At 38.6% G+C, this 72,089-nt stretch overlaps 2 protein-coding genes, 1 non-coding gene and 1 pseudogene across 3 annotated transcripts; 2 read left to right on the forward strand and 2 right to left on the reverse strand.

Annotated features, from left to right (window-relative positions):
- Nucleotides 1–16,750: 16,750 nt before the first annotated feature.
- Nucleotides 16,751–17,449, forward strand: LOC149813673 (pentatricopeptide repeat-containing protein At5g56310-like). Its single transcript, XM_089991178.1, has 2 exons — nt 16,751–17,107; nt 17,249–17,449. Exons 1-2 carry the CDS (start codon nt 16,751–16,753, stop codon nt 17,447–17,449), a joined length of 558 nt encoding a protein of 185 aa, XP_089847304.1.
- Nucleotides 17,450–17,492: 43 nt separating this feature from the next.
- On the forward strand, nt 17,493–18,011 carry LOC149813674 (pentatricopeptide repeat-containing protein At3g29230 pseudogene; annotated as a pseudogene).
- A 21,348-nt stretch (nt 18,012–39,359) lies between these two features.
- On the reverse strand, nt 39,360–39,502 carry LOC149813675 (U4 spliceosomal RNA). The gene has a single exon (XR_016428412.1). It is a non-coding gene; the product is annotated as a U4 spliceosomal RNA (small nuclear RNA).
- Nucleotides 39,503–58,419: 18,917 nt separating this feature from the next.
- Nucleotides 58,420–67,752, reverse strand: LOC149813676 (peroxisomal membrane protein PMP22-like). Its single transcript, XM_089991846.1, has 7 exons — nt 67,612–67,752; nt 62,064–62,162; nt 60,893–60,994; nt 60,581–60,656; nt 60,196–60,266; nt 60,013–60,098; nt 58,420–58,668 (listed from the first exon to the last, which is right to left on the reverse strand). Exons 1-7 carry the CDS (start codon nt 67,681–67,683, stop codon nt 58,617–58,619), a joined length of 558 nt encoding a protein of 185 aa, XP_089847972.1. The 5' UTR covers nt 67,684–67,752; the 3' UTR covers nt 58,420–58,616.
- Nucleotides 67,753–72,089: the final 4,337 nt, after the last annotated feature.

Consider the following 72,089-nt stretch of genomic DNA (forward strand, 5'->3'; position numbering starts at 1 on the left):
CAATAAAATAACTGTAGCATTATATTTAGTAAACAAACTATAAATGACGTAAAAAGGTCAAAGTAGGTTATAAAAATCGAAGGTACCCTTTTTTGCGGACGTGCGTCTGAATCGTAGCATCCTTCTTCGACATCGATACAACTTGCATTTAGAAGAAGGTTAGAGGAAACGTCGGTTTTTTTGTTTGTTGCTCACAAAGCAGGTTATAGGAAAGGCTCATTTTCTTCTTTAAATGAAATGTCGCATGTTCCATGCTATTAAAGAAAACGTCTTGTGTGCCTTGCAGAACACAACGATTCATTCATTTATTGTTCACGTTGTTTCACAACCTGCCAGTTTTCAAAAATCACGCAATGAAAGTTTATTAACAAATAAATAAATTACATTGCACATTAATTAAAAGACGTTTCATTTGCTAGTATCATCGACACAATGTTAGTACGTGTAAATGAATGACACATAGCATAACATCAGTAGCGTGTCAGATCCTAAACCCTATACTAATGTTATGCGACATTTCTTGCAACTCAAAACTAGTAATCACTATACATAATAAACTCAAAACTAGTAATCTCTATAATTGCTATCACAGGAAGTACAAATCATGGTAACTGCATAATCGCTATACCTATTAATCGTTAAACTAAGTAATCACTATCACACGAAAGAGTATAAATAATAAACCCTAAACCAGTAATCGCTATACGATTTAGCAAACGTAAGTACAAATAATGGTATCTTCATAATCGCTATACTGAGTAATCGACATAGTAAGTAATCGCTATCACAAGAAATGCTAAAAGTAATGAACTTTAAGCTAGTAATCGCTATACGATTTTGCAAATGTAAGTACAAATCATTGTAACTTTCTAAACACTATACATATTAATCACTATACATATTAATCGCTATCACAGGAATCGTGATACATAATAAACCCGAAGCCAATAATCGCTATACTAAGTACAAATGATGAAAGAGTTAGTGTCACTTCTGTGTTACACTTATTAAGGAAAGAATTATATAATTACAACAAAGAATGTCAGAGTTACAACATAGAATTATCGGGATACACAAATCACATATGTTTATTCACTTGCACTTGACGAGTCAGATAGATCTATAATTCGTCTTTTGCTTGCACTTGGAGGAGTCTCTTTATTGGGTGGCATCTTTGCTCCCTTGATCTTATATAACCCACTGGTAATCAACTCAACCAGCGACCCAATTTGTTTACTCAAATTCTTCACATCCTTTCGTAACTCCTTATTCTCACTCTTCAGCATCGCAAACCTTTGGTCGGATGATACATTCTCCTCTAAGAGTTGTGTTTGCTCCTTATCGTGTACTGGAACAAATGGAAACGTAGTATTCGACGAATGGACACGATGGATGTTACGTCTATGCTGGAGGATGACATGCTTGGGGACAAGAGTGACCTCACTTTCAGGTTACTTTTCCTCAATCTGTCGATTTTCATGCATGGGTTGCCAATATTTTTGAAATAGTTGGGGTCATATTGTCGTTCTTTATAATCATATGATATGGCACGAACACCTCCTTTGTTCCAGTTATCCAATTGTTTCCTGAAGCGTTCGTGCCAATTCACGTTTGTGGCCCCACCACTATTCATCTTCCTTTTCAATGCCAGAGGCAATTTTGGGATTGACTATCCCAAGCCAGCGTGTAGGAGTACTCGACTACCATGCTGTATCTCGGCTTCACATTTGCTAAAGAGCCAAATATTGCATACATACAGTCTCGCAGCCTCGACAACAACCTCGTCGTCCTCGTCCTCCCCATCCCCATAAAGTCTTCACACAACCTGTATAATCGAGATTGTGGTTTAGATATAGACATAATTATTCATACAAAATGCTGAATATGATAACGATTTGTACTAAAGAAGACAAAATGTTGAATGCGATTATTAGTTAAGAATGCTAAACATTACAACGATTTACGGTAATAAAAGTTAGATGCAAATGCGATAACGATTTGTACTAAGAAAAATGAAATGCCAAATGCGATGATTACTTAAGAATGTTAAACATTACAATGATTTCTGGTAATGAAAGTTAGATACAAATGCGATAACGATTTATACTAAGAAAAATGAAATGCTGAATGCGATGATTACTTGAGGATGCTAAACATTACAATAATTTATTGTAATGAAAGTTAAATGCAAATACGATAACAATTTGTACTAAGGAAAATGAAATATTGAATGCGATGATTACTTGAGAATGCTAAACATTACAATGATTAACAATAATGAAAATTAAATACAAAGGCGATGACGATTTGCACTAAGGAAGACAAAATCCTAAAGCGATGATTACTTAAGAATGTTAAACATTACAACGATTTATGCTAATAAAAGTTATGCAAATGCGATGATAATTTTTAATAAGACAAAATCCTAATGTGGTGATTGCTTAAGAATGCTAGACCATATAACGATTTACGCTAATGAAAGTTAGATGCATAGGAGTTAACGATTTGTACTAAGGAAGACAAAATCATAAAGCGATTATTACTTAAGAATGCTAAACATTACAACGATTTTAAACCATTTACCTTATTTAATTACAGCTCATCTAAAATGAATTAAGCATTTTCACACTTGACATTTATTGAAGCCCACGCGCCGATCATGGGAAAACCACAAACAGTAAGGCCACATTGAGGACACAAGACGACAATATGCTTCCAAGTCCAGGCCTACAAAAATAATATATTAGTAAGACTACAACCTTCAACGAACTTAGTCTACAAGCACTAAATATGTAATAAACAAATACCTGAACAAATGGCCAAAACCCACCGACGATTTTCGTACCCCTACTCACACGATAAAGTTGACTGTATAAGTGTGCGAGCATAGCAGCATCCCATGCCAAGTTGTCGACTTCATCTAAGTCTTTCAAAAACTACAGCCACAAGTAACTTATTCTCGATCTAGAACAATCAAAAAATAAAGTAAGTCCAAAAAAAATAAAGAAGGAAGCCGCACAACTCTTGGTCAACTGCTTCAGATGCATATGCAGTGGACCGACCTTCCCATTTATTACGAAAAAAATAAACTTTCATCGATGAGGAATTGCCTCCACCAGAAATACACTCACGTCATTCCTACATCGACATTCCTAGAAGGACTGTGCAATTGTCCTTTGGGTTATATCTTGAATCCCGTGTTAGGATAGCACTGCCATGGCACTTAAGACCCGTAATATGTGCCACATCTTCTAGGGTCATGGTCATCTCAAAACCCCCAAACTGAAACTTGTTTGTCTTATTGTTCCACTTATTGACCAGGTGGGTCATGGTGTTCCAGCAATTTGAAAATAATGTTGGTCTAGAAGGCCACCGAAGTGCATTTTTCGTAATCGGTCCTTCTGATATTCACTCAGCTTTCTAAACCACGACAAAACTACAGGCTACATACACCACTCTTTTAGCTTTTTACCTGTTGCTCTGCTTCTCTTCTGACCTGTCTGTAACACAAAATATCAAATCACAGTTAATCGCTACACCTAGTAATCGCTATACAGAGTAATCGCTATACAGAGTAATCGCTATACAAAGTAATCGCTATCACATTAATCACTATACATAGTAATTGTTATCGCAGTAATCACTATACAGAGTAATCGCTATCGCAGTAGTCACTTTAAAGAGAAATCATTATATGTCATAATCGTTGTACATAGTAATCGCTATTCATAGTAATCACTATACATAATAATACCTACAACAGTGCATCGCGACATATAGTAGCGATGAACGTACCTTGGTCACACTTTCCTCCTCTTCATCTCCTCCCTTCCTCTGCTTTTGTACTTCTTCCTTCCTTCCGTCCATCGCCTACTTTTTTCTTTCCCTTTCCTTCTCTTTCTCCTGCTTCTTTCTTTATTTTTCCTTCTCTCCTTCATCTTGCTTCTTCCTTTCTCTTTCCTTCTCTTCCTTGTCCTCCTTCTCTTTCTTTTGTCTTTCCTTCTCTTCCTCGTCCTCCTTTTCCTTCCTTTGCCTTTCCTTCTCTTCCTCATCAGCTTTCTCCTTCCTTTGTCTTTCATTTTCTTCCTCGTCCTCCTTCTCCTTCCTTTGCCTTTCCTTCTCTTCCTCATCCTGAATCTGCTTCATTTGCCTTTCATCTTCCTTCTTCAATTGTCTTTGCTTCTCTTCCTCCTCCTCCTTCTTTTTCAACTGTCTTTGCTTCTCTTTCTCCTCCTTCTTCTTCTTCAATTGCCTTCACTTCTCTTCCTCCTTCTTATTATTCCTTTGCTTTTCTCTTTCCTCCTCCTCCTCCTTCTTTTGTCTTTGCTTCTTTTCCTCCTCCTTATTCTTCCTTCGCTTCTCCCTCTCCTCCTCCTCCTTCTTTTGCCTTCGCTTCTCTTCCTCCTTCTTATTATTCTTTTGCTTTCCCCTATCCTCCACCTCCTCCTTTATTTGCCTTGATTTCCTTTGCTTTTTTCATTATCCTCCTCCTTCCTTTCATTTTTCTTGTCTTTGTCATCCTTCTTCTTCTTTTTCATCATTGGATTATCATCTTCAATATCTGACGGATTAGGCTCTGATCTATACTTTACCAGCAATTGCTCCCTTTCTTTATCATTCTCAATCTTCATTATTTTGTAGTACGCTTCTACTTGCTCATACAAAGCATACTATTGGATGATTATGTCAAGAGTTTTCTCTGCTGACGACGAAGCATTTCTTCTCTTAGGAATGTAAGCCATTAGAAATTAACCTGCACAACACAAAAACTTATTGAGACAACAAAGGGTGCTCTGACGAAAGAAGATGAAGCGTTAGAATTTTTGTGAAACATTTAGGGGAAAATATTGTGAAGAACTCCTTTTATAGCCGAGGAGTTTAATGCTTATGGGACCCGCCAAAGATTTTTTGTCGGTTCATATTTTTGGCGGTTCACGTCTTATAATAAAAGATTTTAAAATGACATCATTGTCAACCACAAAGATCTGCCTTTGTTGCAAAAATATTATCATAGTATAACACAATCGGATGATCAAATATCATACAAATCGATATAGAAATTACGGTTGATAGCTTATAATTTGATATACAAAATCAGGATAGAAATCGATATTTAGAATCAAGTCAATATCTTAAATCGATATTAAGAATCAAAACATCTTAAATCGATATGAAAATTCCTATTGATATCTTAAAAATCGATATTTAGAATCACAATAATGTCTTAAAATGATATTAAGAATCAAAACAATATCTTAAATCGATATTAAGAATCAACATAGAAATCGATATTAAGATTCAGAACAATATCTTAAATCAATTTGGAAATTCGTGTTGATATCTTTAAAATCGATATTTAGATTCAGAACATCTTAAATCGATGTGTAAATTTCTATAGATATCTTAACAATTGATATTTATAATCAAGAGTATCTTAAATCGATATTAAGAATGAAAACAATATCTTAAATCGATATAAAGAATCATGATAGAAATCGATATTATGCTGAATTATTGTATCGATGATTAATATATTATGCGATATGTATATCGATGTGTAAGATATTAGGTATTTTCTAGTATCGATTTTTAAAATGATATACAAAATTTTGCTTGATACCGATTGTCCTTTCGCGAATTAATTTTATGAGCTTTGTATAAGTGAACATGTCCTACCACGATTTATACAATGACTGATTCATAAAAGGCCGAAAGAAAAATACAATAAACAAATCAACATAATGTTTAGGCATAGTAAACTATAAATCGAGTTAACTTCAACGATACATTACAATCACAATCATTTACAAAATATATGAGTGTTGCACATTCTTTGCTTCTCATGCAAATATCCTCAGTTGAACATTCTTTGCTTTCAGAGTGTTGCACATTCTTTGTTTTCAGAGATCCTCCAATGTTATCACTCCTGGCACAGAGTTCATATTCCGGCTAGCAAGAGCTCCAGAAAGGTATATATGCGAATATGCTTCACAAACATCTGCTCAGGCACTGTCCCCTTAAAGCAACCAATTCTATGTACATATTTGTCATGAAGTATATCGAAGGTAGGCAGATATTTTTCCAACTACAAATTACGGTTTGCGAACAATGGAGGGTCCGACAATAGGAATAGATCAAATAGATGAACATCAACATCACCCCTTGTCTATCATATAGAATATTTGTGCTTGCTCCTATATGGCGGCAACGATTGAAGATGATTATGGTCGTTATATTTTGCATAAACTTCGATATACTTCACGACAAATATGCCATAGTTGAATGTGTCATGAATATATCGATGTATACACAGAAGATAACAATCATAATCATCATCAAAGATTATACAGATCTTTCCTCACGGCGTGAAACAACTACGTTATCAGCATCAAAAGCCATCTATCAAGCACAGGTAGAAGGAACACAAAAAAACAAAGAAGAAAGAAAAATGGAAGGGAGAAGAAGAAGAAGAAGAAGGCGGAGGAGAAAAAAGAAGAAGAAGAAGCTGTGTTGCCGCAGAAAAGAGGCTAAATAGATTAGGGTTTTAGACATGGACAACAGGTCGGGTAGGGTAGGGTTTCACATAGAATAGGCTTTTACACAGATCTATATTAGGGTTTTACATAAAATAGGGTTTTACGCACGTGTACACAAATCAATACGACGTTTAGACTTAGTAAAGTACAAATCGATTTACAACTTGATAACTATTAAAAAGTTGTAAATCGCTATCACTGTTATATAGAAGAAGTGTTCTATCACGATCTGTACAGCAACAAACATTAAGTTAAAGTTGCAAATCGTTATCACTGTTTTATAGAAAAAGTGTTCTATCAAGATCTGTACAACAACAAACCTAAATCATTAATGATTTATCCTATAGCAATTTTTGTTTACCAGCTTTGTCTATGTGAACGATATCCTATCGCAATTTGTTTTTATGAGGGTTTTCTACGTGAATGATATGTTATATCACGATTTGCCTAATGACTGATTCATAAAAGGCGGAAAGGAAATAGCTTTAAATAAATTGACACAATGTTTAGACTTACTAAAGAACAAATCGACACGATGTTTAGGGTTTAGGGTTTCGGGGTTCGGAGTTATGGTCTAGGTTTTAAGGTTTAAGGTTAAAGGTTTAGTAATTTATTAAGGGATTATGGTTTAAGGTTGAGGGTTTAGTAATTTATTAAAGGTTTAGGGTTTAGCGTTAGGGTTTAGGGTTTCAGGTTTAGGGGTTATGGTTTAAGGTTAGTGTTTAGGGTTAGGGTTTAGTAATATATTAAGGGTTTAGTGTTTGTCGTTAGGGTTTAGTAAGATATTTAGGGTTAGAGTTTAGGGTTTAGGGTTATGGTTTAGGGTCAGGGTTTAGGGTTTAGGGGTTATGGTTTAGGGTTATGGTTTAGGGTTAGGGTTTAGGGTTTATATATGATTTAGGGTTTAGGGTTTCGGGAAAAGGGTTTAGGGTTTAGGGTTTAGGGTTTAGGGTTTAGGGTTTAGGGTTTAGGGTTTAGGGTTCAGGGTTTCAGGTTCAGGGGTTATGGTTTAGGGTTAGTGTTTAGGGTTTAGGGTTTAGGGTTGGGGTTTAGGGTTTAGGGTTTAGGGTTTCGGGAAAAGGGTTTAGGGTTTAGGGTTAGATACTTGTAGTATGTAATTGAAACTTGTGAATGAGGAATAACAATTGTAGGGATATAAGGTGTCCATTTGCGTGTTCAAATCGTTGCTCCTTTAGCGATTTCTATGAAAATCTCTTTAAAGCGTTGTACCGATAATTAAATAGTTGTCACGTGAATCACTATCATCAACAATTATAAATCACTATTGCATCAAACATATAAATCGTTTCTAAATTAAATGTATAATTCACTGCTTCAAACTTACAAGTCGATGTATAAATTGCACCATTCATAAGTATATATCGATGTAATGTTTGGGCTTCAACAATAAACCTCGTTGTACGATTTAGCAAACTTGAGTACAAATCTTGGTAACTTTATATATCATAAATCGCTACTGCGTTAAATGTATAAATCGTTGTTGCTTTAAATGTATAAATCATAACACATAAATCATAAATCATAAATCATAAATTGTGTCGATTTGGCTTTGTTACCAAAATATGTGTCATTCAATATCTGATGGATCAGGCTTCATGACTTGTATTTATGATTTATGAAGTTACCATGATTGTTGTTATTCAGAGTTTGTGAGGCATAACAGTACTTATATTTATCGTATCGATTTGTAATATGAATAAGCGATTATGCTGAATTATTGTATCGATTTGTAGTATATTATGCGATATGTACACCGATGTGTGTGTTCAAATCCTTGCTCATTTAGCGATTTCTATTAAAATCGTTGCATATTATTTGAAGTATGAATCATTATAAATAGATATTATTTGTTTGTTAGTGTCAATTATTATGATATTTGTCGTATGAATCACATCAAAACATGTTAATACTATAAATTGTTACTTTTATTGTCATGGTAAATAATAACTCGAAGATCATTACAAATAACTGAATCACCTTTCCTTTGGCAAGGTCAACCCATTCTTTATAAAGATCTTTAATTATTTCTCTTCACTGAGTATGTACAACCACCAATTGAAACAATATTGAACATAACAAACATCTGAGAAATTGTATCGATTTGAATGGTGCAGTGGGCTGTCATTACGAATGAGCTCATTTGCTTGCAAAGGATATGTGGGATCTGACCCCTGATACAGAGTTGTTGTCAGAACTTTTGCAGAAGAACATGGAGCTACCAGTTGCAGAGTATACTTTTGAATTTGCTCTTGTTGATTCAATATCTGATAGATCCTCAGCTACACGACAAAGGGTGGTCTGACAACAGACGACAGTAAAAGATGCTCCGACAACAGACGACGGCAAAGGGTGCTTCTACTGCAGCAGACGATGCAAAGGGTGCTCCTCTTGAGGTGTAAGGGTGATTCAGAATGGAGAGGGTGACATATTTCGAGGTTGAGACTCTTCAAGTAGAGGTGTTGCTTAGGGCGAAAACAAAAGGTTATCCTCCATTTTCTGGCTGGAGAAGATTTTGGTACATTACTTGAAACGTCGTTTCATGGCGCTAATGGCGGGAAAGGATACTTTAGTCTTTGCAAATGCACCGGACTTCGATGCTAAGTGATGCAGACACACACGGGGAAACAAGCCCCACGTGCTTGCATACGTGACGCTCATTCAAACCCGTGAACACGCACCTGCCTGTTCCGGGGGGGAAACATATAACCTGCTTCGTGCAAATGTACCCTAAAAGGTGCAAGTTTCAACACAGACTTAAATGCTAGTGTCCCTATATCCCAGTACTCTATATGATGTGAACCAAGCATAGTCAAATCTACGACTACTTGTTTCGACCCGCATGTGTGATATTACTCGAAACGCTAAGATGAGTTTCCTTTGACTGGGCCAATTCAAGCCTGAAAAACCAAGACCCGGATGGATATGAGTTCTGTTTCAACTTCGAGTCTTCATACTAATATTGCAGGAGTTTCCACTTGAAGCCATGAATTATTTTCTGGCAAAAGTAAAACCAATATAAAAATATTGGGCATTTTCTAACTTCATGCTTTGCAATGACCTCGGGAATGAATTCAACTTCATGGTTCTGCAGCACAACCACAATGTGGTTAACCATTATGGTGTGTGAGACAGTGGCACCACAGTACCTCACCATCAGCATTTAGTTACCAACCTTTTAGCTGTTTCATTAACTAATTAGCTTGTGAAACCATTCTCCCAATTCATGAAAAAAAAATTGGAAAATTATCGAACTACGCTTAAGAATAATGTTATTTCACAGAATAGCCACCCTGTTGATTTTTGCTGAATATTGGAGCATTTTTAACGGTTTTACCCTTCTGCTAAAATATGAAACAAGGAAACTCATCATTTCAGCCAAACTGAGATTCACCTTTACTATTTTAGCGAAACTAACCATTTCAGCAAATCGTTGCTCCTTTAGCGATTTCTATGAAAATCTCTTTAAAGCGTTGTACCGATAATTAAATAGTTGTCACGTGAATCACTATCATCAACAATTATAAATCACTATTGCATCAAACATATAAATCGTTTCTAAATTAAATGTATAATTCACTGCTTCAAACTTACAAGTCGATGTATAAATTGCACCATTCATAAGTATATATCGATGTAATGTTTGGGCTTCAACAATAAACCTCGTTGTACGATTTAGCAAACTTGAGTACAAATCTTGGTAACTTTATATATCATAAATCGCTACTGCGTTAAATGTATAAATCGTTGTTGCTTTAAATGTATAAATCATAACACATAAATCATAAATCATAAATCATAAATTGTGTCGATTTGGCTTTGTTACCAAAATATGTGTCATTCAATATCTGATGGATCAGGCTTCATGACTTGTATTTATGATTTATGAAGTTACCATGATTGTTGTTATTCAGAGTTTGTGAGGCATAACAGTACTTATATTTATCGTATCGATTTGTAATATGAATAAGCGATTATGCTGAATTATTGTATCGATTTGTAGTATATTATGCGATATGTACACCGATGTGTGTGTTCAAATCCTTGCTCATTTAGCGATTTCTATTAAAATCGTTGCATATTATTTGAAGTATGAATCATTATAAATAGATATTATTTGTTTGTTAGTGTCAATTATTATGATATTTGTCGTATGAATCACATCAAAACATGTTAATACTATAAATTGTTACTTTTATTGTCATGGTAAATAATAACTCGAAGATCATTACAAATAACTGAATCACCTTTCCTTTGGCAAGGTCAACCCATTCTTTATAAAGATCTTTAATTATTTCTCTTCACTGAGTATGTACAACCACCAATTGAAACAATATTGAACATAACAAACATCTGAGAAATTGTATCGATTTGAATGGTGCAGTGGGCTGTCATTACGAATGAGCTCATTTGCTTGCAAAGGATATGTGGGATCTGACCCCTGATACAGAGTTGTTGTCAGAACTTTTGCAGAAGAACATGGAGCTACCAGTTGCAGAGTATACTTTTGAATTTGCTCTTGTTGATTCAATATCTGATAGATCCTCAGCTACACGACAAAGGGTGGTCTGACAACAGACGACAGTAAAAGATGCTCCGACAACAGACGACGGCAAAGGGTGCTTCTACTGCAGCAGACGATGCAAAGGGTGCTCCTCTTGAGGTGTAAGGGTGATTCAGAATGGAGAGGGTGACATATTTCGAGGTTGAGACTCTTCAAGTAGAGGTGTTGCTTAGGGCGAAAACAAAAGGTTATCCTCCATTTTCTGGCTGGAGAAGATTTTGGTACATTACTTGAAACGTCGTTTCATGGCGCTAATGGCGGGAAAGGATACTTTAGTCTTTGCAAATGCACCGGACTTCGATGCTAAGTGATGCAGACACACACGGGGAAACAAGCCCCACGTGCTTGCATACGTGACGCTCATTCAAACCCGTGAACACGCACCTGCCTGTTCCGGGGGGGAAACATATAACCTGCTTCGTGCAAATGTACCCTAAAAGGTGCAAGTTTCAACACAGACTTAAATGCTAGTGTCCCTATATCCCAGTACTCTATATGATGTGAACCAAGCATAGTCAAATCTACGACTACTTGTTTCGACCCGCATGTGTGATATTACTCGAAACGCTAAGATGAGTTTCCTTTGACTGGGCCAATTCAAGCCTGAAAAACCAAGACCCGGATGGATATGAGTTCTGTTTCAACTTCGAGTCTTCATACTAATATTGCAGGAGTTTCCACTTGAAGCCATGAATTATTTTCTGGCAAAAGTAAAACCAATATAAAAATATTGGGCATTTTCTAACTTCATGCTTTGCAATGACCTCGGGAATGAATTCAACTTCATGGTTCTGCAGCACAACCACAATGTGGTTAACCATTATGGTGTGTGAGACAGTGGCACCACAGTACCTCACCATCAGCATTTAGTTACCAACCTTTTAGCTGTTTCATTAACTAATTAGCTTGTGAAACCATTCTCCCAATTCATGAAAAAAAAATTGGAAAATTATCGAACTACGCTTAAGAATAATGTTATTTCACAGAATAGCCACCCTGTTGATTTTTGCTGAATATTGGAGCATTTTTAACGGTTTTACCCTTCTGCTAAAATATGAAACAAGGAAACTCATCATTTCAGCCAAACTGAGATTCACCTTTACTATTTTAGCGAAACTAACCATTTCAGCAAAACTCGTCTCGTGCGAAAATGAGATTCGCTTATACAGTTTTATCGGAACTCAACCGCCCAAAAAACTGAGTTTCTCATAAGTTTTAGTGAATAAAATGCATCTAAATTCTAAAACATCCAATACATGAAGAGAACATACTAAAAATAAAAGAGATCAACGTATTAGATAATTAGAGTTCAAACTGTCAAGAGAGAGAGAAAGAGAGAGCTTCAATGGAAGGCTAAAAGTCTGAAATCTAACTTCGACTGTTTAACTCTCAATTAATATCTCATGCAACGAAGACTCAATTTTGGCAAGGAGCATGTCACAAAGCTATGTTTGCCTTCTCAAAGTTGCATGGTAGAGTAAAAACCTGAGTATTAATGATAAGGCAGATTTATAGTTTTTACTTTTTGTTGGTTTCCTTCTAAAAAAGAACTTTTAAAAATTAGATTCATTCAATGTCTCAACTCTAATCGGACCGATTTAAGAAGAGTTGGCTGGTTCAAGTCAAGTTGATGAAGAGTTTAGGAAAAAACAAGTCATTCTCAATTGGTGACTTGTTTGGTACCTATTTCAGAATTAATCACTGAGTCAACTGAGTTGACTTGATAAGTTTGCCAACCTTGGTAGTGGTGGTAATGGTGGCGGTGACAGTGGTGATGGTGGTAATGCATGGTGGTGGTGGTGGTGGAGAAGTGGTAGTAGTGATGATGGTGGTGGTGGTAGTAGTGATGGTAGATATGTGGTGGTAGTGACAGAGATGATTGGTTTGGAGTGAAAGAAAATAGTAGTAAAAAAAAGTCTTATAATTAAGATTTGTTAGTTCTATGGCAACTAAATTGAGTTTCGCTATTTCGATGTACAGACGAATCTTATATCGAGTTTCGTTGAAATGATGATTTTGTTAAAACTGTATATTTAAATTTCAATTTTGCTAGCGACGAGTTGAGCTGAAATAGTGAGTTTTGTTGAAAATGTATAAGTGAGTCTTAATTTCGCTGAAATTGTTAGTTTATTTGTTTTATGTTTCAGTGGAAAGGTAAAATTATCCGAAATGCCTTCATATTCAGCAGAAATCGAGCCAGTAGATATTCGAGAAATATTGCAATATCTTGTGGCTATTCTGTGAAAATAACATTATTCTTAGGGTTAGTACCGTTATTTTCTTAAAAAAAAATAAAGACTAATCCTACGAAACTATTCAAAACTTGTTAGTGTCTTGCTGATGCTTTCTATGCTTTCAAACGGCAAATCTAAATGTGCATTTCTTAAATTTGATAACCAACATAACGCTGCATCTACTTCTTGTTGAGAGAGAGAGAGTGAGAGAGGAATTAATTATGTATCTTCATTATTAAAAAGAATTTTTGTCTAAAAATAACGGCGTTTACTTATTGATGTGCAAAGAAAAAACCACAAGTATATTCAATGGACAACATATAGTAGCTTAATTTAGAAACTGCTAGAAAACCCTTGTTTGGCATCATTACGTTGTAAAATCTGATTCTAAGTAGCATCAGAGCCAGAGTTGGACATCAGGGCTGCAGCTGAGCTTATGTATATAAGGCTGTAAGGGCCTTGACAGGAACTCGCACTGGACATAAGCTCCACTTTCAAATCGGTTCCACTCATCGCCTATGTCATCCCTATCTTCATTTCCTTCCTTAAAATTCCATTGATACAAGTTGTTTTGATCAAAATTGGACACCATAGATGTGATCTACATCCTTCATTTAGTACTGAAGGTCGACATTTAAATCATCGAAGCACAACTTGTGTGCAGGTCTTTTTTCCGATTCAAAGATCAATGCTTGACAAAATACAAAATTTTGTAATTTAAAAAGTCATATTTTTCCATCAAGAAATTACAATCTAAGGGTCGATTCTTATTAAATCAATCATGTTGAATCTATCTATAAGGTCAGATTTGATCAAAACAACTTGCATCATAAGATTTAAAAGGGATATGAAGATAGGGGATGAGTGAAACCGAACTCGCCCACATTTTATACGACTCAGGCTACCCAGTTCTTGTTGGATCAGGCCAGGCCCAAGCAACAGCTAACCCGTTTAGTGGTTGGGCCAAGCCAGACCTTACTATTACTGAGATGGGTGTGCAATCAATAGCCGAGCCCCACCCATATGGGGCCAGGTACTTGAAAGCCTATTGAACCAGGGAGGGGTGAGCAACAGGCCAGACTTGCCCACTAATGGAGTGGGCAGATCATTCCATTGACCAGGTCAGACCCAGTCAATCCTGGCCTGTCAATTGATGGGCCGGGCCTAGGCCCAGTCTGGTCTGACCTCCATTAGGCATGTGGGCATAATTGGGCTGGGCTGGACCAGGCCAGCCCTGAATATATATATACAAATATATATTATATAGAATTATATATAACCGTATATTATAAATATAATTATATAAACATAAATATGTGCATAAAGATTCACATCCCCACCACACACACACAGATATATATATATATATATATATATATATATATATATATATATATATATATATATATATATATATATATATATATATATTGAATGAAATATTTTATCAAATTTTTTGTTTTTGTTTTTCTGACTGTAGAGATGTGATCTATATGTTTGTTTTTATAAGAATCAGTTATTGGAAGATTTGATTCCGCTGCATGGATAGGTTTTTATAAGGTTTCAAAAATTAATGCTCTATAATTTTTATAAATTTTTGAGGTTCGCAATACCATTTTTTCCATCTAAAATGCATGATCCAAATGTTGCTTTTTAATAAATCAATCATGCTGAATACATTCCCCAAAAAACACCAAAAAACTGATAAAATATTGCACTTGTGATCTTCAGCCGATGACAGAAACTCAATTTGAAGAAATCTGCTCTCACTCATTAGAAATTTGCTCTCACTCAATTTGAAGAAATTTGCTCTCACTCATGCTGAATATATGAGTAATGTGTTTTTTAGTTCTCTTTTTTCGTTAGCTTTGTTAGGCTCCTTCAAAAATTGTAGTTTTAAGAATTTTTTCTCACGTCTAACACCATAGATGTGATTAATAGGTTTTGTTTAGTGGGAACAGATTTTTGAATCCCGGAATCTGACCTGTATATAAGTTTTTTCAGTGACCAAAATTAATGGCTATGAAGGTACCAATTTTTTTAGGCTCATAAAAATATGTTTTTTTGTTATAAAAAAACATGATTCAAAAATCAATTTCCACTAAATCGCGCATGCTAAACACATCTAACGGTTCAGATCTATCACAAAATACTTAAAACCTAAGGACCGAATGGGGCGGAACGAGAAATGAGCCTAATATATATATATATATATATATATATATATATATATATATATATATATATATATATATATAAGCATAAAAAAGAGTGTAAATAATCTTAAAAAATATGAAAAAAGTGAGTTTTATCGCATTCATTATCATTAATATCGCAATAAATTCATGATATTTTCAAAATATTGCTCATATTTGCCACTGTGCTTTGCATAGCCTGCAATAATTTCTTATTGATTATAAATGTGGCAGCAGAAATTGTCGACGGCTTATTTTGTAATTAAACGTGAAACAGTTTTGTGACTGGCTACCATTACATTAGAGATGCGTTTAAAAATGTCTCCCCTGGCAAATGCAGCTTCCACGTTTGATTTGTTTTTGTTGCTTTGTGCATTTAAAGCTCTTTTATTTTTTTAATTATTTTAGGAAAACATCGTTTTTCATGAGCAGCACGAAATGGAAGGAAAATATTTGCTACCCTCTTGAGGAAGCAATGACTCACCTCTGAAAGGTATGGACACACCCATAAGTCAGTAGGGTTTGATCTGGTGCGCCTTCATCTCAGCACCCTCACAACCACCCAGCTAGCCACGTGAGCTACCCTACGGTGATCTCGCTTTTGATGATGAAGAACCCTTGCCCCAAGCGAGGTATGGCCCCACGACCAGCCTGCCTTAGTGGCCTACCTCTCTGAAAGCAAGCTAAGGACACACCCATACGTCGGTGGGATTTGATCTGGTGCCTTCATCTCAATACCGTCAAAACAACCCGGCTGGCCACGCGGGAGACCCAGTGGTGGTCTCTTGTGTACGGAGTTCTCTTCTGTTGCATATTCTTCCATACCAAGGCGACCATGATTGGTCCAACGCAAGTCTACGGGCATCATGTGTTGGGACGTTGCAAGTTCAAAACCCAACTGGTAGGGGTCTGCCTAAACCCAGCTTGCCTTTCAAAAACTATCCAAAGCCTGTAAAACCATGTCAGAACTGAAACAAATGCTTGCTCTAATCATCCAAAGAGGCATTGCACACCACCCTTCTTCTCTATCCAACCTCTGGTCATTCTCTGCTACCTCTGTCCAGCGTGACTTAGAATTGGCCTCTCTGGTCTTTGCTCAAGTACAAAACCTAACTACATTCTCATATAATGCAATGATTAGAGGATATTCCATCCAATGATGGTTCTCGTGCCCAAGAAAGAGCTCTTCTTTTATACGTAAAAATGAAGATAGAAGGAACCAAAACTGATAACTATACCTACCCATTTGTTCTCAAGGCTTGTTCTTTCCTCCTAGCTCTAGAATTCGGTAGATCGGTACATGGGCAGCTTCTGAATTGTGGGTATCACTCGGATTTGTACATACAGAGTGGTCTCGTTAGGTTCTATGCTGATTGTGGGATGATCGAGTCTGCAAGTCAAATGTTTGATGAAATTCTTCAAAGAGATGTAGTCCTGTGGAACTCGATTATTGGTGTGTATGCGAAGTCTGGGGTCTTGGGCGTGGCTCGGAAGCTGTTCGATGAGATGCCTGAAAGAAATTCTGCTGGTTACAATGCTATGATTGGTGGATATGTGAAGGTTGGTGATGTTGAAAATGCGAGGAAATTGTTCGAAGAAATGCCTCAACACGATGTCGTGTCGTGGAACACCATGATTGTCGGTTATGCAAGATGAGGATTTGTGAATGAGGCTTGCTGATTGTTTGATGGGATGCCTCAGAGGAACCTATCTTCTTGGAGTGGTATGATAGCAGTATTGGTGCAGAGCAGTAGGTTTGAAGAAGCCTCAGAGCTCTTTGTCAAGATGCAGGTTGAGAGAGTCAAGCCCAATCAAGCTGTGCTCGTTGTTGCACTGTCATCTTGTGCACATTTTGGAGCTCTTGAGCAAGGGATGTGGATTTTTGCATTCACTGAGAGGTGAAGGCTCCATGTGGATGACATGCTAGGTGCAACTCTTATTAGATATGTACTCTAAATGTGGTCTCCTTGAAGGTGCTAATTTTGTGTTCCGCAAGACAATTGAAAAGGATGTTTGCTCATGGAGTGTTATGATATGTGGGTTTTCCATGCACGGGCACTGTGAGGAAGCAATTAAGCTCTTAGACCAAATCCAGAGGAAAGGGGTTAAGCCTAACAAGATTACATTTGTGTCAATATTGTCTGCATGTTCTCATGCAGGCTTTGTTGATAAGGGAATAAAGATTTTTGACAGCATGAAGAGTGTTCATAAAATTGAGCCTTGTGTTGGGCACTATACATGTATGGTCGATATTCTGAGCCGGGCTGGCTATCTAGAGCAGGCTCTGGATTTTGTGAGGACAATGCCTGTGGTGCCTGATACTTTTGTCTGGGGAGCTCTATTGAATGGTTTCATGATTCATGGAAGCCACCATTTGTTGAGTGAGAAAGTTGCAGAGGAGCTGGCAAAATTAAAACCCGACTGGCACTTATGTGCTTATGTCGAATATATACGCATCAATTGACCAATGGGATGATGTCATGAGATTGAGGGGATTGATGATAGACCAAGGAGTGCAAAAGAATCCTGGCTGTAGTTTGATTGAGGTGGATGGGGTTGTACATGAGTTTTTTGTTGGGGAAATATCATATCCACAATGTAATGAAATGTATGTAATGTTAAATATATTAAAAAGAATGACGAAGATGGAAGACTTTGCACACTGAGTTCTTGTTTTGCTTTTCTCAACTCTTTTTTTCTCCATGCGCCAAGAAAGTCCATTCATCCATGAGTAGCCATGGTTTTCCTCCTCTCTTTCTTGGCTCCTTTTATTACTTATTGCTCAATAAAACACCCCTCACAGAGCCTTTATTTCCAAAACCCATTCACAGTGGTTTTTCCCAAGATGACAATCCTCCAAAAGCTCTGAAGTAGCACATAGGTTCCACCTGTATTACCCGTTCAATCTACACTCAGAACACATTGAACATTGTGAGCTTATGAAATCAAGGAACTGTGTGCTTCCATTTGCATACACCAAATCAAACAAGATGTCCCTTTACAGCATACAAGCCAAAGTAAAAAAAGGCTGCATGGTGCAACTTTTTTATCTTGCTTGGCCTAGTTGAAATTTTAATTAATTCTGTCAGCACCATAACATAATGATCCTTTTTTTTAAATAGGCAAGCTGGGGTTAGGCAGACCCCACCAGTTATACGACCATACCATTGGGATTTGAACCTGCAACGTCCCAAACACAAGGTGACGTGCACTCATTTCTCCTATCAAACAAGCAAAGGCCCCATTGGTCATAACATAATGATCCTGATCGTGTATTTTAGCTTTGTGAGTTGTACCTGGGATCAGCTGCTTCTGTTAAACACTCGGGAGACCAATTTCCCAAGTCATACTGTTTGTGGAAGTTGCCAGTAAAAATAGATACATAGCTAAACAGTATAACTGCAGAAGAGATACAACCCATTTTGGGCGTGTTTGGATCTGCAGTAAAAGAATTTTCCTACAAATTGTCGATGCACCTCACTTTGTACAGAATTCTCTTTATGCTGCCATGTTTGGTAGCGAGAAGATTTCTCATAGCAAAATTGGAAGTTCATGTAAAAATATTTCATATTGAAAGTATGAGAGGAACAATTGGGGAAAACTTCACCACTGTTTCTCCACCTCTTTAGGTGGAGCAAATTTTCACATGCACTGATGAAAATACAAAATGGTGAAAATTTTCACTTTCTAAGAAAACTTGAGAAGATTTCATTTTTCACATCTCTCTGATTTTTTTTTGTTTTTTCCACATCCGAACACCTTCATGCGGTGGAAAAAAAACATGTTCAATGGTTAAACTAATTAAGAGTAATTTGAGAACCCTCTTTTTCACTTATTAGTACATGTTTGGATGTGGAAAATTGATTCCTATGAAATGAAGACTTGCAGCATGGGAAAACAACACTCGCTTTGCCATCCCAACTGGGAAAATTTTGATGAATGTGAGAGCCATTTTTAAGGAACTCAAATTCCTTGTTTGAAATAGGGAGTAGAATTTCTTTGTGGAGGAAAAAGGAATTTTATCTGCCATTTTCTGCATCAAATCGTCTCCTCAAAATTTCAAATAAGAGTCTAGAAAACGTTTTCTTCTGAATCCAAACACCCCTTAATAAGTTAATATGCTTTCCTCTGTAGTTACAAATAAAAAACCTCAGGTAGGTTCCATTCAAAAGGCAACCTTTTGACTGTAGGGGAACCTTAACAGGTTAAGGAATCTCCAACCCCTCAATCCATGTGGAGAAAGAACCACAATACACTCCAAATTTGTAAAAGAATCAAATATCTACTCAAATCTTTTTCTCCACAAACTGAAACTGGTATGTTTAAATCATAACCATTAAGGGCATTCTTGCACGGAACAAGAAAACAACATGACTGGTTTTGGGCATTTTAGTCCAAACATACATTAAATGGCTTGTAATATCCTTTACTCAACTATTTTGGGAAAAAGAAGACCATGCTATAACAGTTTTGGTGGAAAGATAAGAATAGATATTAGTTTGTGGTGTCGTGTTCCAGGGTCCAAGATCTCTCTCTCTCTCTCTCTCTCTCTCTCTCTCTCTCTCTATAGCTTTGTTTCTCTTTTTTTATCTTGTTTTTATATGTGGATCCTATCAAAATAATGCAATGGAAATGGTTTATGTAAAAACTATCAGGGGAGGTAAATATGTCAGCTTTCGGTTGGTCTTCTGTGACCAATTTCCTGCTTCAGAAAAGTAGCTGATGCAAGTGGATATGGAATCAGACCTGTGGATCTGACTGGGCATGTGATTGGTTTAGATTCATCATTTTCCTACTGCATTAGGCCTCCATCTGGCGCTGAAATACCAAAACTAATCTCGGGTAGGGTGTGCTGCAAAACCTACTGGTGTGTATAGAGTCTTGGTTGCTATCTAGGTCCCAGAGGGTAGCCCCAAAACAGCCTAGCAATATCTTTAATCATCATAAAGGTAAAGTAGTTCGTGTAACTTTATTTCTCTTCGTCTTTACCACCTAAACGATAAATCTTGGGATGGAAAATTTGAAAACAAGGATTCCAAGATTCACATACAAGGAAAGTAGACCATACCCATGTCAAAAATAGATAGGTTTTATTTCTTTGGGTTCTTTTGCATAGAAATTAACTCCCATTAATTTCATGGAGTCTCTCTCTCTCTCTCTCTCTCTCTCTCTCTCTCTCTCTCTCTCTCTCTCTCTCTCTTCAGCTAAAATTGTGACTACAAGAATGCTATAAGACAGCTCCTGAACAAGCTCGCCTCAAGTTTAATCAATATGCTCATTCACCTCTAGCAGCTAAAAGTTGGCCATTGTTGATCATTTTTTCATAACTTTAACAATTCTAAATTTACATATTGAATACCTTTACTAGCTCCTATCATATTTATCTTTGGATGCCTCAGACCAAATCAAACAATTTGCCTATTGAACCTCATGAAACAAATTAAGGTTGTTTGGATACCTTATCCATATTCATAGCCTGATAGGTATATGTAGTGATGTCAATGGATCGGATATATCCATATCCAACCTGTTTCTGAATATTAGTTGGATTTGGTTAAGAAAACTGAATTTGATTAGTAATCGCTTTTGAATTAGGTTTAAGACATCATTATCAAATCCAACGTATATCTGAATCCAATTCAATGTATTTTATCGGATTTGGTATTAGCTTTTTTTCATCCAAATATGAATCAAAATCCGATTAACCAATATTAATCGAATTTGGTGTTGCTTACATCTGACCTGAATCTGAACCATTTACATCCATAGATATATGTCACCCAGAGGTGGATACATTGAGACAATGCAGATGCCAGAAATATTGGCTGCATAAAAAAGACAAGAAGACAACCATATATTTAAGTATTTTTTATTCAAGGAAATCAGATCTCATACCCTGACACATCTAAACCTGGGAAAACTGGACCGAAGTAAATGGACCCGATATCATCATGCCCCCACCCAACCACAATAAATGGTTGCAGCAGGTAGTGAAATTGTAGGAATATCCAGTCTGATGGGTCAGGCCCGGTTGGGTATGGATCAGTCTGTCTGTAGTCCCGCAGAATGGGTCTGATGTGGATCCGTGTTTGGTGGCCTGTTCAAGTTCGCTCATTTAGGCCATACCCGAGCTCGAGTTTGAGCTGGACTGTGACCAACTGAGCTGAGCCGATCTTATTTAATGATTTTTTTTTTATTGAACATACTACACTAGGAATCAAACACCCAACCACCTCCTTCCCAATTACATACTCCAACAAGCTGTATTACCTGTTATAAAAAATGCACATAATATATACATTTTACTTATTTAACAAGCCATCTTTCCCTGGTTGATTTCCATTGGGTGTCTTTTCTGAGCTAGGGCACTGATCGCCTGGGGTTTACTACTGTGAGAGAGAGAGAGAGAGAGTGAGTGAAGAAGGGTGTAACCAAGGTTGTTAAATGCGATGAGGCGAAGCGAGGCATTGAGCCTGCGCTTCGCCTCTGAGGCGTACGCCTCTCACAACATGAGATGATTTCAATATTTTTAATATATGTTTATTTTTTACACTTCTTCGTTTTTTTTTTTCCTCGTAGGGTATGGGCCGATAAAATATTGAAGCGTACGCCTACCTGATTTCAATATTTTTAATATATGTTTATTTTTTATACAGTACCTGATTTCAATATTTACCTTAGGCGCATCACTGCAATGCCTCAGTACCTTCAGCGTGCGCTTCGCCTCTGAAGCGTACGCTTCAGGTACTGAGGCGTACGCCTCTCACAACACTGTAACTGTGGTATAAGCACGTGCCATTGATCGCGTGTGTGATGAACGGCTCACATGCACTAATTTTGTGTCAAAATGGCCCCTTGTGACTGCCACTAAATAATCCTTTTTGTAATACCCCAGCTTAACAAGGAGAGAAGGACAAGCTGCGAAGATGGGTCTACTAAGCAAACCCACATCCGACACCGGCCATTTTAAGGTAACCAAGTAAAAAACATCAGTCACTCAATCTGCCGTCGTCGAATATTCTAGCATTTCGCTCCCGCCACACCGTAGTGACAAAAGTTTAAAACGGCAAAATATCGTTTTCCAAAAACTGGTTAGAATTTGAAAAAATTTCACATTTTTTTGGCAATAAAAAATAAATTAGAAAATATAAAAATTATTTTTTATAAAAATTAATTAAAAATAAAAACACAGTTTTTTTTTCACAATAAATCGCCGTTTAAAATGTAAATATCACATTTAAATTGCGGTATGTATGGCTTTTTATAAATCTTGCAATATTTTGAAAATCTTGCAAGGAATTATCATTTTAAACTTTAAGGCAATTTCTCGTGATATTATCACGGGGTTTTTCATAAATCTTGCGATATTTGTCACTATGCGCCACCAAGCAGTCATCAACCAGCACCTCCAGACGAACTACCAGTACCAGCTCGTCCTAAGAGGTAAGTCCTGTTAATCGGCAGGTCCCTAGCAAAATGATTCTCTATCTTGGCAGGCATCTTATAAACATACATGTAGTGGGAAGGAATGGTTAGCACAATGAACTTAATCAATGTCAATCTACCAGCCCGGGATAGATACTTACCTCGCCAAGACTGTAACCTTGGACTCTACATGATCCACGACGGGCGACCCGTGCCGCGCACGAACCAGGCAAGAGTCAAGAGTCCGGCACTCGATTTGTGACTACGATGCATGCGTATGTGTAATTTATGAATGTGTGTCTAAATCCTAAAAGCGTCCAACATGTATATAAAGCACGCCCACACTCCGTATCTTAATGAGTTTGGTGATCCCAAAACCTGATGGGTCCGGTCTTATCGAGTCAAGGCGGACGGATAACTGCACCTTGCACCTAAAGATGGTCAACATTTACTGAGGCCAGAAAACTAGGCTAGTTCTATTTGAGGCCATAGGAACTTGACCCTGGTCAAAGCACTTGGGTTGTGGTGGGACTGACCCAAGATCAATACATGTGCTCCACAACTCCAAACCCTCTGATGGACATGCTCACTGAAACCTAGCCAATTAGTCAGCTGGGTCATACTCAGACCCAGGGCTGTCTGATGGGTCAGGTTTGACATGGACCTAGCTAACCCATACCAAACCCTATAGGGTTAAGATTTGGTGATAAAGAAGGAGGTTCAATTAGAAACCAGGTCGGACCCAAAGGATCTGATCAGTATATGGATATGGAGCCTGAGTATGGTTTGTGAAATTTCATACTAGACCTGAGTCTCACCCAAGTTCTGGTTAAGACCTAAGTTTTTTTAAATATAAAAATGAAAAAAAAAGTATTATTTTCCCCGGAATGGATCAAGTCTGGTTCATGTATTCTTATGGCTGACCGGATCAAACTTGGATCCGGACCAGATACCAGCATCTTAAAGTCATATCTAAGTTCGGAATCATCTGGATCCGAACCAGATCCGACCCGTTGTCGCCCCTGCTCGGACCTCCCCCATGGCACCAAAATATCCGAGTACCTACCCGTCTTTATTAACAAAGCTGGGGTGCATTCCGTAATCTACCAAATGGCCTCTTCATGCCCTAGTGGCATTTTCGATATTTTTCACATGTCTCATGGCGTTCTCGAATCTCTATCCCTATATATACCCCGACTCCCATCCCCTTCGTTTCCTCCCTTCCCATTTAATTTGTGCCTTCTCTCTCTCTCTCTCTCTCTCTCTCTCTCTCTCTCTCCGGCGGACACGCGCATCGCCGTTGATTATTTTCCGGCATCATATTCGCCGTTTTTCGGCTGAATCTACCGGAAAATCTGGCGCCCACCGCCGGATCCATGTCCCTGTCGCTGCCTCCCCTCTTTCTTTGAGCTCTCTTTTTTTTCATCCTATTTTTTTTTTCTTTTTTTCTTTCTTTTTCTTTCCCCCCATCCCCGCTTCTCTCTCTCTCTCCTTTACCCTTTAACGGGTGATTGGTACTACTGCTGACGTGGCAAGCACGCCCCTACGATGTCAAACGACCGCCACGTTGATTTGAGGGCGTCAAAGAGGAGGAAATTGGAGGGGATTGACGCCCAGACCTCCAAGGGTGCCCAGCCGAGCCAGCCGACTCCCAAGCCGAATACGCCGCCGACTAACCACCTCCTGGCTAGCTACCTGGCCCACGAGTTTCTCTCCCGCGGGTCCCTCCTCGGCCGCAGGTTCGACGCCCCGACCCGGGAAGGAATAGCCGAGCCGAAACCCGTCTCCGCAGCCGATCGAGACTCGACCGAAGCTGCCGCGCTGGGCGCCCGCCAGGCCTACGCCGACGTGTCCGCCCTCCTCAAGGACGACGGCGTCCATCTTCCGGGTATCGTCAATCCGAGTCAGCTCGCCAGGTGGATCGGAATGTGACAAGGTGGACGTGCACGTGGCTGTGGGGGGGCCACGTGACCATGGTAGAGCTCGGGATGCTGAACATGATGATGATGATGATGTCCTGATATTGTTGTTGTCGATTATTGTGATGATGACGATGGTGTCGAATATTAGGACCCATTTTCGATGGTCATTAATTCACAGACAATTCGGTTTGGCTACAGTTTTGCCCGCTCTCCATGTACGAACGTCCGATTCGGGTACAGGCGTCTCGGGTACCGATTCGCCTGTCAACGTGACCGATCTCAAATTCTCCGACCCAAGCGGCTTTCCATACTGCTGGTGCTCTCCCCAGGTTGATCGAATCGGGATGGATCAGGACACGTACGAGAATTGCGTGGAACGTCTCTATACGACGACGGGTCTTGACCGTCTCGACTCGAATGCAGGAGGCTCGGGGTCGGAGAGAATCGGGACATACTCGATGGTTTTGGTATATCCTAGTTAATTTATTTAGTTTCTTTTTTCCCGAGCCTTACTAGAAACCCGAGTCTTTGGGATCCCATGCACGACTACGAGTCGGTTGTGAGTCCTTAACTGTGTCTTTATGGTTGCATGCGCATCTGCGTGCATTCGTAAGTTTCCCTCTTTTATTGGTAACGTTACTGATAATTAAATGCTTTTCTGCTAGTAACAGCATGCATGCTTTCATGGATTCAACCCGAAACGATCTTCATTTCTTGGGTTTTTTCATCGCAATTGTTTCCTAGTGATTTTGACTGTAGTTTCCTACTGCACAAAAACAATATAGATCATCTCAATATGGTACAATTTTCTTTTGATTTTTAGTATATCATGTTATACGTTGGCTGGTGCTGGAAATATAATGTAGAACTCGTGATTGTACAATCTTCTTTTTCCTTCAAAAAAAATTGTACATTGTTCTTTTGATTTTGAGTTATACTATCGTCGTATAGGTTCACTGGGGCAGGAAATACAATATAGATCGTAATTTTCACAGTTTTCTTTAGATGTAATTGTTAGATAAATGGCATGTGGGTGAAATATGTAGAGAGAGAGAGAGAGAGAGAGAGAGAGAGAGAGAGAGAGAGAGAGAGTATGGTGAGCAGATTAAAGGAACAAATATATTTTCTTCATTAAATATGGAGGAAGAAGGATTGATGCATTTTTTTTTTCAGGAAATAGATTTCGAGGGCAATTGGGACGATTTGGAGCAAGAATAAAGGGGTGCTGGGGGGGATGGCTACATGTGCATGCACGAGTGTGTCGATGTGCATGGTAGCATCAGGGAAGACATGTCAACGCTAAATTGGTTGCGCATGTGAATATGTTTCCCTAAGTTTGCTTTCATCCATGTAACTAGGGAACTCCTACATGGTCACATGGAAATTGGAAACTACACCTTTCATCACATGCAGGCGATGCTTGACCCCTAGAGGAATGACCTCATGCATGTATTGTTGGATTTTGAATCGTATGGATTCAACCTGAACGTGACTAATTGAGACATATGGATGGGAAAGGCTCTTGGGTTTTGGGGTTAAAGGTCCATGTATGCCCATTATGGACCTCTCATTATGTACTTCCTCTTCCTATAAATAAGAGACCCGTAGTAGTGTGATGAGGACTACCTATGTGTTATAGGTCTATTTTGGGGAGTTTAAGGGTCTTGCTCACCTCTTGACATTTTGACCTAGGCTTATTGAAGGTGTCAATTGGCTGAGGAGAACGCGCCGACCACCCACCTTCATCGAAATGTCGTTCGGATCGTCCATGGTGACATCTGGTAAGTAGCTCTTCTTGTTCCATTTTTTGTCAATATTGAGTTATGGACCCACATCACGCATTTGCTGCGCATGTTTGGGGTGTTGGTACGTTGGCGTTCATGCAACGCTCTTCGAAAAATTTTGTTGACATCATTCACCCTCGTCGGACTCCTGTTTAGTTTCGGGAAGTTGGCGGCGGGGGAAGAGCAGTGGCGGAGCCAGAACTTTTTTGTTGGGTGGGCAGACTTCGGGTGGTGATCATCGACCTCTGTCGGTGGCGCAGTGGCACGAAGCTTCCATGGTGGTGAAGATCATGCATCGAGATCGAAAGCCTGTTTCGGTAGTTGAGCCACCTCCTTCTCGGTGGTGATCCAGCAGGAAGCCGAAGGTCTTCCAACTGAGGTGCCGCCTCAGCTCTCTCTCGGAGGGGACGGTCCTCGCCACAGCATCGAGGCATAGCAACTCTGTATCGCAGGGAGGTGTGATCTCCACTCCTGCACGACCCTGCTCTGATCTTCTTCGACAAGCATTCGCAAGGAAAAAATGCAACCTCCAAATCGTGGGGAATGAAGAAGAAAACCCGTGTCTATCATATTTCAACTCGGTTTCTAATTCTGGGGTGGGCGATCGCCCACCCCTGGCTCTGCCACTAGGGAAGAGGTGTTGACCGATGACCCACTGTCTGCGGGTCAACAACAATAGTTGTTGTTTTCCCGTAGAGGCTGGCGGTGGTAGACGCCGGCGAGTTGGGTTGGTGAAATTCGGGTTTCATCCAGGTTTTTTTGGAGCTCCCGCAAGGAGACCCCCTCGCCACCATAAGTTGGTTTCTGCAAACGGATTAGGCCCCGTCGGACGGTGGCTAGCCACCTAAGGCCAACCATTGTCGATGGCTGCCTGAGGCCAGCTGCCCATGGTGGCTGCAAGCATATGCCAATGATTTTGGTTGTGAACATACATAATCAGCTCTTCCACCCTCTCAGCTGACTGTTGTTGTCGAAGCATGCCTGGACAATGGTGGTCGGTCGTCGTTGGTCGGTCGTCGTCGATGGTTAAGGCCAGACGGGACAACGGTGGATGGCCACTGTCGGTCGATGATTAAGGCCAATTGATAATGGTGGTCACTATCCGGGTTGGATGTAGGTGACAGAGGAGAGGATCCTATCTAGATCCCTTTTCCTCGCTATAACCACTGTCGACAACTGAGGTCGGTGGCGGCTACCGGCAACGAAAAACAGTGGGAAGGGGAGGGGGCATAACCCTCACCCTCAACAGGGATCAAGTTTTACTATAGCAGCTGTAGTAAAACCCGACCGGGGCAGGGACCTGATCCTGGGTTTTAAGTGGATTGGGTCTACGCTTGTCTCGGGGGGACCTGATCCTAGCCCAAAAACCTTAATGGATTTTTAAGTGGATTGGGTATGCATCCGATCCAAACCCAAACCCAAACCCATCGGTGAAACTGGGTGGATCAAGTCTTAACCTAACCCGATAGTTCCCGATTCAAACCTGAACCCATCGGCAGGACCAGGTTGATCGGTTCTAGAACCAATTCTGTTGGACCCGATCCAGACCTAGACCCATCAGTGGGATAAGGTGGATTGGGTTTGCGTCAGACCCTATTAAACCTGGTCTGTGACACGGTCCCATTGGGGATTCTGGGTGGATCGGGTCCGTGCTTGACCCGATTGGACCCAATTTTTAGTTGAACTAGTTTTGGAAGCAATTCGGTTCTTCAGGGGTTCTGGAAACCAGTTTTGGGGTTTATGGAACCGTTCAATAGTTTTTTAGACCAATTTGTGCCTTCTGGGACACATTTGGGGGTTTTCTGACAAGCTTAATAGTTTTCTATGTTGGTTCAAGGTTTTTGTGACCAGTTTAGGGCTTTTAGTGATTGGTTCAAGGCCTTTAAGGATCTGTTTAGGCTGTTTTAAGACCCTAATCTCGGATATAACTCGTAAATGCATGTCTTTATTATTAATCTCATACTTTTGGTGACTAGCATGATACTTGGTTTGTTTCATGTTATTTTAAGTTATCCATGATTATTTAAGAATGAGATTATTAATGTATGCACTATTTTTGTATTATGACATGCTTTACATATACTTACAAAAAAATATTTCAATCAACTCACTCTTAATATCACCAAAGTGACATGAGTGGTGTTGATTGAGAGTTTGTTTTCCGTATATTGTGTATGATTTTATGAAACAATGATTCAACCCAAAGGTAGGTCATTGAGTTCTAAATTTACATAGGGTTCAATAGTAGGTGTGTACACTAGCCTATGAAGCATGTTTATACTCAAAGGTACAATACCAAATTTTCTCTAGTTACATGATCTACTAGTTTTACCAATTGAAGTCAATTTTTTGATAATTGAGAAGGTGAAGCAATTCTGAGTGTTATTGTTTTCACCAAAGTAGAATGATAATGACTCTATTATGCTTGTCTTAGAAAAGGTGAATAATAAAGGGTCTCATATTTACCTTTATAATATGAATCTTGTATGAACAATTATTTAATAATGTTTTTCGTTCTTGCAATATCAGGTTTCTTGATCTTTGATGTTTTTAATAATATCTTCATTTTAGATGGTTCTAATTTTTTGGATTGAAAAAAAAAATAATGTTATTCACTTTAGGATACATGAACCTAGATTTAGCGTGAAAAATTGACAAACCTCCCACTCTTACAGAGCAAAGTATAGTCGATCAGAAGGCTGCCTTTGAGAAGTGGAAGCGCTCAAACAAGCTTAGCCTATTGTTTTTGAAATCTTAAGTGGCTAAGAATATTTGAGGTGTAATTCTTTACTGTAGGCTAATAAAAGAATTTATGAGAGTCATTGAGGCTCAATTCATCGATTCTAATAAAGCTAAAACCAATACTCTCATGTCCAAATTAGTATCTATGGAATATTTTATAGATAGTAACATCTGACAACATATTTGGAAAATGTAAAACATTGCATCTCAGCTGAATGACATGAAGCTCTTCATTTTTAATTTTTTCTTAGTCTATCTTATTTTAATCTTGTTGCCTATATAATACGAACTCTTCAAATCTCTTACAATACACATAATGACGACTGATCTTTTAATGACCTCTTGACCAAGTGTGTAAAACAGAAAGAAAGATTGAAGGGTGAGAAGGTGTAGTGTGCACATATGACTTTTCATCAGGGAAAGCAAAAACCTGAGGCAAAGAGGGGTTCTTTCAAGAAGAAAATCAAGAAGAAGACCTCTATGAAGAGTTATAACTCTTGGGCGAATGTCAAATCTCAGTAGTTGAAGCTCAGACACGAGTTTAAGTGTTTGAGTCTCATGACGATAAGGAGAGCAAAGGAAATCACTTCTTTGTCTAGTCGATATTTGTGGCCTATTTGGTTCAAAAAAGTAAAGTTTGAATGGTGTTTTACACCTGGTGCCCTAAAGTCATCTTGTTTGGGAGCCACCGGCTTGAAAGTTCATTACATGAACTTCATAGAAAGCGTAATAGATATAGACATTGCAGATGGCAAGAAGGAGACTATACGTAAACTATGAAATGGAAGGTCTAGTAACTCGAGCAATTAAGTCTGAGGGATACTTTGTATCTGGTGCCCTAAGGTCGTCTAGTCTGGGAGTCACCGACATAAAGCTCTCTACACATGTCATGAAAACTGGAAATTTGAAATAGTGCTCAATTAAAAAAAATGAAAGAAGTGAAAATTGAAAATCTGAAGAAAAAGAATGAGAGCGCAATGAAAAATTCATTGCTTAGGAGTAATTATAAAAAACTATGCAGAAAACATACAAGTGATGAAAAATAAGCAATAATATGATAGTACTTGATTTTTTGAGCAAAAATCATAGATAATTGCAATTTTCAGAAAAGTGAAAGAAAAGGTTTTTACTGTGGAGGTATAAAAATTTTAAATATGTTATGAGAATGAAAATTACATGAAATACTTGCTTAAACTCATTTCTTAATTGCCTAATGCTTTTTGAAAAAACAAAAATCATGCATAATATAGATGTTTGTAAAGAGAAGGGACATAAGAAGGTGGATTGCCAGATGCATAAAAAATGACTCGAAAATGTAACAAGTCATTCATTTCTCATGAGTGTAATTCAATTTATGTTTTATTATAATAGTTTTTGGATTGATCCTAGTGCTACGGTAAACATTGTCAACTCTTTTTAGGTATTTCTAAACAAAAAGGAATTAACGGAGCATAAAAAAAGAATCTTCTCAAGAAACAAGATACATTCATATGTCAAGAACGTTGTGACCTGCAGAGTTGTTTTGGAGTCTAAATTCATTTTGGATCTCGTTGATGCATTTTATGTTTCATCCTATAGTGAGAACCTAATTTCTATTTCAAAACTTGATAAGTTTGCTTTTGCTTTTAATTTTGAAAACTCTAAGCTTATTATTATTAAAAATTATATTCTTGTTAGTTTTGTATATGTATGTGATGTTTTGTATCGTTTGAAAACCAAACTCCATATTCAAGAATTTTACTTCATTGAGAATATAATGATTGACAAGAAACATAGATTAAAAGATAATCAATCATATTTGTTTTTGCATCGAAAGTTAGGATATATATCGAAAGAGAGAGTCCAAAGACTTGTGAAAAAAAAGATTTTTGGATCCCTTGACTTCACGAATATTAAACCATGTGTTGATTGCATAAAGGCTAACCAGTCCAACACATATAAGAAATATGTTAAACGCAATAATGGAAAATTATATATTGTGCATACAAATGTTTGTGAATTATTTTTCGCGTGTTATACTGGTGAAAAATATTGTCACCTTCATAGATGATTACTCACGATATATATCTACTTGTTATTTGAGAAATCTGAAGTCTTTCAAGTTTTTAAAGACTTCAAGAAAGAAGTAAAGAAATAGACTCGTGAAATTATAAAAACAGTCAAGTTTGATAGAGGTGATGAATATTATAGTCATTTCACTAAGACGGGACAAAAGAAAGTCATTTACACGGTTTCTAAAAGGAAGAAGGCATTGTGCCTTAATAGATCATGCTTGGTAGTGCCTATCAAAGTAGTGTACCTGAAAGAAGAAATTGTACCCTTAAGAAAATGATTTGAGCGATGTTAAATCACCCAAACCTTTCCTTAACCTTGTGGGGTGAAGCTCTCAGGACACCAATGCACATATTAAACAAGGTTCTTACGAATGTTGTCCAAAAGACTTCTTAAGAGTTATGAACTATTAAAAAATATTCTTTGTCATATATGTGCATATAAGGATATCCTACTAAAGCTAAATTGTATAACTCACATATAAAAGTCTTATCATAAAATGACTAGTAAATTTTTCATTAGTTATTCAGAAAGATTAACGGACTTTAGGTTTTATTGTCCATCTTATACACCATAAATAGTATAAACAAATAAATCAAGATTTCTTGAAAATAGTTTTATTAAGATAGATATATCTCAAAGTCTTGCATTTGAGAAATTGCAAGATTCAATTTTCATACCTGTAAAGAAAAAAGGTTCAGTTTTCTCGATTATTGCCCATTTGAATGATGTTAGAAAAAATCCTATCAATGAATATCAATTTTAAGTACAACATATTGTTGATGAGGATATGCAATAACAACAGTATGCAAATGTTCAATTTGAACCACCTATAACACTTGTATGACGGCCCACGATGACCAAGAGATATGTTATTCACCTTAATTATGTGGTGTATTTATAAGAGCCCAACAATTTCATAGATATTGATGATGATCCTTAATCTTTGCAAAAGTCATTGATAGTGATAAATCATTACATTGGATCAATGTCATAAAATAAAAGTTTGTCTCTATGACAAACAATCAAGTATGGTATTTAGTATCTTCACTTGATAGATTCATCCTTGTTGGTTGTAAATGGGTCTTTAAGATCAAAACAGACTCTAAAGTGCAAGTGGAGAGGTACATGACTAGGCTTGTTGTAAAGGGATTCACTTAGATAAAGGTATTGATTATAATGAATCATTTTCTTCTATCTCAACTAAGAAATCATTGAGAATAATCATGACCCACACAACTCATTTTGATTTAGAGTTATATCAAATGGATATGAAAATGACTTTCTTGAATGAAAATCTGAAAGAGGAGGTATATATGCAACAACCTCCTGGTTTCAGTGTAGATAACTCAAATAATTTAGTTTGCAAATTAAAAAAATCAATTTATGAACTTAAACAAGCTTTTTACCAATGGTATAAAAAGCTCAATCAAGTAATTTTTAATTTTGGATTCATTGAAAACATTGTTGATCAGTGTATATACCTTAATGCTAGTGGAAGTAAGTTCATAATTTTGGTTTTGTATGTTGATGATATTCTTCTTACAATTAATTATTTAAGTCCACTACATGAAACAAAAAAAAATCTCTTATTTTGATATAAAGGATATGGGTGAGATCGCCTATGTCCTTAGAATTGAGATCTATTGTGATAGAATTGAGGGTGTACTCGATCTCTCTCTGAAATCTTATATCTTTAAAGTTTTAAAAAGATAGGGGATGAATAATTGCTCTTCTAATTTGGCACTCATAGTCAAAAGAGATAAATTGGGCATAAATGTCCTCAGGATGATAATGAAAATGCGCAGATGACAAGTGTTTTGTGTGCTTCGACAATTGGGAGTTTATAATATACGCAGACCTGCATGTGGCCAAACATCACATTTGTTATTTAGATGCTTGGTAAATATCAGTCTAATCTAGGTATTGTACACTGAAAAGCTACGAAAAAGGTCTTGTGCTATTTTCAAGAAACACCAGACTATATGTTGACCTACAGAAAGGTTGACCAGCTAGAGGTCATTGGATACTCTAATGCAGACTTAAGAGGATATCTCGATAGTAGAAAGTTTAATACTGAATACGTCTTTTTATTGGCAGGTGGTGTCATCTCATGGAGAAGCGGAAAGCACTCTACAATTACAACAAACACTATGGAAGCAAAATTTATTGCTCTGTACGAGACTTCGTTTTAGGACATATAGATAAGAAACTTCATTACGGGTCTTGATATTGTGGACTCTATTGATAGGTCACTAAAAATCTTTTATAATAATGAAGTTGTTGTGTTCTTTTCGAATAACAACAAGAGCTCCACCTAATGTCGACCCATGGAGTTAAAGTTTTTTTTGTTAAAAAATGACTGAGAATCATTTAATGTGTATTGACGCAATCGATACGAAGAAAATTGTTGCAGGTCCTCTTACTAAAGGGCTAGCACTGAGATTATATTTTCAACATGTACTGAGGATGGGTCTATTTGATTCCTTCTAATATATGACAATCTATTATGTTTATATGTGATCATATTTATGAAACTAAATTGATTCTATATGGTTTTGTGCATTGTTGATTTTGTTTAAAGTATCTCTCATTTTAAAAAGAGAATAACGAAATAACAATATTAAAATAACTAGTAGAATGAGTTAGAGACCAACCTATTCATAAATGCATTCTTAACATGATAAACACTTAAAATGAATAATATTATAGTACATAAAAATATCATATAAAAGTATTCATCTCCATGACTCGTGTTATTCATTCTTGTAATACAGAATAACATGTGAACCCATATAGAAATTGAATCAAGATAACAATAATGAACATGGATGAAGTATTGTTTCATGCCAATGGGTCAAGTGGAAGAATATTGGATTTTGAATCGGATCAGATCCAACCTGGGTGTGACCCGTATTGATATGGTCACATCAAAGGACATACATGCGAGAGGCTCTTAGGTTTTGGGGGTTACAGGACAGTTATGAGATCTCATAATTGTCTGTATGCTCATTATGGACCTCTCTCTAGATCTCCCTGTAAATAAGAGCCTCTTAGTAGTGTGATGAAAACTACATATGTGTTATTGGACTCTCAGTGTTTCTAAGGTTCAAGGGTTCTGCTCACCTATCAACATTTTGGCCTGGACTCATCGAGGGCATATAAATCACATTAGAATTTCAAAAAACATCAGAAATCGGATAACCATGTTTCATTTAGAATTGTGTCAATTAAATAGGTTCTCATATATATATATATATATATATATATATATATATATATATATATATATATATATATATATATATATATATATATATATATATATATATATATATATATATATAGGAGACTGTTCCACCAAAAGAAGGTCTAAAATCTACAACCAATGATAATTAACGGCGTTCCTTATCCAATAATCGTGTTTTTAATCTATCGGACTTTACATATTAGATTTTTATCATTCATTTAGTGAGCGAAATGTTTTGGATTATGATTTTTTTTATGTATAGATGCATTTTTTGAAGCGCTAAAAATCAGCTACCACAATACTTTGTATTGCAAAGTTTTAAATGCATTATGAGTCATCCATTTTTCACATTTTGAAAAACATGCCTATATTCCGTAAAGTCTTTGTGTAAAGCATATTTCTTACTAAATAAACTATAAAGAACAAATATGTGAGGCTTGATCGATGAGATGCTCCAACGTTGGAGAAGGGGAGCCGTCTAACCATCATTGGTTGTAAATTTTGGACTTTCTTTTGGTTGAACTATATATATATATATATATATATATATATATATATATATATATATATATATATATATATTTATTTATTTATTTATTTATTTATTTATTTGAGAACTGAACATATTAGGCCCCATTTCTTGTTCTGCCCCATTCTGCCCTATAGGTTTTAAGTGTTTTATAATAGATTTGAACCATTAGATGTGTTTAGCATGATCGATTTAGTGTAATTGACTCTTGGATCATGTTTTTTCGATGAAAAAATGTATTTTTCTAAGTGGAGAAAAACTAGTACCTTCATAGCCATTGATTTTGGATTACCGGAAACACCTATATACATGTCAGATTCCGACGATCCAAAAGCTGGTTACCACTAAACAAAATCTATAGATCACATCTACGGTGTTGGACATGAGAATAAATACTTAAAACTATAATTTTTGAAGGGGCCTAATGAGACCTAATGAAAAAGGGGGCCTGAGGAATGCATTACTCTCTCTCTCACTACAAGAAAAATGCTAATTAGTGACGGATATTTGCGACGGATTTTTTCCGTCGCAAAGTTGCGACGGATTAGCGGGAGAAAACTATTTGTCGCTAACATTCGAAATATTTGCAAAAGTAATGACAGAAATATTTCTCTCGCTAAATCCGTCGCTACTTAGCGATGGATTAGTGACAAAATTTTTTTGTTGCCAAAACACTACAAAAAATACTAATTAGCGACGGAATTAGCGAGGGAAATATTTCTGTCGCTAAATAGCGACAGAAAAATTCTCTCGCTAATTCTGTCGCTAATTTTCGATTTAAACCATCCCGCCTTAAGCGCGAAATTTTCCCTCCCTCCATCCCCCCCCCCCCGTTTGATTTAAACCGCCCTTCCTCTGACGATGCGCAACGGCCCTCCGAGCGTCCTCCTCCTCCCGCTACCTCTCCCCCGTGCCGTCCTCCTCCTCCCGACGGTGCCCCTCACCGGATTCCACCACCCGTCCTACCTCTCCCTCGCCTGAGGCCCTCTGAGCGTGACTGGCGTCGGCCCCTGGACCGTCCTCCTCCTCCCACTACCTCTCCCCCACGCGCCGTCCTCCTCCTCCCGGTGGTGCCCCTCGCCAATCTCCACCGTTCGTCCTGCCTCTCCCTCGCTTGAGGCCTTCCGAGCGTGATTGGTGTCGGGCCCCGGACTGTCCTCCTCCTCCCGCTACCTCTCCCCCGCGTCGTCCTCCTCCTCCCGGCGGTGCCCCTCGCCGGTCTCCTCCTCCTCACACTACCTCTCCCCCGTGCCATCCTCCTCCTCCCGGCGGTGCCCCTCGCCGGTCTCCACCGCTTGTCCTGCCTCTCCCTCGCCTGAGGCCCTCCGTCGTGATTGGCTCGCTGCGGAAGAGCGTCCCGACGCCGGAACCCGCCTGTGCAAAAAAATCTGCTCCCTGCCGGAGAACGCGTCGGCAGATTTTAAATTTTTTTAAAAAAATTAACGACGGATTAGCGACGGATATTATTCATCGCTAATTTAAAATAGCGAATGACTCGTGATGGATCATGTTCGTCGCTAATCTATCGCAAATTAGCGACGACAGTATCGACGAATAAGTTCTGTCACTACTTAGCATCAAAAAATTCGCGATGAAAGTTATTCATCGCTAATCCGACGCTAATCTGTCGCTAAACCATTTAGCGACATATTAACGTCGGATTAGCGACGGATTTACGTCGTCGCTAATCCACAGGTTTCTTGTAGTCTCTCTCTCTCTCTCTCTCTATATATATATATATATATATATATATATATATATATATATATATATATATATATATATTCAGAAATAGCACAGGATAATCTTCTAGCAACTCTACTTTCATATAACTTTGTACTTCAGCTCTTTAGTCTGAAAAAAGTAATTTCCCTAATGGCAGAAACGCTACTTGTTTTTCCAAACAAGGAAGTTTTTAAGTAGAGTAAGGATGATGAGAAATAGGAAACCTGTGTTGTTATAAGAAATGTTTAAAAAGAAGTTCCATTTCTTTTCTGACGCAATATATTTTTCATTTCTAAGACTCCATAGACTGTGAAGCTTTGCCTTTCTTCCTCTCATTTCCATCTTTTGATCGTGTTATTATTTGTGCTTTCCATCTTTTGTTAAATTAAATATTATAAAAGGTCCCCTTCAAAACCGTAATTTACAATTAATTGATCACCAAACAAAATAATCTTAATCATTTGGTCCTTTCTATTTTATTTTCTAGTGTCCACTTTGGACAAAAGCAGTTTGAATTGCGTAAAGCAAGGCATGATCAGTGCAGAGAAATTAACGGGTTTTTTTTATCTCAAAGACAGAATAATTAAGTTTTAAATCCATCATTATTTGTCTTTCTTTTGCAATGTCTTAGGCATATCAATATCAAGAAACATTCTTTTTGCTAAGCACAAAAATGAAACTAAGTAGGTACTAAGTATCTGCCGAGTCCTCTCCGATGCGCGGGAGATAGTTACTATCATAGGACTCACCAACTTCACTTGCCTATTTATATATATAGAGAGAGAACTGAACATATTAGGCCCTCTTTTCTAGTTCTACCATTAGGCCCCATAGTTTGAAGTGTTTTATGATGGATCTGAACCGTTAGATGTGTTTAACATGCTCGATTTAGTGCCAATCTACTCATGGATCATGTTTTTTTGACAAAAAAATGTATTTTTATGAGTTAGGAATAAATGAAGGATTCATAGCCATTGATTTTGGATCACCAAAAAAACCTGTAGATCACATCTATGGGTGATCCAAAAGCGGGTTCCCACTAAAAAAACCTATAGATCACATCTATGGTGTTGGATGTGAGAAAAAATACCGAAAACTACTATTTTTAAAGGGGCCTAACAGGGCAGAACAAGGGCATTACTCTCTCTCTCTCTCTCTCTCTCTCTCTCTCTCTCTCTCTCTCTATATATATATATATATATATATATATATATATAGAGAGAGAGAGAGAGAGAGAGAGAGAGAGAGAGATTTAGCAAAATGATGACGATTCAGACAGGATCGTGTCTTACTTCCACTTAAGTCATTTATCATTTCTGATCATCAACCCTTGCTTTGCATTGTAAGCCACTACTTTGTATTGTTGAAATGCAACCTTACTGATTCCTTTCTAATTGATATTGTTGTTGTGACTGAAAGTCTGAGCATATAAATATTAGCTTAACTAAGTGAGATTTCTCCGCCTTTTGGACTGTGCTAACACACACACACATTTTTTTATTTATTTAAAGCTAGGGGATTGATTGAGTAAAAAGCACCTTTTTCATGTCTTTTTTATTTTTTTTAGATCGGACATACAAATTTGATCTACACTGCGCTTGAAAGGGGTTGTGGATCGTTCGATAGGGACACGTACGTGAGCAGGCTTCAAAATTCAATAATATAGCAAAACTTAACAGCTCAAAGAAGGGTGTTTTTGCATAGGAAAAACATGAACCAAAGTCATATCCTTACTAAACAAACCATGTTGAATGCATCCATGTGGCCACATTGAGTTGATGCTTAATAGAGCTTGCACTTGTAATTCCATCTTAATAGTTCCATACCTTCATTGTTATCAGATAGTTTTGAGAGGATTGTTTTTAAAGGAATTGCTATCCGACATTTACATGTCTGTAAATGAGAGATAGGGATGGCAGTGGACCTGAGAAAATCGAGGCCCCGCCCCGCCTTGCCCCATTTGGACCGGGGATGGAGGTTAAAATCAAAATCGGTGTGGGGATGGACTTAAGCTTTTCTCCGGCCCGTCCTGTCCCCGTCTTCAATCCCTGCCTTGCCCCGCCCTGTCCCGTGTCCTCCATCCTTCTTTAGTGATGGCAGTGGACAGAGAGAAAACAGAACCCCGCCCCACCTTGTCCCGTTTGGACTGGGGATGGAAGACATGAGGCAGGGATGAAAGTTAAAATCAAAAGTGGGCCGGCGTGGTCCACTGCCATCCCTATATATACTAAATCGATTCACCTATTGGGATTATGAAGGCATAGGGCAACTGGATCAGGCTGGCCGAGTTTGTCCTTTACCATATATTTTTCCTTCCTGATAGGCCGATTGGGATGACAGTTATATAGTGATGAAGATTTTGAACCATGTATTGTAGGGTTTACCCCTTGGGGGACCCTTCCAGAAATTCTCCAAGGCCTGGGCCAGACCCAGGCCTAGGAGGGGGTTTGGAAATAGTTTTCAACCAGCAATTGACGCGCCTCGGTTTTACCTCACTAGCTGCGTCATTGCCCCAAGCGCAAAGATGCTTTGTTTAGTCCCACAAGCCCTGTTTTATAGCCATCGCTAACCACTGCATCTCTTCCTCCCATCGATATGGGACTAAAACAAAAAGCACGCCATATACCCACCTTTTACCCCCCACTTGCTATTCCCTTCCATAACAGCGTCAAACTATATAGCACAATATCGAAAATATTTGTCTATTATATGGTACAACTCTGGTTAATACGATTCATATATTACTCCTTTGATACACGTATACGAAACTCAGCCGGGTCATACTCGGATCAGTGCATTGAGAATATATAGGACTGAACCAGCAGGTTGAACCTGCCCAGCCATTTAACTGGACCTAGATCTGCTCCAATAATGAACCAGCTGGACCTTTGCCTACAAGTAGGCTCAAGAGTACCGGTGTCAACCAGTCGGTTCTCTGCCAGGAATGGATGGATCTGGTTGTAGATCCAATTAAAAGGTGGTGTTACTGCATCCAGACCCTGATCCAACAAGGTCTTCCATGAGAAAACCTACCCAACTCGATGTCATCTTTTCATATTTTCTAAAATTGAAAAAATTGCAGATCTTAATATATCGAGTCAGACCCAGGTTTCGATGAAATTCCATTGATTATACTTGGCTCCGTATACTAAAGGGTGTGTTTGGATATTTTGGAGGAGAAATCTCATGGAGAGATGAATTCTAAATTAATTGGAATTCTTTTTTCCGGACCAGAAGGGGTTAAACCCGATCCGATCCGACCCGATCCGATCCGATCCAGCTCATTTTTATCAAAAACGTTTTCTGAATCGTCCACTGTCAGCCTTCGTACCACGTGGAGACGTACGTGATTGGGCCACGTTTTCAACAGCGATTGCGTACTGCTCCGTGGGCCCCACTGAGAATCGTACCGCCCGCCGATTCTTGGAGCCCATTACATGCGCACGCCAGCACCCCCTTATACTTTGATCCCAGTTCTTTCATAATTTACAAAAGTATCACAGACTTCTGTGTTTTTTTCTCATCTTTTTGCTTAAAAAGGAATTAAGAAAAAGAATGGCAACAATGTGAGAAATTCTTTCTTCCCAAACAGGGAACTCGGCACGTGCCAGAGACATCTGACTAATCTTGGGGACCGGCCACAGCCATTAACTATGTCCTATAAAGATACATTGACACGAGCACGTGTAACACGAATTCGACTTGTAATTTAAAAAAAAATGAGAAATAAGATACCAGGACAACGGATTTTTTACATTTAAGTCAATAAATGATTATCTTTTGATATTTTAATAGTAAAAAACATTTTCATGAAAATAATATTAAGAGGTATTAAAATAATAATTATACACGTCTGTGTCTAAGCGTGTCCGCTTAACCAGGGGACATTAATGAAGGAGCGGAGCAAAGAGAACTGGGTCTAGCAAGGTTCATTCAGATCCACTTTAGATTTTGAATTTTTTCCATCTTTTAAGTACGTGTTTGGAACCATTCAATGAGAGCAGACCAGGTGACCTGTAGTAATTTGACATCTTCACCGTCCATTGCATCATCCGATGAGGACCACACGATCTTTATGAAATTTGGGGACCGTGAGTATGCCAAATCACTTTAAGTGATTTGGGAGATCACCTTATCGGGTTTCCCAATCGATGGATCTTCAAGAAGCTAACGACTCGTTCTGGGAGTCTTGTATCAAACAGGCCAACAAAGTTAGGAAAACTCATTTTGAACCTAAACCCAGTTTAGAACTGGAGACACTCAGGAGTTGGCACATGGTTTGGTCTGACTCGATTCATCAATCAGCTCGGCTCACTTTTTCAACTGCATATTTTATGAAATGTATTAAAAAAATAAAGAAATCAAGGCTTATTTCTTGCGCACACACATTAATTGAATGTGTGCTAAACCCAACATTAATTAATTGAATATTTTAAGAGTGATTTATTACTATTTTGCCAATTAATCACGATTTCAGTTGACCGGCCTAGGTTTACCCATCTGCTCTGATTTATGAGGATCTCATGGAAGTGCAATTCTCAGAAAAATTAAAATAGATTACCACCGCAGGGGCGGTTGTGAGCAGTGTTGTGAGAGGCATACGCCTCAGGTACGCCTCGGAGGCGAAGCGCAGGCTCAACGCCTCGCTTCGCCTCATCGCATTTAACAACCTTGGTTGTGAGGGTGTTGAGACGAAGGCACCGGATCAAACCCCACTGGCACACGGGTCGATAGCTTTCAAAGGTGGGCCATGTAAGGCAGGGTGGTCATGGGCCCCCACCAAAGCCCTTTGTGATTTGAGGCCACCGCCTAGAGCTTCGAATGAGAAAAAAATATATAACCCTAGCATTTAGCATGCTGAGGACTTCCAATGAAACACGGCACTGGGCCTCCAACAAATATATATATATATATAAAAGAAAATACGAGCCTCCAATGAAATATGCCTAGGGCATCAACTTCTCTTGAGCCGACCCTGGGCCCCACCTGGTGTTTTCTTCGCTTCAACTCGTCATTAAAAAAAAGTATGATAATAGATTAGATAAATGATTATGGCTTTTACAAATCCAAATATTACCTCAAAAACACCATGTCCAATATAAAGTTTATATCTTATTAGGTGTGTCAATAGATAGGAGCCTATAGGGTTGGGGTTTGGTTACAAAGAAGTGGGGTTTGATTAAGTATTCGACTTGGATCCATGAGGTTCATTATTAAATGTAAATTTTTGAAGGAAGACGGGTATATGGTTTATGAAATTTTATGCCAAACCCAGGTCCGACCCAAGTTCCGATTAGGATATGTAATTTTTTAATGTTAAAAAACTTAAAAACTATTATTTTACCATGTCTGATTTATGTAATTCTTATCGGATCCAGGTATGGCTTGTCATATGAAAATCCATCAGACCTGAATCTGAGTCAGATACCCACATCACTTAGTTGGATCTGGGTTTGAACCCACTCATTTTAGGGGGATACAACCCATTGAGACCCCTATATCCTATAAGGGCAGGGTGTCCATTGCTTCAGGGAGACACCATTACATTTGGACCTCGTAGCCGCTCACCCAAAACGACTTTAAAATCCAAGTCCAGATCTTCTAGCTCAACATAAGATTAGGCCAGATCTACTAATTTTCATTTATGGAACAAAATCCAAACCCAATTCATCCCAAGGCTCCCCAAACATTTTTTGTCACATGGGCACGTCAAAGAGACACGAGACACGTCATTGTTGTTTATTTTTTTTTTTAAGAATCGGATACGAAAGGACACGACACAGGGTAAGTTGAAGTATCCCTGAGACATGACCCTGCCCCCACCCGGTTCTCTCACTTAAATTTCCGGGATAGGTCCTGGGGTTATATTGGTCACTTCAGTGGGCACGTCCCCATGGTAGGCCCGCTTCCAATGGAAGGATGCCACTTTCGTTATTTCATCAACATAGCTGGGCATTTCTCTTGAACGTTCCGTGCGAATCTCTCTCTCTCTCTCTCTGTCCCCCCTGCCACCGTAATTCTATCTCCGATTTCGTACGTTTTCCGGTGACAAACTCGGCGGTCAACGTCTGGCCTCTAGCACAGATCGGAAATTTAGTTTTCTGACCCATATTGAGCGTCTATGAAGCATGTCAAGGGCATCACAGGCTTTCTTGGATATAATTTTGATATTCGAATTCTCGATCACTAAAAAAAAAAGATATTTGGATCTCTTTTTTGTCTAAATATTAGATTTTATAATAAAAAGAAAATTAAAAATTACAATTAGTTTATTATTTTTTGGGGGGTAAGGTCAACCAGAAATCCCCTATCACCAGCTACACAGTTTCATACCTCCAGTTGGTAAAATCCTTTAATCTCCTATTGGAGAGTGCACCTTGCTTCAAGCTTGCGGCAAAGAAAGTTTCGAACCGTAGACATCCCATGTGAGGAGACAAACCATGATCGCCCCCAACCAAAAAGGTGGAGTTCTTGTGGGTTTGTTTATGGCTTTTCTTTTTGGTACTAAGCTCAAAGAAAAAAACCTCAATGCCAACTGCATATTGGCAGGCTTCTGGTTGATAAAGTCTTTGAGGCCCTTCCTGCCACCGGATAGTACACCCAAGCTTCGACCTTGCTGGGTTTTGAACTCGTGACATCCAGTCAACTTGTGACATTCACAATCCAGATGTGCAAAGCCTTTGTGGGCTTGTTTATGTGTTTTTTCGTAAATAAGTTTGATTACCAATAGTACTTTTTGTTGTTTGATTTTCATTTTAAACAGAACTCTACTTTTATTTCTAAATTAAAGTACCGTAAATCGCATCCATACTGCCAGGGGCGTAGCTAGGGGAGGCAGGACTGGGCTGTAGCCCAGTCCTGCCTCCCCAAACAGTTAAAAAAAAAAAAAAATTTAAAATCCCAGTCCTAGCCCTGCCCTGATTCCATATGAAATAGATTTTTATCCATTTTTTAGCCCAGCCCAGTCCTAGCCCAGCACTTACTGCAGCAAATAGTTTGATTTGTCCATATGAAATAGATTTTTATTAATAATTGTAGCCATTTTTTATTTTATCTCAAAAAAAAAATTTTTCGGGGGCGCTGCCCCCGAACCCCCAACTATCACACAAATAATTTTTTTTTCTACACCCCTGTTTCCCCCCCCCCCCTCACATGAATCCTAGCTACGCCCCTGCCTACTGCATTAGTCTTGCATCAAGAACGAATCGAAACACGTGCTTTAGTATGTTCTAATATCTATCCCGGGGACACGCCATTTTCGCTGTGTCCCTAGTCACACGAGCGGACATGCTGGTGCGGACAGGTGTGGCATTATTTTAATATTTTAAATAATATTTCAATTTTATTTCAATGAAAGTCTTTTTTAATGTTAAAATATTCAAAAATAGTTTTTCTTTATTAAAAAAAAATCCTGAGCCATTGTGTCCCACTTTTTTTTTTTAAATCAAATTTTAAAGTTGAATTCCACATCCTCGAGTACACAGTATTAAATGCAAGAAGAGATGAGAAGTTAATTCAAAGGAGAAAACAATTTGGGGACCACTTTTTTATGAAGTACTTTTGGAATAGTCCCATATTGAAGAATTTCAAAAAGTTTGTGGGGTTTATAACCTACATGGAGATTCAATCACTTGTTTCAAAGAACAAAGAAATGGGATGCCCACCACACATGCGCGCACGTGCGCCCGTCATGCTGTGTCGGGTTGGGCCAGGTCGGGGTTTGGGTAATTGGGCCATATCCATTATCTAAGTCCAATGTTCTTTTTGTCCTGCATTTATTATTTTTATTTGGATTAAATAGTGGTAAAAGAGAAATGGATAACGGATCATTTTGTTGACTGAACGTTACCTCGTAAATGGTGACAAATTTCTTTCACGTTTTAGTACTCATTCAGGGGTTATAAAACGTGGTTAGAGGGCTGCGATTACAGAGATACAGACACAAGTGGCTCTCAGTCTTGGTTTTCTCTTTCCCTGCTCTCTTTTGCTTCCCTGTGGGTGTTTTCTGGAAAGAAAAGTTCTGCAGCAGTCGTTCACTGAGGTTGTCTTCGAAGGGTGATCTACCATCAAAGTACACTGATCTAGATCGTCAAGGCTATTGTATCTTGGGAGAAGGATGCCAGACCTTTTTTACACCGTATGTGGGGGTGAATCTTCTCTAAGAAGAGTATTTTTATACGCCTTAGTCTGTTACAGAATATTAACATGATTTTGTTGTTCTTATTTTGCTTTGTGTATATGTTTGATTTATTATCTTCGTCTAGATTTTGGTTTAAAACTGAATATGACATGCTTGAACCCTATTACGATTTGAATCAAATGTATTACATGTATACCATGTTGTATTGTAATCTGATTTATATCATGATACTATTTTTTATTATAGCAGTCTTAGAGAAGATTATAAGCATGTCGATAGCATCGAGTTCTATACCGAAAGTAAACATGTTCGGTATGCCTGAAAAAATTGTCGGTCAGAATTTCAAGCGATGACAACAACGCATGAAAATCTATTTCACGACTATAGGCTTGTTATCTATTCTAGAGTATGAATGTCCTTCAGTTTCAGAGACTGATCCTGATTCTGTCGTTGTTACTACGACTGTAGAGTGGAAAAAGAAGGATGGTATATGTCGTGGTTGCATTCTGTTGGCTCTGTCCAACACTTTGTTCGACGTATACAATTCATCATCTACCACTGCTAAAGCTCTATGGAATCAACTTGACAAAAAGTATCATACTGAAGACCAAGGTCTTGAGAAGTACTCGGTTGCCAAGTTTTTGAAATATCAGTTGGTTGAGGGCAAGTCGGTCAGTGAACAGGCACATGAGTTTCTGTTATTGCTTCATAGTTTGGCTGAGGCTGATATGAAACTTTTTGAGAAGTTTCAAGTGATGACCATCGTGAAAAAATTTCCTAAGTCTTGGGTATACTTTGGCATGTCTCTCAAGCACCATAGAGAAAAGATCTCCCTTGATGATTTTATGGTAGCCATAACCATTGAGGAAGAGCATAGGAGTCAGAAACAGGTAGCGATACCAACCTAAAAGCCTAAAGTGAATATGATGACCGGATCTTTTAAAGGCAAGAACCAAAAATTGAAACCTGCAATGAAAAACCAATTCAAACCTAAGACCAAAATCCAGAAAAAGACAAAGAACAAACCTTGCTAAAATTGTGGTCAGGTTGGATACTGGGCAAAGAAATGTCTTTCCAAAAAGGCCAAAGCTCATGGGACCACAGATGGTACTCCTCAAGTCAATATGGTGAATGAGGTCGTTGGGACCAGTGCTGGGTATATTTCTGTTAACTCTCAAATCTAACATGTTTATGAGCCAACTGAGTAGCTGGTTGACACTGGGGCTAATGTGAACGTTTGTTCTGATAAGTCTATCTTTGTCTCCTACCAGGCTGTTGAAGGCAGATCTGTGACTATGAGCAACTCTACGACTGCAAAGGTGTTGGAGATTGGACGTGTGGACATGAAGTTTTCTTCAAGACGAGTTCTATTTCTACACAAAGTGCACCATGTGCCTGTAGTTAGAAGGAATATTTTAAGTGGTTCATGTCTAGTTAGAGAGGGTTATGAATTTAACTTTAAATGTAATAAAGTTGTTATTTTGCATTCTGAAATATTTGTCGGTAAGATGTATTTAGATGATAGTTTGTTTAAACTTCGTATTGAACATGTTTACAGTAATAAATTAGAGAATGATATTCCGTTTGATCCATTGTCTAATATTGCTTATAATATAAAATCATCTGAATTGTGGCATAATAGATTGAGTCATGTGAATTTTAATTCTGTAAAACACATGATAAACTTGAAGATGATTCATGAACATTCCATAGATAAAATTAAAAAGTGTGAAATTTGTGTATAAGCAAAACAATATAGAAAATCATTTCATACGATTGTTAGAGATTCTAAAATATTGGATTTGGTGCAAATAAATATCTGTGAGTTTAATGGAGCATTAACTAGAAATCATAAAAAGTACTTTATCACTTTTATAGATGATGGCACTAAATATTGTTATGTATATCTGCTAAAATCAATAGATGAAGCTTTTGATAAGTTTCTTATTTTTAAGAATGAAGCATAAACACAAACTGGTAGAAAACTTAAAAGATTGAGGTCTGATAGAGGAGGAGAATATACGTCTAACAAACTTGATAAATATTGCAAATTCGTTGATATAGTTCGTGAGTTTACTGCTCCATATTCTTCTCAATCTAATGGGATTGTAGAAAGAAAGAATAGAACCCTAACTGACATGATAAATGCTCTAATTGGGAGTTCTAGATTACCTACCTATATGTGGGGGGATGCTCTGAATACGGCTTGCCATATTCTGAATAGAGTTTTCCAAAAGCATAAGGATAGTAGCCCATTTGAACTCTAGAGAAATGAGAAATCTAGCTTAAAATATCTCAAAGTGTGGGGGTGCCTTGCAAAGATACTTGTCACAGAGTACAACAGGAAGAAGTTGAGTCCTAAAACCGTAGATGATGTCTTTTTTAGTTATGTAGAGAATAGTTATGCCTATAAGTTCTTAGTAATTAAGTCTGAGATATCTGGCATAGATGTAAACTCTATTGTTGAGTTTCGAGAAGATACATTCTTTGAGGATATATTTCCCATGAAAGTTGGTATACCTCAGAATCTTTCTTCTTCAAATGTACCTTCAGCTTCTGGTTCCATTCTCAAACATGTGAAAATGATGACAGATATGGGGTTTGAGCCATCTTGTTTCTACTCTAAATGAGTCTGAGGAAGTGGTTGAACCAAGTAAGGATTTGGAAAGTAATTATATCACTTACCTTATCGAGGATGATCATCCCACTTTCCGAGATGCAATGGCTTCACCTGAAGCAATGCATTGAAAAAAAACCATAAATAGCGAAATGGACTGCATTGTCTCTAATGACACTTGGGAACTGGTTGACCTCCCTCGTGGTAGCTCTGCTATTGGGTGCAAATGGATTTTTAAGAAGAAGTTAAAATCAGATAGATCCATTGATAAGTACAAGACTAGACTGGTTGCCAATGGGTTCAAACAAAAGAAAGGAATAGATTATTTTGACACATATTCTTCTGTTACACGGATGACCATGATTAGGGTGTTTATTGCACTGACTTTCATTTATGATCTCTCGGTTCATCAAATGAACGTGAAGACCGCCTTTTTGTATGGTGATCTTAAAAAAGTGATCTATATGGATCAACCTGAGGGTTTTGTAACTCTTGGTAATAAAAATAAAGTTTGTAAACTTATTAAGTCATTATATGGACTGAAACAAGCTCCTAAACAATGGTATGAGAAATTTGATAAAGTTATTTTAGCATTTGGCTTTGTTGTCAATGAATCTGATAAATGTGTTTATTGCAAAGTTAAAAGTGATACATGTATCATTTTATGTCTGTATGTAGATGATATTCTATTGTTTGGTTTCAATATGGGAATTATGAATGAGACGAAGTCATTTCTTAGTAGTAAATTTGATATGAAGGATATGGGTATTATAAATGTGATCTTAGGCTTAAAGCTGACTCGTTCAGCTGATGAAATAGTTATTTCTCAATCTCACTTTGTTGAGAAAGTACTTAAAAAATTTGGCTATGATAAAAGAAGATCTATAGCAAGTCCATATGACCCTTCCACTCATCTTTATAAGAATACGATTGGTGTTTCTGTGTCTTAATTAAGGTATTCTCAGATTATTGAAAGTTTAATGTATCTTGCAAATTGCACAAGGCTGGATATTTCGTTCTCTGTGACAAAATTAAGTAGATACACAAGTTGTTCAAATCACATTCATTGAAAGGCATTGGACAAGGTACTTAGGTACCTAAAAAAAATTATTTTCTTGAGTTTGCATTACAAGAGATTTACTGTCGTTCTTGAGGGATATAGTGATGCAAGATAGATAGTCATGAACTCTAGAAGTTATGGCGTAACAGAGTATATATTTACCTTGGGTGGCGACGCAATCGCTTGGAGATCAGTAAAGCAGATCATATTGTCACGGTCTACTTTTGAGGCTAAGCTTTGTGCTTTAGATATCATAGGAATGGAAGCCGAATGGTTAAAGAGACTTCTAGAGGAACTTTCTTTAATGAGCGAACCAATTTCTGCAATATATGTGCATTGTGACAATATAGCCACAATTACAAAGATCAAAAGCATAAAATATAATAAAAAATATGAAAGACACATCCAAGTCAGAATAAAATCTGTAAGAAAACTGGTGTCTCACTTAGTGGTTATTGTGGACTATGTTGGATCCAAAGAAAATACAACTGATCCATTAACGAAAGGACTAGATAAGTCATTAGTCCTGAAATTTAGAGAAGGGATGGGACTGAAACCCATCAATAGTTCATCTACAGTGGCAACCCAACCTATCTGAATGGAGATCCCACAAAGTTGGTTTAATGAGGTAATAACAAGCTGTAGGGTGAATTTGATAGCACCTTCTTAATGTGATGCTATGTATCTGAGTCATTTCTTCTGATTACTCTGAAAATATGTTGTCGTTGCCAGTAAAGGAAGAGTTAAAACTTTGAATGGGTTCAAAGCCTTCTAGGTGAGATGTTAGCAGTGCATCTCTAGAGAAGCCCACCTATGTGAGTGTGACCGCAGTTTAAGGAATTGAGTTATTTCTGAAGTCATTCATGAAACAGGATTTGAGCGCATGACCATTAATGTGTCGCTCCTAAAGATTACAACCAAGACCTTTATCATGTTGTTGCTAATGGGACTCATACACCAAAGGTTCAAGTTTAAGACTTTAGTTCACTTCGTTCCTTTGAGGGTAAAGTTAGCCAACTAAGGTAGTGGTTCAAACCAGAAGGTACCATTACTGAAAGCATGATATGTCCTGTTGCAGATTACTTCATCTTGCATCTTTGTTTCATCTTGTTTTTATTCTTTGAATTTGTGAGAGAATGTTGGATGTAAGAAGAGATGATGAGTTAATTCAAAGGAGAAAACAATTTGGGGACCACTCCTTTATGGAGTACTTTTGGACTTTGATGATATGAAATAATCCCATATTGAAGAATCTCAAAAAAGTTATGGGGTTTATAACCTATATGGAGATTCAATCACTTATTTCAAAGAACAAGGGGATGGGATGCCTACCACACACACACGCCTTCCCGCCTGCCGCGCCATGCCAGGCCGGGCTCGAGTTTGGGTTCGGGTTTGGGTTTAGATATGGCCCAAAATGGATAACAGATCATTCTGTTGACGGGTCACGTTACCTTGCAAATGGTAACGAGTCTCTTTCACATTTTAATATCCGTTCAGAGGTTATAAAATGTGGTTAGAGGGTTGCGGTTACGGAGATACAGAAGCAAGTGGCTTTCGATTTTGGTTTTCTCTCTCCCTGCTCTCTTTTGCTTTCCTGTGGGTGTTTTTTGAAAAGGGGAGTTCTGCAACCGTCGTTTCGTGAGGTTGTCTTCGAAGGGTAATCTATTATCGAAGTGCACCGATCCAGATCGTCAAGGCTATTGTATCTTGGGGGAAAGACGTCAGACCTTTTTGCATCGTATGTGGAAGCAAATCTTCTTTAAGGGAAGTATTTTTATACGTGTTAGCCTGTTATAGAATATTAATATGATTTTGTTGTTGCTCTTATTCTGTTCTGTGCATATGTTTGATTTGTTGCCTTTGCTTGAATTTTGGTTTAAAATCGAATATGACATGTTTGAACCATGTTACTATTTGAATCAAATGTATTACATGTATATCATGTTGTATTGTAATATGATTTACAAATTATACTATTTTTTATTCTAACACACAGTTCTAATCTTTGTTCTTTTTTTTAATCGAACATGTGATTTCCTGTGTTTTTTTTTACTTTTTCTTTTTTTAAAAATTTTATTTCTGATTTTCTCTGGTTGATTTGATCCGGGTGACATGGCCGGTAACTGACAATGTGATGACCAATAGCAATACAGGTGGCTGCCACTTAACATCCTTCTGATGATGAAGACGTTAGGGGAATGTGAAGGCATTCGAGCCGACGGTAGGAGCCGAGCCGACCGCTCAATCGGCTACTTGCTGGCTACATGGCCCATGAGTTCCCCGAATAGTGGTCCCCCTCATGGGCTGGAAGCTGGGAACGGCTTGGCGATACGAGCCGACCCACTAAATAAAGATGATGATGATGAGTTCCTTATAACGGCCATAATATATGGTATATGGCTGACTTTATGAAAGTGAAGATGATGATAGGATTTTTGTTTATGTTGGTCATGGTAGTCTTTTTCTTTCTTCTTTTTAGTTTGGTCTGGTTCATGCTAGAAGGAATTTTAAAATTGTGACGCATTTGGCTGAGGACATCTTTGTGGGTGTTGAAGATGATCAAATCCTGTGTTCATGTTGATGTGTTGAGGGTTGCCATCCCTTATAAATTTTGAATGCATTCATTTAATGCAGTTTAGGCTATGTTTGGGAGCCTTGCATTGGGATGGAAACACTGTTTTCTTATGTTGCTACGGTAGAAGCAGCTAGTGCACGTCTTCTTGTGTTGGGATGTTACAAGTTCAAACTCCAACTGCATTGTATAACTGGTAAGGGTCTGCCTAAATCTAGTTTGCCTTTAAAAAAAAATTTTTGTGGTGTGCAGGATGGAACAGCCAAAAACACCCTCTCGTCAATGCCGTTGAGATAGGGTGTTGGGGGCTGCTAACTCCATTCTCAATGTAGTGTTTTGGCAACGCCGCTGCTCCTAAACAACAGAGAAATGACAAAAATACCCTCGATTCAATGGAGGCTTTTACCTCGCAGGAAGGTGGGCTCATTAAGTGAGCCAATGCTGGGTGAGGGTTTTCCTTTGTTATTATAAATAAATAAATAAATAAAATAACATCCTCTTCTATGCCTTTGTCTTTTGCCAGTATTAGTTCCTGAGAGTTGTTTGTGCCTTTTAAAAACATATATATTTTCTTGTTTGTCTAATTAACGCTCCTTTTTCCATAATACCTCTCTCTCTCTCTGTATAAGAATAAACGGGACAAACAACTAAGGACCAAAACTCGTGACCTACCTACAACATAGAGAAGCCTTCTCTCTTTTTTTTTCTCTTTTCTTTGTTTTCTTTTTATATTTAAAAAAACTACAACATAGAGAAGCACGCACACCACTGCCCACAAGCGACACGCAAGGCAAACGCTCTAACGAACCATATCTGTTTTACGTTTCCAGATCACTGATCTTTGGTGTTTTGGCATCATTTTCCTTCATCGCAGCCGTTCATTATGTTAGCATCATTGCTGTCCGATCCCTTCATCATGCAAACAAAGAAAGACCCACGTTGTTGGTGATTGATGATGTTACCTCCATTAACTCCCCTTTAAGCCATAGCCATAGATAGGGATGGCAGTGGACCAGGGCGGGTGCAGGGGATAAGGTCTCCATCCTCGCCTCATCTCAAAATCTTACCCTTCGTCCTCGCACGGGTTTTGATTTTAACCATCATATCCTCCGTCCCCAGTTCAAATGGGACAAGGCCGGGGCGGAGCCCACTGCCATCCCTAGCCATGGGATCAGGTGACTTTGAAAATCACCATTCATGGTCAATGGTGATTTTCAATATCTACCACCCATTCTGGTGGACCAATGGTTGGGTTCGGATGCCAAATCTTCTATTCAAAAGAATTTTACTAGATTTGAAATCCAGTGCAAAAACACAAAATGACCATCAATAGTGAATTTTAATATCATTTGATCCAAAACGGCCATCAATCTCTAAGGGGACTGAGATGGCAAAAAGAAGAAGGGCACCTGATTTGTTCTCTCATGCTTCTTCTCATTGTGAAAGTTGGCAAGAAAATGGAAAACATATGAATGATCTTGTTTTTGAAAGAAGGATTGTATTGTATGGCATATTATGCTGCGCATCATATATCAATCTTAGCCGTGCAACTGAATGCATCCTGACCATCAACATTCTCACCCCTTTATACATATGATCCTACCCATCCAGATGCATTCAGTTGGATGGCTAGGATGGACATATGATGTCATAAGATGCAATCCGTCCTCTATTTTTTGAGATGTGATTGATTAAATGGTAAGCAGATCAGGTCATGCTGAAAATGAGCGTTTTTGCTCATGCGGACATCGTGGCCGTCTGTTTGCATTTTGGATGAATGCCACGTGGTTTTGATGACTTTTGAGCTTTGTAAAATGCAAATCGGATGGCCACGATGTCCGCATGAGCAAAAACGCTCATTGTCAGCATCACCTGATCTGCTTCCGATTAAATGAAAGACTGATTATTTAAATATGCTAATCCTCTTCTACACCAACATCTATGGGTGTCAACGGGGTCTGGTTTACCAGGACCAACCCTATAAGGTCCGGGTATGATGACAAATAATAAGACCCAATTAAGATCCGGGTTTGGACTTGAAGGTCCGATTAATACATGGATCCGAGTATAGTTTGTGAAAAATTATACCTGGCCCGACCCGAGGTCCAATTATGACCCACAAATTTTCATTGTAAAAATAATAAAATATATTATTTTACTGGGTATGGTCTGGGTCTGGTTCATGTAGTTTTTATTGAGTCAAGGTATGGTTTCTCTTATAGTGGACTTGATTAAACTCGGGTTCAAACCCGATACCATACCCAAAAATTGAGCCCAAGTCTGGTTCTACTTGCGTTCGAACTAAACCCAACCTGGTGACACCCCTACTAACATGGTTCACTCTCAATTGTACTAATACATTTTCTACCTCCTTGACTCCCCCACTTACCAACTTATTAATCTTTCTTGAATTCAAATGGAAAGCTATCATGGGGTTCCCCTAGAGGATGAAACACTAAAATTGACACATCTTTAAGATGGGAGCTTGGTCTCAATTTAGATTCCCTGTCAACTCCCTCTTATATATAGCGAGAGAGAACTCAACATATTAGGCCTCATTTCTCGTTTTATCTTATAATTTTGAAGTGTTTTATGATAGATCTGAACCCTTAAATGTGTTTAACATGATCGATTTAGTAGGAATCAACTTGAATCATGTTTTTTTGATGAAAAAATATATTTTGTTGAGCCAGAAAAAACTGATACCTTCATAGCCATTGATTTTGGATCACCGGAAAAACTTGTATACAGGTCAGATTTCGGTGTGATCCAAAAGCTGGTTCCCACTAAACAAAACCTATAGATTACATCTATGGTGTTAGATGTGAAAAAAAATACCAAAAAAATATGATTTTGAAGGGGGGCAAAACAGGACAGAATGAGAAAGTGGGCAAAACATTACTTATATATATATATATATATATATATATATATATATAGAGAGAGAGAGAGAGAGAGAGAGAGAAAAGGGGTCTGATGATACCTTTCGTGTGTATATATATATATATATATAATTTATCAAGAGAAAAGGACCGTTCAGGTGGTGGGGCCCGATAGACATTGACACCATACATATGGCTCACCCTAAGGCAGTTAAAAGTAAACCCCTCAGCCTGCCCTTCTTGATCAACAGGAAGCCTGGTTTAGCTTTCAGATCTTGAGAGACGTGCACCCCAGGAATCAAACTCCTCAGGTCCTTCAACATGAATGCCTTAAGCGGATCCACGTAGCCAGGTGTGTGAAACCCATGTGAGCTTTCAAGTCCCTATTAGAAAAAGAAAAGAAATAAAAGCATGAATGAGATGAAATGTTGGCTTCTAAACGTGTGTTGGATCCATCAGTTGATGATTGATGGAGTTTCGAATATGATCCTCCTCAGAAAATGGAAAGGCCCAAACAAGTCAATATGGTTCGGTCCACCCACTTACACCCAACTGCCATTCTGTCAGGTGGCTGGTGGACACTGAACATTGTGCCTCTTGAAATGCTTGTCTTCACGTGGCAGTTAATTACCCAACCCACATATTTCATTTGGATAGTGAGCCAAATTGCCACTGTCCAATACATAACCTATTGGTTTAAACATATATTGACCCTAAACCTATTGGTTCAATATATATACTGACCCTTAAAAGGAAATCAAATCTAGGGTTGTAATTGGATTGGCATCAGCTCAAATGTAGGCATTACTGAATCTGACCTAATTAGATATTGCTTGATCAGATTTAGAGGCGATTCAAGATTGAATGGAAAAAGCTCATACCAAATCTGGAATTCGATGAGCTTAAATATCTAATCACGTATGTAATTGAATTGGGATATCCGTTGGATTCAGATCTGGATGTAAAAATTATGGCGAATATAAGTTTAATTGGTATTTAGATGTCGTTTGCTGTATCAAATCGAATTAAACTGATTCAAAACTGGTCAGACATCCGACTAAAATCCAGACCAATGATAAGAGCCTGATGAAGCCAAAAATCTGCAAAGATTGCAGCAACCCACCCATGTGGGGCCATAAATGGTTCAGGCCTGCTTTGGACCTGGACCTAGAGTGAACTAGGATGATGGTTCAACATGATGCATGCAATCAGATCCAAGAGCATGACTCTACGTAAGACTTCATAGAACCACACCCAGCAAGATCAGTCCAATCCCATTTTGATATGTCTTTAAGTTCCAAAAGACGACATGAAAATACTTGTGAAATCCAATTAAGTTCCAAGTCCGAACACAATCTGACTTCAGTTCAAGTGGTTGACCCAGCTGCCCGTGTCATGGCTCAGGTGGGCCTGGACTGAGCCAGGGTTTTGAGACCAGGCATGGCCTGGCCCGTCCAAGTGGTTAGATCAGGTGATATGCCAAAACACAAATTTTTTGCGTTTAGAAATCACTACCATCCATGGCTTTCAACACCACCATTCATTGTACAAACATCGGGGCCAGCCTAAAGCGTTGATGTCATCATTACACAAAGAACGGTGGCGATGAAGCCCGCTGCGGTGATTTCAAAATACAAAAAATTTGTGTTCTGGCATATCACCTAATATCCCACTTGGTTGAGGTTTGCACCTTGCAATCTTCAAGCATGTTCCATGATTCTTTTCTTTTCCAAGTTGGTAAACGAACACCAACCATGCTAGACGGCCATGATTTTTTTACGATGATTTGGATGGGCGTTCTTGCTTTTGATATTTTCCTATAATGCAGTACATATATTCATTTAACTCTAGTCCTACCAACCGGGGGCTCGGCTTGTCTGGTAAGAACAGCTAGTGCATGTCACCTTGAGTTGGGTCGTTGCAGGTTCAAAACCCAATGGTATATAACTGGTTGGGGTCTGCCTAACCCCAGCTTGCCTTTCAAAAAAAAAAATTTGACTATAATCCTAGTTGACAGAATAGACATAAGCAGACAAACCATTTGAGTTAACTTATATTTATTTTTACTTTTGGATGACATAGAATTTGATGTTTGAAGGTGTTTTCAATGAGATGAAAACAAGTTTGCATCACAGGCTAATTATCTTTGATTAAGCTTCACATACAAGCGGCCGTTTCAAGGTTTGTTCACAGTATATATACGCCAATTCTTCCAACGATTTTTTTTAGACATTTTTGACCTTTGGAAAGAGTTTTGGGGCTCTTTAAAATTCATTTTGAACAAATCTTTATCTCAATTATTATTGTTTCATCACCTTTTATGAGATGGACGTCCAAATCGGCTTCACCTGTAGAAAATTTTCAGACAGCTTTTGTGGCAGTACGAGCACCGGAATAAACTAGGACTACAAGTTGCTCGGACGACAATGAAACAAAGAAAGGCTTATTTTTCTAAATGTTATAAAAGTCCAATTGGGTTCAAAATTGATGGAGATCCAGCTCAGTGCAGATCCAAGAAAAATTTTAAAATGGGATCAAATTGGTTTTCAATTAAGGGTTTTTTGCAAATTAGTCCCTGCCTTTTCGTTGATTTGCAAATTGGTCGCTGACGTGTGAAATCCGTCTGAACCTTCTTATTAACTCTTTCAAATTAGTCCCTGTAGTCTGTAATATTCTCCAACGGAAATTTTTACGGTCAGATAAATTGACGATTATGGCCACAGAGATCCAATCAAATCGCCTCTTCCCATCAGCTCAACATCGATCAAACGCATAAAAAAGACACATGTCTCAACCTCGGGGTTGGAGAAGAGTTGCCCTTACGTCTTGATCTCGTTGATATGAAGGCATGAACCGATGTGCACGGCCACCAAATCAGTCTGATTAGGGTCCGAATCGGTTGGAATCAGCCCAAAACCAATAGAAAACTAGCCCAAATCGATTGTTGGCACTGTACCGAGATGAACCGATATTTCAAACTAGTTCGATATCTTAACAGAGCTCTCTCCACGTTGAGGTCGCCAGTGGAGGCGCTCTCCACCGCCACCGAGCCATCCTCACCCCTGTCGCCTCAGGCAGGAGGTGCGTCAGTGGACTGGATCTGACCGACGGACGAACATCGGCCGGGATCTCACCGACGGCGAGTCTGTCGTTGGAGCGCTGCTGCCACTCAACGGTGGGGGAGGCAACCCCCACCGCCACCACATTGCCTGCAGCGGCATCAACTCTGGCAGGAAGGGGAGTCATCGGCCAGTGGAAGGACATCGACCAGATCCCTGTCGGTGCTGGGTCTCTACTCCATAGATTGTCCCTCCACAGAGGAGCTGGGGGCCCGATGGGCCATCCGCTGGTAGTGCAGGGTTCAGTTGGTGGGATCAGGTCAGCAGAGGGATGTTGGTCTAATCTCGATCGGCGTCGGGGTCAAACCCAACCAGCTGTCCTCTTCGAGAAGAGAATGACTCGACGATAGACTTGTTCTGGTCACATTTGTTGTGCGGATCGAGCAAGACCATGTGGGATGCAGGGCCTCTCGCCGGAGGGACTGGCTCCTGCCAGTGGCGCTCATCCAGCGCAAGGCCACCAATGGGGTGGCGCTGACCCACCAGATTAGGAAAAATAAGGAGAAGGGAGAGGGGGGGGGGGGGGAAGATCACTCTCACCCTCTTCGTTTGTTGCCGCCAAAAACACTCCCGTAAACGGGACAAGTTCCCGCCGATCATACTTGTGATTGTTGTCGTCTCCTATGTCATGTGGGACTTTCTTCTTCCAATAATTTGAATGTCGCATTAATTCATTGACTAACTCTTTCAACGTTAGAGAAAGTCGTTTCGCCTCTTGCACAAACTCCGTACTCATTTAAGCCATTTGTTGATCTCTAGATTAAACGCCTCAAAACCTAAGAGATATGAGGATCTTTTCTCGAATGGAATCGAGAGACGATGATCTTGCTCTTATACCACCAAATTGATGTAAACCAAGAGGACGTGATTTACAACAAATTTTACCCAACTGAAAATTATTAAAAATTAATGCAAAACAAAAAATAAACTGAAAAATAATAAGTTTCAATGTCTTCACTAGATTTTCCATACATTTATAGAGAGAATTATAATCTTAGTAAACTCAATCTATCATTTTTTATAAGCATCAATTATAAAAGCAAACCCTAATTCTACTAAACTATTAAAATAAGATATGAATCAATTACTAAGATCCAATATCTATTATAATTATCCAAATAAAAAATATCCAAATTAATATAATATAGATCTTAAATGATCCAATAAAAGATGTGAACCCGAATATGTATCGCTCCGCTCCTGCATCACCTTCCCGCCTACAAAGATTTCGTGTAAAGCCTTCTATGTCAAGCTTGCTTAATGGCCACAGATCTGGCACGTAGGTTTAGATATACCCCCCTAGAATCATCACGAAAACAAGTGTTATATGCAAGTAGACGGTGTAAGTGCATGTGAACAGAATATAGATATGCATCTCACAGTATGTGCTACACATTGAAGAATGCAAAATCTCAATATCCGTCACCATGACATGCTTGGTTTAGTGGGCAAAATCCTTTCATGTATACCAAGATGATTTTGTGTGCCCCACACTCCCCGTTAGGTTGGTTAGTCTCGATGTTGCAGGGATGATGCTGGTGGCTATGAGGATGAGGGATAAAAACCTCATGTTTTTGTTTTTGGGCGATGAAATTGCAAAAGGCACATGACACTACCCTTCTCAAGTTAAGCAAAACCCCTAACGGTTCCACATTGTAGATGGGGGAGGGGGCAACCATGGTTTACACGGCATGACCACAGTTTGAAATCCAACGGGAGCGTCCCTTGTCGAAAGGTTGAAACTGGGTGTACTCCCTGATGAGCAAGAGGGAACTTCAAGGGTTTTTTTTTACCAACCAAAGGCCTGCCATTGTGTGGTTCGTGATGGAGGAGTTTTACCTTGGCCTAGCCAGAAAAGGCTAACCAGAGCCTTCTCAAACATCATTTTCCAAATTGCTATAACATGGCATGAAAAGCCAAACTAGTTTAAAAAGAGGATATTGTGATGTGTTTAAAAATATATAATCTTTTAGTAAATGAGCTTGCTCGTGCTAAGCCTGATTAGCTCAGGATTTTCATGAGCTCAAGGCTTGTCTCGGCTTGACACAAAAAATGAGCCAAGCTTGAACACCCTCTGTTCGGTTCGGTTCGTTTCGCTTTTTACCATTGGATAAGTCTATGTAAGGCTCGCCTGACTCGACCAAGGCAGAGAGTCCAAAGCTTTTATCAGTAACCAAGCATGAGCCTCAGTCTGAGGTACAAGCTCTACATGAGTCACCGGCTCATGACTTTCACAACTGGAAAGGTTCTTCAAGCCATAAACTCAACTGGATTTAAAGCAATTTCAAGGGACCAAGGAAGGTCCTATACTTTCCATCTGGGTAGCACCAACGTTTGAAACTTTGAATGGAGGATCTACTAGTACTCAGCACTGCAACTTGCCAACTGAGCCTGTGAGAAGGCAAAGAATGGCCATATCCCACTGTCAAATTGCAGAGCAATCCTTTCTACATTTTTCTGTATCAATTTAAGTGACCAAAATCAACATGTGAATTGTCATAATCTTTTCCCTGGTAATCTTTTAAATGGTTGTGGTCTTTGCTGTCTAACAGAATATCTACGCAACAGTGCGGTCAGGTGTGCATTTAAGTATATGAGAAAAGACATGCATGACAAGCACATGAGGGGAAGAAGAGAACATACCAGCAAGATGCAACAAAGCTGTGGAAAATGACACGGAATTGCAAAGGCATATACTGATAGTTCACCCAACCCACGATTGGCCAAAACTGCATTCAATTAATTCGACAATATATAAATGAACCATAAGTTCAAAGCTGATAGATACATAAAATCAAATAAATGAAGACAACCCTTTTTTCATACCCTCCACGCAGTCAACTGTACAGAGGGATAGTCTTTTTTAACTTTACTCCTCACTGAACTCCATGGTCTTCCTATGTTGCAGGAGCAGAGGTTGTTAGCACAATCAAGTAATTAAAACAAGGCCAAAACAGCTTGCGCTACTTGTCTAAATTCAAATTAAGCTCTAGAAAATCAACTTCAAAGGCACAGCCCAAGAACAAAATGAAGCTACAATCACTATGACTCGAAAAATCTCAGTTTCAGGAAAAAAGAACTGCTTCATTGTTCTTAATTTCAGAAATCTGCAAATTATTGATTTTTGAGCTGCACACTTCTTAATAAGTCATTAAAAAATATCAGAAACACCAATGAAACCATAAATTGCAAGTTTAGAGCTAAATCTCACCTTCAACAACCAAACCGTAGTACATCATGAAGAGAAAGTTGTTCCAAGGTGAAGAAGTTAATTGTTCCAATATCACCTAAAAACAAAAATACTGCATTTTTCATATTGAGAAACAGGCTCAAACTGAAATTATGAATACAAGATAAGCTCCACAACCAAACAATAAACATCTGTTTGCAGACATTTTCTTATGTTGACATATATTATTGAAAAACCAATGGCTCTACCAAGGAAATAAACAATTTTTTCTAATTGATTGAACCCAGGATTGAAACTAAAAGACCCCAACATAAAAATGCACAATTTCCTTACCTTTTTAAGCACTGTTTTACTGTCCTTCTTCCCCTTGAAAATGACATCCATTAGCTTGTGCAAAAAGTGCCCAAAAGGCCCTCCATAGGCAAAGCCATAAAGCTGAATTTTAGAAAGAAAAATATGATAAATGCCATATATAAATAAAATGCAAAGTAGGCTAAATAATTCATGCATGTAAGTTAAATGAGGTTTTAGAATGCCCATCAGATAGATCATAGAAGGGCAGACAGACAACTTAATAGGCTAAGTAGGAATATGGATGTAAGCAACCTGAGCTTATTAGTTGTTCAAACTCGGTTCATTACCAAGCTCAAGTTTGAGCTTGTCTCGAGCCCAGCCTTTCATACTTCAGTTTGGCTTCTTGACTTTATTTATGAGATTCTATTGAATACAGGCTTAGGTAAATAAGAGTATTTTTTGAGTGACATATATGGTACTATCATTATAAATTTATGAAAGCCATATTTCGACCCAGACATTATCAGAATGCCCATAAAAGCCAACAAACAACATGTGTCTTTCCTTGTGTAGATCCTATTTCAGTGGAAACTTGATGAGTTAGGCCAGCCTACTGAATAAGACTTCAAAAGCCAATTTGCATTAAGTTCCATAAACCAAGAAGTTTAAGCTAAACAAAGAAGAACATGTCTGACTGACAAGTGACTGGAGCTAAGCGACTGGTTTTACGGCCGAAATAATTTTCAAGCAAAAGATGCAAAGGAAGGTACTAGAAAACCAAAAGATTATAAATTTCAAATCTATTTTGTAAGTTAATGGTCATTATCAAGCTGATCCAAGCAGAACTTGGTGTTGCTCAAGCTTGGCACAAATACTTTTCTCAGAAGAACCTCAGTGATTACAACACTAATATGATATCCTGATTTTGAGCATGTCAAATTGATTATGATAATTTGGAGTGGGGGTGGGGCCCGAGGGAGGAAGCCTTTGAGACATAATAAGCCTTAGTAAGAAAAAAACAATGGAGATTCAAGACAGCTAATGCTATGGTTTGAGTCTTCAAGATAACTAGTGCTATCATATAAAGCATGGCCTCAAACCTACAAACATCTGCTTAAGAAATCAGAAGGATGTAGATTACCAGAAAATTATCATATATGTTGTCATCTTGCACAACTAACAAATCCTTATACTAATTCACAAAGCATACCATCATAAGAAGCAACCGTCGCAGCTGAATCTTTTGAACTCCAGAAATTTTTTGTGCCACAGCATCACTAAATCCAGCCAAGATACCTGCTGTCACTGCCTATGAACAAGAAAAAAAAATACATTCTAAAAAAGTTAGCATTCAAATATAAACTAGTAAAGCAGTCCCCCTTCATATGAGTGATACAAGACGTCCAGTTCAACCAAATAGACTAAACAATGTTTATATCTCAGATTGAACAATATACAGAATTTCTATTATTTTGATATGGATATTTTAGCTGCTTCTTGCTTTCCCTCCACATATCATGCCTAACTTTTGATCTACTTAACCAGAAGGTGCCAACATTGAAAACCAGAGATAAATACAGAAAATGTTATTTATATTGACAATTTAACCCAGATAAAAAAGAAATATAGACTTGTCTCATTTTTTCAGCGTGTTCATTTGTATATTTTGACTGTGTCATGACTATGCCTACAAATGCAGAACCATTGATGTTGAAGATAACTAGAAATATATAGGCATTAGACAAGGTTCAAGCCTCACAATGAACCTTCTTGAACTCTAACAATCACGTCAACTGAACTGGATCCATGAGATTGCCTTGGGAAGGCTCATATCTGTCCCATGCATTTATGAGATCATGTCCATTGATAGAGATGGCTCCTATAGTAAAATCCTACCAACCTTTTATGCATGACAGCAACAAATAAATAGACATATTCAAAAGCAATGACGCAAACCTTTTTCAGTTATACAATAAGAACCCAACAGGGACATTTAGGACCCAACAATTGGATAGTTTAATTTGGAACATATGACACAATAAGCATTGATTACTGGCAATGCAAATCCATTGGTTTTGAATGTCCTAATAAATTGGGAACATTTTCTTATGTATGCATCACCAACAAAAGAAGTGAAGATATTTATGTTAAAATCTGTACCATTTGTATATACATATATATACATGTACACATATACATAGACATATTATTATATATTTTATTCTTTTTGTAATCTTTTATTTTTATTTTTATTATTTTTTGTCAACCAATGTTGACTGGACTAGCCGTTAGAGCTGATCTAATGGCTCTCTTTACTCTCTCTTCTATCTCCTCCCCCTTTGTGTATAAATAGGGGATCTCCCCCTTCTTTGAGGTATGCAACTTGCATACTTTGTGATCAATAAAATATTAATTTTATATCTTAAGTGTCTTTTTTTGGTGTGTGTGCCTTAGTGGCATTTGTGTGTGCCCATAGTGGCCATTTGTGATTTCCCACTTGAATTCTTTGGTGGATTTTGTTCCTGATCAAAGGCACTTTGTGATTGTCCCCTTTGGTTCTTTGGTGGACTTTTGTTCCTGCTTGAAGGCCCTTCTTTTTAAACCTAGGCCTCTTTCCAATTAGATGATAAGCACCAAGACAGGGCCATTTATAACATGAAAGTTTGTTTGGACAGCATAATTTTGAATATATAATAGAACATATATAAGGGGTGACGATAAAAACATTTAATGGCAATTTTTTTTTTGCATCAATGTAATATTTGTTATATCTTGTCAAATTTGAATGCAGAAGGAATATCAAATTATCAATAAACAAAACTGATATTAAGAACAACTGGAAATGCCAAATTTGTTGGAAACAGCCATTAATGCATTCTAGGCATGACGCCCTACATGTTACACAATCACTCCATACTAAAGCATCTGTTCTCCAGAAATATTTGATTGTATGAACAAGAGTTTAAAGTGTTTTCCATGTTTTCAAGACTCATCTAATCTGGCTAGCAAAGAAGTTTTTCTCTTCCTTTCCTGTTTTCTTTGCCACACTGATGATATTTTCAAGGACAGAGAGTCACTCGTCAAAGATTTAACTTTGTATCCTATCTGCATGTAAAAATCACTTTCCGAAATAGTTTAAATATGCAGGATATAAAAAATTATATATGATAAAAAATCATAAAAATCCTATTCTTGGAAAGAACAAAATATAAATACTTTTAGCTAAGTAGGACCATTTTTTAAACTAAGGAACACAAAGGAAACGGTTTGTGAGTGGCTAATTTTCTTTCCCTTAGAAATTTAGAGATACTAGATCTTCTTCTGTCTATTTGATCTTTTATCCCTGTCCATTAATGACAAATTACAATGATATATTATAATAATGATGGTTTCAAGTTCAAACAAGAGAATGAAACTCTAATTATTAGAAAAGCCAGCAGAAATCAGAGTTGAGTGCTAGCCTCGTTTCTGAGAAGATACGACTTTAAACTTTACCAAGAAAAAACTCAGTCAACAGTAAAAGCTAAGACAGAAAAGTAAAACAAAGATTAAAATCAGTTATGTTCCACGAACGAATTCTATTTTGACTCGTTATTCACTCTCTTCAAATTTTTGAGATGATTGGTCAAAGTAATAGATTACAAAGAAAATTGGCGGTATCCAGAACCAGAGATAATTTTCTGCTTGAGTTGAGAAAATTTTAGCCCTTTCACGTAATTAGAATCACTCACATAGGAAAGGAACAAAAAGAGGGATGTGATAGTGATGCAAATCAAAGGGGATCAATTTTCATTAAAATTCTACCAAACTACGATTATCTAGGAAAATGAGAAATAACTAGGCAAATGCAGGAAAATAATTTCATATTCCATCTAAAGAGATGTCTCATCTATAAATAAATGAGATTTTTTCTAATTCGAAACAAAGTACACTACCTACATTTAAAAAGATAAAACTTATCCTAATTTAATAAGATCTGGATATTGGATCTAATACATAAATCCAATATCCGTTACAAATGAACCAAAACATAAAAATGATCCAAATTCTAACAGATCCAAATGATAAAATTCAAATTATGAATCAGAACCAAATGGATCTTTATGGACCCAGGTCTTCGGCTCTGCTCCTGCATCATTCTCTTTAGGTTGAAGAAGACTTGCCCTCAAGTCTGGATCTCTCTTACATTTCTTCCAATTCCTCTCCACCAACATGAACCATCGATCTGGTGCAACTATCCATAATTGATGCATATACGTCACATGTGGATCTGAGGAAGATAGAATCCAACCCGTTAAAGGATTGAGGACTATATAGATCTTGCTTATGGATGATTGGTATAGGAAGATAGCAAATGGGTCTACAAGTAATATTCGGGTCAAGTCAAAGAGATCCAAATAAAGATCTATTAGGGTCTAAATAGGATTAATTGGATCCTAAATGGGCCTGAGTTGGTCCTGAATCAAATGGGAATTATTACACAAGTGGGTTGGGTTTAACGGATTGGGACAAAAACTTGGGGTTTGGGTTGGGTACCAGAACCAAACCTGATTACAAGAGGGTTTTTTTGGGTAAAGTTCGGGTTCAGATTGGCAAAACTCGAACCTAGGGTCCATGAACCGGCCCCAAAATGGTACATGTGGGCTTGAACTAGGCCTAGATCGACGAGACTCGGGTCTGGAGGCCCGAAACTGCCCCACACACACACACACACCTGTCTCATCGTAGAGGGGGTTCCCACCCACGCTAAGGCAAGAGATGCCCTCCTCCCCCATTGGCATCGATTATGCCAGAGCAAGGGAGTGGCCTCCGGCCACCCCACCAGTCAGCGAGCACCGACGGGTGCGGGCCGGTGGTGTTCCCGTCGATGGTGGGCCCGCTGCAACTCGACGATGAAGGAGACAACCCCCACTGCAACCACATCGTTGGCACCAACATCGACACCAACAGGAAGGGGAGGCGCCAGACAGCCAGATCCGGTCGGTGGACGAACACCGACCGGGATCCCACCGGCAGTGAGTCCTCCCTCATTGAGGAACTTCACGGAGGAGTGGAGCACCGCGGATGCGCTCCCACGTCCTCGAGTTGACCTTGGGGGACGGCAGCAGAGGGGATTCAGTTGGCGGATGAGCGCCAATCGAGATCCCATTGGCGGCAATATCCATGTCATCTTTGTGGTCCTCCTCGATTGCGGTGCATCGGAGGCCGCTTGCCTCCTCTCGCACTCCTTCATCTCCTTCTTCGAGTTTTGCCTCTGTCGCGCCCTCTCCAAGACCAAGAAACATGGGCAAGTCTAGGTGAGTTGTGGGGCCTCCAATTGAAGGGACTGACTCTCGCCGATGGCTCCTGTCCAATGTGAACTCGCCAGTGGGGCGGTGGGGAAAGGGGCGAAGTCCGCCCTCTCACCCTCTTCATTTGTTATCGTCTGAAAGCCTTCCGCCGACAGTGCAGGATCCCGCCGGCTAGAGTCGTCCGACGTGAGACTGTCGGATGGGGTTCTTCCGGTGTGAGTAGGGATTTGTTCATTCAAAATTGGCGACTTCGCCTAGGTTTCTTGATCGCCGACGGCCACTCCAACTATAGCATTTAATGGGCGACTTGCGAACCCAAATGCCGCTTGTATTTTTAGAGCCTCTGGTCAAGCGCAACCAATCTTTGTTGTAGTTGATGAATTAATTTCAACATTGAATCGAGCTCTGGCAACATCGTGAAAGCAACTATTTTGATCGGCACCACTCCCCCGAGTTGAATTCGTTGATGAATCTAATTCCCTCAAAACGTTCAATCAAACAAATCGAGGTAAATTGTCCTTTTACTCTGACATGATTCTCCCTCCAACTTCACAATCAATTGATGAACGAGGCCGGCCAGAGAACCTGAGGCTCTGATACCACTTTGATGCAAATCGAGGGAGTTTGATTTACAGTAAAATTCTACCAAACTACGATTATATTGGAAAACAAGAAATAACTAAGCAAATGCAAAAACAATAACTGAAAACAAGAAAATAACTAAATTTCATATTCCAATCAACTCCACTATCCATCTAGAGAGATCTTTCATCCATAGATGAGATTTTTTTTAATTTTAAACAAAGTAAACGACCTACCTTTAAAAAAAAGATAAAACTTATCCTAATCTAATAAGATCAAGATATTGGATCTAATACATAAATCCAATATCCATTACAAATGAACCAAACCACAAAAAAGATCCAAATTCTAATTGATCCAAATGATAAAATCCAAATTATAAATCAGATCCAAATGGATTCTTACAACTTTGTCACTTTTTAAATTCATTTTCCATTTTCCCGAATGATCCGAAAGAAAGAAAGGGCTATAGTAGTTAAGCAAAATACTGAATTGAGAAAGAATTTCAGCAGAATCAAGAGTTCAAGTGTCTGCTATCAAGAGTAAGAAAAAAACACTGAATTGCGATAAAATTTCAGCAGAATCAAGAGTGTGTGCCACCACTTGCTATCAGAAATACCTAAAAATATGACCTTTTAATGTGATCTCCAGCATTTGAAGAATGAAGGGATAGAATAGGAAAATTACGACCAAGTAAGAAGATGCTTCAGCGATCCAACTCGATTTCGATCGATTTTCTTCCATTTTCCAGGACGATCGGGGATAAATTCAAGAGTAAACGCCATGATCGCGACAAAACCGAGAGAGAGAGAGAGAGAGGAGGAGGAGGAATATAACTCGGATTACAGGCAAAATTTTGTGGGGAAATCGGGGTCGAGACCTGACCTTCGTTCTCAGGGGATGCGCCTGCAACTGGATCAAGTATTTCCTCCACGTTTCCTTCACGATCTCCGACATCTCTCGCCGGATCCCAGAGATTCTCGAGTCCTGTTTTGGGAATTAAAGATGGGGGAGTAGGCAGAGGGGAGAGAGAGAGAGAGAGAGAGAGTCCGGGGCTCTCGGAGACCAACTACCACTTTTATTGGCGGACCGCTGACGAGCTTCCCTTCTTGAATGCTCAAAGTATCAAACATCATTCAAAGGCTACCACCAAACTATCAAAAGATTCAAAAGTGCCCTTTCAAATTGATCTATTTCATATCGGGATTTTCTCGCCAAAGGAAAATCTCGAGAAAAATTAAAAAACCTATTGTTTTTTTTTTAAGAAAATTCAAATCGGTATATTTAAAATTTTAAATTGTAAGGATGTATAAGAAAGACATTAGAATACAAAAAATGTTTGAAAAGATAATAGTGTTAATAAGGCAATGTTTTTATCGACGAAGAAAGCTGGGGTTAGGCAGACCAAACTTTCGTGTCCAGTCCGGATTCGTGTCCGACCAAACTTTGATCACCGTTAGATACTCCACAAGACTCAAGGGAACGCGTGCATACTTGGGGTCCCGGATAAGTCTGGGTTGCGTCCACTATACCGTCAGATCGAGGCCCTGGATCAGCCTGGCCTGCGTCCACTATGGCATCAGCACGATCTGGATGCACAGCGCGCTGACGCTGACAACTTATGGATCGGTCAGAACGTCCTGCTGATGCAGATGAGTGGTGGGGAGGTCTGGGTGCGTTGAAGGCTCGAGACTTATGACGACGGTGCGGTTTGGGAGGTCGGTCAAGACCTTCCTTCAATGGCATACCTTTATGGTGCAACGAGTGGCCTGTTGACTCGTTTTCTTGTGCGTCTTTGAAAAGAAACCCAGGTAGATGCTTTGCTTTGGGGGGGGGGGGGGGGGGAGATCACGGCAATCCAATGCTACGTTTGCCACAACAGGAGGGAAATGCGGTGGTGGGCAATTATGCTGCACCGGCGAGTCACCCACCGTTCACAGCGTGGGTGAGACCATAGTCAAGAGGAGATATGGGCCCAGATCCAGCGCCGGATGTGGTGGGTCCCTTGGAAGTGACCTCTGCTAGCAGTGGACCGAGCGGGGCTGGGGACAAGGTCTTCACCCCGCCCCCATCTCAAAATCTTGCCCTTCATCACTGCACTGGTTTTGATTTTAACCTCCATTCCCGCCTTCATCCCTGTCTCATGTACTCCCAGGTTTAAACGGAGGTAATGCAGGGCTCCCTTCGATCCATTGTCATTCTTAAAGAAGGATTGGAGACGGGGCAAGGTGAAATCGGGATAGGGGCAGGAGAAAACGTAAGTCCATCCCGCATGGGTTTTGATTTTAACCTCTATCTCTGCTTTGATCTCTATTTCATGTCCTCCAATATCCCCGTTCCAAACAAACGGGACGAGGTGAGACGGGGCCCATTTCACCCGGTCCACTGCCATCCTTATCTGCCCGTGAAAAACTGATTTCACGCTGAGAACGTGAGTGGTTAATGGACGCCTCCCTCTGAAACTGGCGTAACTGTCTCCTGCATCGGTGAAATCGTTCTCGATGTCTGGGCCTTCACCGTAGACGGGAAGGAGAACGTCACCAATGTTGGCGTGGAGTGGAGCTCGGCTCTAGAATTTTACCGCGGACGATGGTGATACTACCAGAAAGATCCATGTCTGTAGGGACGTCGGAGGCAAGGCCGCTGCAGCGGACGGTCAGGACTAGAATACTAGAATGATGGGTAAAGCTTCTATAAGATGGGATTTCATCTCGACTTAGGGACTTCAAAAACGTGGATTAGTATATTAGTTAGTTTGTTAGTTTTTATTTAGTTACTCATTCTTAGATAGTTCAAATCTTGATTTTCGGTTTGCTTGATTTCTTGTTTGTTTTTTAGTTAATTAGTTTCAAGATTATGTAGTTTGTTAATTAGTTTGTTATTTAGTTAGTGTAGTTTGTTACATCTTAGTTATTTATTACAAGTTTGTTATATTTTGTTAGATTAGTTTCTTGCTTTTCTTGATTGAAATATTAGATTTTAGTATTGTTTTTTTGCATTATTCTGCTCATTTTGTATTTTTGTTTTACAGGAAAGCGGTTGAATATGAGATAGGCCCTCAAAAGTACCCCTGAAAAGCTCTCTGAGATCCCTCAAAGGTCCTCTGAAGGTCCCTAAAGGGCCCCTCAAAGAGCCCTTATCAAGTAAGCAAAAAGTAAAGGAGCCGACAGATCAAATACTAGTAGCTCTTATAAGTATGTGGGTTCAACTGAAGCATTCAAAGGGAAGCAATGAAGATTAAAGGGACTAAAGCTCAAGCAACTGAAGTCCCCTTTTTCTTTTCTTTTAGACTAAGGTTATTTACTTCATTAATTTAGGGTTTGTAATAAAATTATTTATTATTCTTTTTTATCCCTCTGCAAGAGGGTAACATATTGTAATAGTTAGTTATTTTTATTTATTTTTACAGGCAATAATGCTTATCATTTTGTGGAATACAAAGTTTTATCTCATTCTCTGAGTTTGACCCGGATCTCACCCTAGTGTGTGCCAATTTTTATTATTTGGTGTCTAACTTTCATAAAAAAAATTTATCAAAAGTATTCTTTAAAAATCTATTTCATAAAATTTACACCATACGGCATGTGTTGGCTTAATTGATGACGTGCGGTGGTAGCATGGCATGTGATAGGTAACAATATCATCGTTGGTGTGATGGTATATGACAGTACAAATACAAAACATTGTTTGGTTAAGCAGTGTCAGCGAATCAGAGGAGGTTGCCTTTGGGGATTTGGTTTAGAACCTCTTAACATGAATGAGTTTCTCACGTGTAGCATTTGGACGCACTGGAGTAAATATGAGTTAGTGTTAATTCCCTTAGGGATCACCTTAGGCGATTTCAACTGAGTATGGTGACTCGAGGCTAGAGAAGTGAATGCGATGTGGAGTTTGTGACGAAGTCGATCCATAATTCGAGATACCAATGGATCTCCATGTGCGGAAGCTTAATGTTTTAACAGTTGAGTTCAAGCAGGACTCAAACAATCTTCCATTGGAGGCTGGGGCACTCTGTTTCAATAGTTAGTGCAAACAAAAAAAAGATGTGCAATGATCACACCTTTTCAATGGATCGAAAAACACAGATTTTGGAATCTGTGATGACTGAGATATGATAATTTTACTAGACTAAACTGACAGGTCACTATGTTCCAGTTGTGTGACAGATTGTCAATTTTGGGAGGGTTTTCGGACCCTCAGACGGCTACGTTTGGAAAAACTCAAAACAAATGAGTTATGTGGATTTTTCTTATCTTTCAACCAAATAAATTTTGGAAATTTTGGATTAATACACAGAGAGTTATGATCGAAATCAGTGTTGTGAGAAGTGTACGCCTCAGTACCTGAAGCGTACGCCTCAGAGGCGAGGCGCACGCTCAAGGTACTGAGGCGTTGTTGTGATGCGCTTAAAGTAAATATAAAAAGTTTCTAACCCAAAATCTGGGATTTCTGGGTTAGAAGCAGCCATGTTCACCATAATAATGATGAAATGTTTCACTAGTGCGAGACGTTGAGTGTGATGCCACATATTTTTACGATATTTTAGATAATACCACGGATACTTGAGAGTCTCATGTTGTGAGAGGCGTACGCCTCAGTACCTGAGGCGTATGCCTCAGAGGCGAAGCACAGGCTCAACGCCTCGCTTCGCCTCATCGCATTTAACAACCTTGATCGAAATACATTGATATATTTTCAGAGCCAAACTACTCAAGATAATGATTTGAGAGTTAATCATGTAGGAAATAAGCCAACTTTTGAGGCAGTAAACAATCAATTCAACAAATTTTTATAACATGAAAATTCTTAATCAAGATGTTATCAGTTCAGAACATCAAACAGATTGACAAGCATGGCAGTATTGAGTAAGTTATGATTGAAATACAAAACTCTGTCAAGAATTAAAATAAACAGGCGGTCATACAGGTCACATTCAGACAACCGAATTTGCCAAAATTTTTAATTTTGCCATGATGTGGATTCAGGGAAAGTAATAAACACCAAAGTTGTAGATGTGGGTTTTAGCTTTCCAATGAGCCTAAGATTACACCAAATGGACTTGTATCTTGAGAGATACAGTCTGATTATCAAGACTAGGTCAGACAGCCCACAATGCAGAAGTGAGCAACCAATACAGAGGCACAAATTTATGTTTGATTTTTACTTTGGGTGATTAAGAGTTCAACATGCAAGAAAGATGCACCTATAATGGTGTTTTCTCCAATTTTAACAGCTCTTCCTTCGAACCCAACTCGGGTTACAAAATACTCAGCTATAACACAAAAGATATTCCACCATACATGCTTTTCAAAGAATGATTTCTCAAAGCCGACTTTCTTTGAAAGGCAAACAAGTTTCAAACA

Source organism: Nuphar pumila, chromosome 16, assembly GCF_984573655.1.
Source record: "Nuphar pumila chromosome 16, dmNupPumi1.hap1.1, whole genome shotgun sequence".
In the NCBI taxonomy this organism is placed as follows: domain Eukaryota; kingdom Viridiplantae; phylum Streptophyta; class Magnoliopsida; order Nymphaeales; family Nymphaeaceae; genus Nuphar; species Nuphar pumila.

Coding starts and splice junctions, on each gene's coding strand:
- LOC149813673 (XM_089991178.1), top strand. CDS start 16,751: ATGAAGATAGAAGGAACCAAAACTGATAACTATACCTACCCATTTGTT. Junction 17,108..17,248: donor TGATTGGTGGATATGTGAAG/GTTGGTGATGTT, acceptor GGGATGCCTCAG/AGGAACCTATCTTCTTGGAG.
- LOC149813676 (XM_089991846.1), bottom strand. CDS start 67,683: ATGTCGGAGATCGTGAAGGAAACGTGGAGGAAATACTTGATCCAGTTG. Junction 60,995..62,063: donor GACGGTTGCTTCTTATGATG/GTATGCTTTGTG, acceptor TCTAAAATTCAG/CTTTATGGCTTTGCCTATGG. Junction 60,657..60,892: donor GTAAAACAGTGCTTAAAAAG/GTAAGGAAATTG, acceptor TTTTGTTTTTAG/GTGATATTGGAACAATTAAC.